At 40.1% G+C, this 68328-nt stretch overlaps 12 protein-coding genes, 1 long non-coding RNA gene and 1 pseudogene across 14 annotated transcripts; 2 read left to right on the forward strand and 12 right to left on the reverse strand.

Moving 5' to 3' along the window:
• Positions 1-4333: 4333 nt before the first annotated feature.
• On the reverse strand, positions 4334-6035 carry LOC100650744. The gene is made up of 2 exons (XM_003401331.4): positions 5305-6035; positions 4334-5173 (listed from the first exon to the last, which is right to left on the reverse strand). The coding sequence occupies exons 1-2, from the start codon at positions 5858-5860 to the stop codon at positions 4911-4913; spliced, it is 819 nt and encodes a 272-aa protein (XP_003401379.1). The 5' UTR covers positions 5861-6035; the 3' UTR covers positions 4334-4910.
• Positions 6036-8636: 2601 nt separating this feature from the next.
• Positions 8637-9811, reverse strand: LOC100650620. The gene is made up of 2 exons (XM_003401330.4): positions 9517-9811; positions 8637-9288 (listed from the first exon to the last, which is right to left on the reverse strand). Exons 1-2 carry the CDS (start codon positions 9715-9717, stop codon positions 8740-8742), a joined length of 750 nt encoding a protein of 249 aa, XP_003401378.1. The 5' UTR covers positions 9718-9811; the 3' UTR covers positions 8637-8739.
• Positions 9812-11756: 1945 nt separating this feature from the next.
• LOC100650378 lies at positions 11757-12855 on the reverse strand. The gene is made up of 3 exons (XM_003401328.3): positions 12715-12855; positions 12222-12583; positions 11757-12144 (listed from the first exon to the last, which is right to left on the reverse strand). The coding sequence occupies exons 1-3, from the start codon at positions 12816-12818 to the stop codon at positions 11864-11866; spliced, it is 747 nt and encodes a 248-aa protein (XP_003401376.1). The 5' UTR covers positions 12819-12855; the 3' UTR covers positions 11757-11863.
• A 711-nt stretch (positions 12856-13566) lies between these two features.
• Positions 13567-17800, reverse strand: LOC100650257. The gene is made up of 4 exons (XM_003401327.4): positions 16692-17800; positions 16362-16594; positions 15520-16277; positions 13567-14818 (listed from the first exon to the last, which is right to left on the reverse strand). Exons 1-4 carry the CDS (start codon positions 17335-17337, stop codon positions 14680-14682), a joined length of 1776 nt encoding a protein of 591 aa, XP_003401375.1. The 5' UTR covers positions 17338-17800; the 3' UTR covers positions 13567-14679.
• A 9307-nt stretch (positions 17801-27107) lies between these two features.
• LOC110119915 lies at positions 27108-28915 on the reverse strand. Its single transcript, XM_020866803.2, has 2 exons — positions 28116-28915; positions 27108-28032 (listed from the first exon to the last, which is right to left on the reverse strand). The coding sequence occupies exons 1-2, from the start codon at positions 28636-28638 to the stop codon at positions 27650-27652; spliced, it is 906 nt and encodes a 301-aa protein (XP_020722462.2). The 5' UTR covers positions 28639-28915; the 3' UTR covers positions 27108-27649.
• A 5101-nt stretch (positions 28916-34016) lies between these two features.
• Positions 34017-36359, reverse strand: LOC100646847. Its single transcript, XM_020866795.2, has 2 exons — positions 35960-36359; positions 34017-34466 (listed from the first exon to the last, which is right to left on the reverse strand). The coding sequence occupies exons 1-2, from the start codon at positions 36315-36317 to the stop codon at positions 34129-34131; spliced, it is 696 nt and encodes a 231-aa protein (XP_020722454.1). The 5' UTR covers positions 36318-36359; the 3' UTR covers positions 34017-34128.
• Positions 36360-38124: 1765 nt separating this feature from the next.
• On the reverse strand, positions 38125-40200 carry LOC100650131. Its single transcript, XM_003401326.3, has 3 exons — positions 39864-40200; positions 39475-39660; positions 38125-38711 (listed from the first exon to the last, which is right to left on the reverse strand). Exons 1-3 carry the CDS (start codon positions 40084-40086, stop codon positions 38320-38322), a joined length of 801 nt encoding a protein of 266 aa, XP_003401374.2. The 5' UTR covers positions 40087-40200; the 3' UTR covers positions 38125-38319.
• A 3004-nt stretch (positions 40201-43204) lies between these two features.
• On the reverse strand, positions 43205-47042 carry LOC110119939 (annotated as a pseudogene).
• Positions 47043-49184: 2142 nt separating this feature from the next.
• On the reverse strand, positions 49185-53440 carry LOC100649900. Its single transcript, XM_048412343.1, has one exon. It carries the CDS (start codon positions 51257-51259, stop codon positions 50477-50479), a length of 783 nt encoding a protein of 260 aa, XP_048268300.1. The 5' UTR covers positions 51260-53440; the 3' UTR covers positions 49185-50476.
• A 1835-nt stretch (positions 53441-55275) lies between these two features.
• On the forward strand, positions 55276-57356 carry LOC100646727. The gene is made up of 3 exons (XM_003401539.2): positions 55276-56217; positions 56845-57027; positions 57109-57356. Exons 1-3 carry the CDS (start codon positions 55929-55931, stop codon positions 57255-57257), a joined length of 621 nt encoding a protein of 206 aa, XP_003401587.1. The 5' UTR covers positions 55276-55928; the 3' UTR covers positions 57258-57356.
• Positions 57357-57482: 126 nt separating this feature from the next.
• Positions 57483-58910, reverse strand: LOC105666596. Its single transcript, XM_012317466.3, has 3 exons — positions 58307-58910; positions 58150-58209; positions 57483-58062 (listed from the first exon to the last, which is right to left on the reverse strand). Exons 1-3 carry the CDS (start codon positions 58671-58673, stop codon positions 57821-57823), a joined length of 669 nt encoding a protein of 222 aa, XP_012172856.2. The 5' UTR covers positions 58674-58910; the 3' UTR covers positions 57483-57820.
• A 1972-nt stretch (positions 58911-60882) lies between these two features.
• On the reverse strand, positions 60883-63286 carry LOC100646607. Its single transcript, XM_012317465.3, has 2 exons — positions 62039-63286; positions 60883-61504 (listed from the first exon to the last, which is right to left on the reverse strand). The coding sequence occupies exons 1-2, from the start codon at positions 62517-62519 to the stop codon at positions 61083-61085; spliced, it is 903 nt and encodes a 300-aa protein (XP_012172855.2). The 5' UTR covers positions 62520-63286; the 3' UTR covers positions 60883-61082.
• A 54-nt stretch (positions 63287-63340) lies between these two features.
• Positions 63341-65273, reverse strand: LOC100646488. 2 transcript variants are annotated; one of them, XM_003401538.4, is made up of 4 exons: positions 65094-65273; positions 64653-65004; positions 64355-64527; positions 63341-64272 (listed from the first exon to the last, which is right to left on the reverse strand). In XM_003401538.4, the coding sequence occupies exons 2-4, from the start codon at positions 64904-64906 to the stop codon at positions 63953-63955; spliced, it is 747 nt and encodes a 248-aa protein (XP_003401586.1). In that variant the 5' UTR covers positions 64907-65004; positions 65094-65273; the 3' UTR covers positions 63341-63952. The 2 variants fall into 2 exon arrangements, with proteins under 2 accessions (XP_003401586.1, XP_048268274.1); XM_048412317.1 differs by having other exon boundaries at positions 65061-65273.
• Positions 65274-65424: 151 nt separating this feature from the next.
• On the forward strand, positions 65425-66571 carry LOC125386363. Its single transcript, XR_007226420.1, has 2 exons — positions 65425-65639; positions 66518-66571. It is a non-coding gene; the product is annotated as an uncharacterized LOC125386363 (long non-coding RNA).
• The last annotated feature ends 1757 nt before the right edge of the window (positions 66572-68328 follow it).

Below are 68328 nucleotides of genomic sequence, written 5' to 3' on the forward strand. Positions count from 1 at the left end.
ACTCGACATTCTTGCTAATAGGTTGACTGTCGAGACCAATGTGTAATGTTAAATAACTCATGGGCGGGTCTCGTGCGTAGTCACCTCCTCGTGGTGAGACCTGGTAATTGGCATCGTTTTCCAAAAATTAATCTGTTGATTAATCTTTGGAAAATGATACCAAGCCAAGAATTACGCAACAGTCCAGTTTAGATCACCAAAAGCCTCTAAGTGTATTTTGGATGATCTAGAGTGGACTGCACCGTGGAATAACGCGGGATATGTCTTGACTATGTCAAGTCCATCGTGAATCCATTCCGTAGAATGATACTTATCTGACTTGGAACGAAATATAAAAATGTATTCTTCTTTTCCACTGAATCTTCCGATTATTTTGTGCACGAAAGTGCGTCACGTGGGTCCATTGATTTTTTTGAAAAATCGCCAACTCGTTCATTCGCGCCGCGATTATTATTTTATTCTCTGATCGATCATGGTTTCTCTGTTGCTTCTTCCTGCATACTTTGAAATGAAATTTCAAGTATCTCGGAGTTTATAATTTTTCGATATTTTCAAAAGTTTAATGTCGCGAAAATAGAATGTTTAAAACAGTTTAATGCAACAACTCGTTCCTGGTTCCTTTTGCAAGACGCGAAATCGTATATACAGTGCCAGTAGCTTTATCTTCTTTTTCTCGTTCCAAGTTAGACAAATGTGTTGTTGATACCGAATGCTGCCAGTAGGGCTGCGAATTATGGTACGATGTTTATAAAGTTTGATGTAATCATTGTGTAGAATGTAAACATTGCGCGTACACATGCTTTGTTTGAAATTTTGAAAGATTCGCGTAAGCGCTGCGTAGAAGATGAATGTTTTTGTTGATGTTTACATTTTTTTTTTGTAGATCGTTAACTGTGTACCTGATTATGCCACCGGCTCGTGCGTCCCCTACCCTTCCCCCACCACTTTGGAAGATGTACAGCGAATCTGAGGTACAAGAAGTCATTTAGCCGTCTGATTTCGTACCGATAACGTGGATTGCGTTGTGTCAGGTTTGTAACGTACCTAACCTATTGGTGGCGTCGGTTCTTTATTGCTATTATTACTATATGTTTTGTACTATTCATTATTATATCTTTTACCATCGTCTATATCTCGTTATTAATATCGTTTGATTAATACACATTTGGATTTGATTGTGTTTTCATTTAATTATTTTATACATTTGTTTTAACTTGTAGTTATTCTTTGTACAGGTTATTGATCGATAGCAGGGATAATATAGAAGTAACTGGAATATTAATATGTGGATGCAACGACGATTAATGATCAATCCGATGAATCTTCATGGAAATTTGGTAATGTTTAATTTATTTTAACCAAGACAACTGCGTATGAACAATTCTATTACCTTGTTATACGAGAATGGGTAACATATGATATACAATTTACATTTACTTTAAAATATATTTGATACATATTTCATAATGGATAATTTCGTAATTACTTGGGATACTAAGATGAAAGTAAATACGATTAAATAAATCATTGTTCTAGTTCGAATATATGAAATAGTTCTCTTGTTTCAAACGAATTTGTAATGAATTATTTTACTGTTTCAATGTAATTTGCGATATAGAATTCTTGATAATTTAACGATAGCTTCTTGTAAACAGTTTGAAACATAGAAATTTTAATAAAAATAGCTTTAAATTATTTCGATAGGCATCGTAACATTCACATTTCGAATTCAAATTATTTTGGTATATTATGTGAATTTGCTACAGTTAACGTCATATACTTGCAAATTCGTAGCTTGTATCTTTTTCATAGAGGTGGCGCGCCAGTAGGCTCAAACACTTCAAAGCAGTTTCGTGCGCATTTCTGTTGTATTCTTTAAGTATATTTAGTTGTGAACTTTTGGATTCTTGCAAATATTTTCGAATATTTACAACACGCGACTACAGTGTCGTAGTGCGGTGTATATTTCATATTCTAGTAACGAACATTTACAGTATAATTCTTGTAAATGATTGCATTACATTCACGGTATTTGTAAACATTAGTTCAATATCAAGAGATATCTTATAATTTTCAACTAATATTTTTTATACATATTCCAAATTCTTAATAACAATTTTTTATAATCTAAATCTACTATCTAAATAAACGTTCGATAGAGAAAAGAAGAAAGGTACCGAAACGATATTTCGCTTCGTTTACACACTTCCCCCCCCTTCGAGTCTGCCATTACACAACTTTATTTTTAGAGAATATTTGGGACCGAGCACAATGCGATTTGCAGAGTCAGTGTTTGCTACGCAAAAGTATTTTTCAATACTTTCAAATCACGATAGTTTTGATTAAATTCAATCGAATAATCACACACGAAAGTAATAAAATTTTAAAAAAGAAATTTGTATGTGATATTAGAGTCTTTGTTCGCCGATTATAATTTAAGCGGCCGTGGTAACGTAGCCTTTCATTTTTTTTTATATATATACTCTTTTTTCTTTTGAACATTTGTTTTCGGTATTAGAGTCAATACGTCAGTCGATTTCAGAAAAATGGTACGTACCTTAGAGTGTGCATGCTGTGTGTTAAGCTCGGGTGTCGGAGGCGTCCCGGGACGTCCTCTCTAGTGTAGGACCTTTGCGCCCGAGCGTTTGTGTGAGAACCGTGGAGCGAGTATGTTAATGTGCCTGTTTTGCCATTGTTAAATATGGCGCTAGGTAGGATAGGTAGCATACTTTCTGGTATGTCTGTTAATTATAAGTAGGTAAGGCCGGGCAGGTTAGCACAGTCTCTGGTCGAGTAGGCGCGTTTTCGTGTGACCAACCTGTTTCTGGAAATCTGATTTGAAAAATCGACGGTGAAGCTGGCACGAGTAGAGCACGCTCTCGTCTCTGGTTTTGCCTATCGATTTTTCGAATTTCGCGGTCGCGGTCGCGAGTGGGCTCGAAACGAACGTATATTGCTCGAGCACGCACATGCGAGTGGGCAACGATCACTGCTGTGATCGTTGGCCAGTCCATGTGCACATCAATCAGCTTCCGCGGTTTATATTTTTATTTTACCTTTAGTAGTTTTTTTTTTTTGTTTGCGAATTAGAAGTCTCGAGCTTAGATTTAAGTTTCAGCGGGCATTGCGCCCGAAGAAAGAAAAGGCTATAAGCCGAAGAGGCCCGGCAAACTGCCACTCAAGAGGGCAACTACTAATGGCTCCCCATCCTCTGGGTCATCCAGAGCATGGAAAATCATTATTGTTACTACTTTGTCACTATGCTCGCTTTTAGTATTTTCAGTAGTAGTAGCAGTAGTAGTAGTAGTAGTAGTATTAATTATAATTACGATATCGCGATTGTCTTTTTCCAATTTTTATTATGAATTTTTAGAATTTCTTATAGAACTATACATATCAGAATTTATCCTGATTTAATATTCAATCTACCATTTTTTTCGTAAACGGGATCGTTTACGTTTCTGAATATTATGTTCTTCTTCTCTACGATTTGTACGGGGTAAGCTACCGTCCATGTGTCGTTCGGTTTGTTGGTCATACTGTCCGCCCCGCTGCTTAGGCCGACCTTCTTTTGTTCGTGTAAGGAGGTTTGCTCACATGCAGGGATATTTTGGCCGATTTTTAATTGTCAATAATTAAGAAACAGAGCCGAAAAGGCAAACATGTTATTGTTGATTTTCGTTTTCTTGATTCATGATTTATTCTTATTTCGGCTTCAAATATTACCCCTTAAATTTCCTGACATCTGTAGCCGAATATCCTGTATATATGATTTCGAAACGCAACTATGTACATAGTACTGCTCAGTAGATTTACATACTCGGTTTGAAGATACGAAATTAATTAATGTTTGGAAATAATAATCAATTATTTCTTTTTTATATGAAATAGAATAATTCTTTTCGTGAAAACTTTTGGTTTTATCTTGTTAATGTTTATAATTTTTTTGTTATTCCGATATTCATACTGTGTTTTTTGTATCTCCTTCACCAGATTTTAAAAAATAAAAATGTTTATTCATATCAATTTGGGAAAAATTTATTAGAAATGACAAAGACTGGGAAGAAATAAATTATGCTTGCTTATGTGTTTAATGATTTTTTGGTTAAACTGTCTTCTAAGATTACCTGCCTTACAGTAATTTATAGAGTATGGCACTTTCTGGTGCTTATACTCCCTACGCGATCAGAATTATTTTACTTTAATTAACAGAGAAAGCACATTAGACTGCACGTCACATACATGAAATTTTATTAATCCTTCTCTTGGAACAAAATTTCAATGAATACAATTATTCACTAAGGAAAAGTGTGTAAAAAAGAGGAAATCATACTTTGTTATTCACATGTCTTTATTAACAAATGCGAGGGGATAATAAATAATCGTGTCGCGCGAGTAATAAATAAAATACAACAACGTCCTGGCGATTGTTAAAAAATGAAAAACTCTTGAGCCAGCCTCGAAATTCTACCTCTTCGACTCGTCGTCAATCGAGCCAGGTGCTCGTCTCTTTATCCTATCAATTTCTTACCGAATCAGTTACATTTTACCGCGTACACGTGTTGTTGAATGAACGGTCCTAATGTTCCATTCTCTCGTCTCTAAACTATCAATTTCTAATTTATCAACTTTGATCTCAAAGCAGTCATAAATAATTTGATTGTTCGCACGACGAGATAATAGAACTTTTCTTCCGCTCTGTGTGGCAGAATGATCGACAATCTTCGATCGATCGGTCGTGTACCCCAAATTTGCATCGATCGACGATCATCCATTGTGGTTCTGGTGGTTATTTGGCGTGCGTCTCTTTGGTCTCTCGATCGTACGATCGATCCGTCGTTAAGAATATGAGTTAATCAGAGAATGAATCGTGGCGCCGGTGGCAATCGACGCATTTTTGTAACCGTGATCTAATAGTTTCCTGACGAGCTACCGGAATTGACTGACGACGAGGAGGCCGAGGAGGACGAGGAAGAAGAATACGAATTCGATCCGCTGCCTGGCGAGTAATAGGAGTATGCGAGATTCTGGGCTTCCACACCGTTGGTCGGCGTCCAGACGCGGGAATACGGTCCATTTCCGTCCCATGTGTTCGCTGGATCGTAGCTCGACGTGGTCGAGGGCATAGGTGGAGCTCCGTACGCCGATGAAGCAGCTGATTCCATCGACATTCCTGCAACAGTAAATTTCGCTGTTCTCATCTTTTTCGTCGAAAATTGTTGTTCGCATTGTAATGATATTGAATACAATTTCGGTTTTCTCGATACTTAATGGAATCTATCTGATTATAGTCGCAATACATACCCATTGGCATCATCATTCCACCCTTCTTAAAGAATTGCACAGCGATGAATCCAACGACTAGGAGGATCGCGAGTTTCGAGAGCACTAAAGCTTTCAATGCTTTCAAACCAATGATAGCAACGAAGATAGGCATCAAAGCCTTCAATTTCAGTTTCAACAACAACAGGAATGGCAACAGCAGCTTCTTCTTTAACATTCCCCTAGCTTGACTGGTAGCAACTTCGTTTCCTTTGAATTCGATATCCAAATCAGCCAAACTTCTGCTGGGTCTGTACTTGAGGCTAGCATCCACGAAGGGTAAATCAATTCCATAGTCAAAACTCTTCAGGTACTTGAAAGTCCTCGCAACGATAGCTTCGTCTACTGTATCCAAAGACCTGGCTTCCGTGCTAGTCCCGAGTTTTCCATCTAAATATCCAAGCACCTCTTGCTTCAGGCAAGACATCCAAGAGTCCGCGGCGATGCACTCGTTGAGAGACTTGGAGAGGAAATCTTGACTGGCTAGGCAGCTTCCTGCCATCAACACAACTGCTACTGTCGCTACGAAAATCCTCATGTTGATCCTTTGATTATCCCTGGAATTAGTTATCCCAAAGTGATCTTCGCTGCACGATTTCTACACTTTGTTTCTCGAACAAAACGCGAAACGATCGATCGTCCACCCGTATGTGTGCGAGCGAGCGATCGCCGATCGAACTGCGACTGGCAGAGGAGTGGCCCGCCCCTTTTATTTAATTTGCCCCCTGCGAATCTATGTTATTCGGTCGCGCATGCCGGGAATCGACGATCGAAGGAAAATTATTCAAATTTCACTGGCACATAGAGCGGCTTCTCCTCTACACCCCTCTCTCTCCTCCTTAAGTACGTGCGTGCACGCGTCCCGACGCGTTTACGACCGCGTATACGTATGTAGCGTCGCGTATCGCGTACACGATGGCATGCGCGACGCCTCGCCACACGGGAAACGGAACTTGTCCCGCGTTCACCGTCGATTCGTGCTCTCCTCAACTTGGATGTCGTTTCTAACGCCCCACTCGCAGGCACGCGATCTCTATGCCTTCTATGATCTGTAAAGAACACACGCTTTGGACAACGGATAACCGTTCTCGTTGTACGTCGACAGATGGCCGGTGAACGGGAACGTTTTAGTTTCCACCGACGATTTTTGATCGTTTGACACGATCATATATGGATCGATGGAATGTTTGCTGGGTTTTAATAGATTGTGCTATTTCAATAAGTCGTTGGTATGCAGGTTTCTTGGCTGGTGTTACTGTTATAGGGCATTTCATAAGGTGAACTGGTTATATTATTATTTATGTGTACAATTACTTTCATTAATATTCGAACTCTTTAAAACGGTATAACTTTTTTAATATTGGACCAAACGACGAGTTTTTTTAAGAACTTAAAAGAATCAGTTTATTAAATGTCGTGTAGGAAAGATTTTGAAAAAACTGCAATTGGTCAGAACTGGAAAAAAATTACTGAAAATTCAAGCAATACGTTTCGTAGATTTTTGTCAGTTGCATACATATTAAAAATTGATTGACAAAAACAAGCGATAGGCACCGAAAGGGACTAACAATTTTAAGATTTTTTATTACAATTGTAGGTTGAAAGTTATGAAAAAGTGCGATTTTCCCTAGCCTTAACCGTTTGTAGCTCGTAGCAACGTTTACAGGTTTCGATGATATATTGTACATGTATATAACTTACATGAATTTACAAACGTATTTAAATTTTCATAAAAAAAATGAAGGAAGTGACTTTCGCTACATTTTTCAAAATTCTGACAAACTTTAACTTCCTTAGAATTTTTTTCCACATCTAGTAAATTAATTCTTCTAACTGATCTTTCAAAGAAAAAAAAACTCGTCGTGTAATCCAATTTTAAGAAAGATATTCTGTTTTAAAGAATGTCCGAATATTAATGAAAGTGACTATATTTTTTAGGGAAGTTTTGTATATGTGAAAAGATTATTTCACAAAGTTTAGTTTTTTTAAATAAACTTTATTTTATATTTCACACAATTTCAGAATTAAAACTCGTAGATTCTTCTCGCTATACGTATAAGATTCATTTGCAGAAAAATCTACGTAATTTTAAAAATGTACCAATTAAGCTAAGTTTTATATATCAGTTAAAAAATTCTATGTCAAGTTTTGGTCGATATTTCAAACGACGTAAAGATGGAACCTTATAATTTCAACTGTGCGTACGAGATTTACTTGCAAGAGATATGTTAAACTATTGAGTCCGATTTAAAGCTTCAATTATAAAATATCAACTGTCACTCCTAAGATGATTAAAAAATTGACGCTTTAGTGGCCTGCAAGAAATGTGTATAACTTTAAAATGCTGTAAATCGTTGAGTGAAATGTTGCAGTTCAGTGTGATAATTGCGTATCATTTACTACCATAACGACATAATCGGAAAACGTAGTTTCGAATAAACGATGTTTAAGGTTTAAAGAAAAAGGAAAGCACAAGGTGCTGGAAGGTCACTGCAAAGACGAAACTGGATTTCCATTTTATAGGAACACATGTGCGGAACAAAGCGATGATTTCCAAGCCGAGCGAAGTAGCTGCGTCTGATTATTATCGGGCATAATCTCCTTGCAAAACCGGACTGCGTCTGACTCTACTTAACAATAATTTTATATCGTGTTTTTATAATTAATCGTCGACAAGGATGGATCGTATCAATTAGAGAGGAGAAGTTCCATCGCCATTCATGCCGTTAAGCTATGAAATAAGCTACACCGTTAATGGGCCATTTACGTTCATGATGCGATAAACGTTGCTTGAAATAGTTTCACGCATTACCGTGAACGAAGATCTGATTTCTTGCGTGTTAGATGAGACACGGGGCAATTTAATAATATCATTTAATGAATCGTTTTGAATCTTCGTCGATGTCTTTTTGTTCTCAAGATTGGGTTCCAGGGCTATTAGGATAATGATAGTAATAACAGGTACATTCTTACTGTAACACGGTTATATTAGATCCTACAAAGACATCATTGTAATGTGATCGAAACCTAAGGCTACATATTATTACAACGATAATCTAGATTATCACCTTCTGTGAATTATTTCGTAGGTAGTAATATTTATTATGAAGAACTTTCTATTACTTTTACTTCAGACTCAGATTGCTAATTTTAATCTGAAATACTCCTCTCAATCCTTTTAAATAATTTTCTCTAACAGATTTCATCCTGTTATTATCCACTACTTATACACATTAAGTACATGCTTCATAAGGATTATGAAGTTATTATTGCAGTATAGGAGTCTATATAAAGAGAAAGTGAAACAAGCCGAGTAAATTGCAATAATAATTTATTAAATAAAGAGTATAGAGGAGAGGTGGAAGACAGGTATTTTACAAAAGTCGCGACAGTAAACAAGATGTACGGATGAGTGTTTTACGATTGCGCGTGTCCAGAATACGCGAGGTTTTGTGCAAACGACGCCAATGGTTGTTCGTCGTCTTGGAATGATCTATATTGAGCTTGGTACTCCCACGGTCCGTGAGCGGTCAATGGAGCTGCATGACCGTCAGCGGCAATTTTCTTGCACAGCTGGAAGATCGCCATACCGACGGAGACGATGAAGCTGAAGAATGAAAGTTGAAGAGCGTTCCAGGCTTTAAGACCAAGGACACCGATGGCTAGGGGTATGAGAGTCATGGCCTTGAGCAAGACGAACACCAGGATGGGGATGACGACCTTCTTCAACTTGGACTTGCGAGCCTCTTCGACGGCACGACCCTGGCCAAACTTGACGTTGAAGGTGAGCTGATCGTCGTCAATGTCCCTGGCGCTCACCTTCACGGACGAGTCCATAGGCAGCTTAAAGGTCACGTCGTGAGAGGTCAGGTAGGTCTGCACATTGTCCAGGAAAGAGCCCTCGCTGCGAGCGGATACTTCTTCGACGGGGTACGAGTTGCGAGTCACCTCCACGGTTTCAGAGACCTGCGACCGACAAAGAGGAAAGTGAATCTACTTTCGTGAGCATTGGGTTCAAACCGGGTTAAACGGAATCATGCAACGCCATTTCACTTTCTGAAACTACCAAACCGTAAAAGTGATTGGGTCACAACCACTGTGGTAACTGGTTGTGGATAAGGTGATAAAAGTAAAGAGAGAATGGAAAGACGGTTGCTTGCATAACCGGGTTGGAACGAGTTAGCAGACACTTGCCTTGAAGCTGTCTTTGCGGAAGATCTGGTCCAGGAGATTTAAGACCTTGAATTTCATGCAGGAAACCTCGTCGTTCTTTTGAGAGCACTCGATTTTCGTCTGATCAACCATCTGGTCTATACCACTACCCTTCCAGAGGTCGTTCTTCGCGGGTTGAGCGGCCGCCAGGGCCAACATGGCGCACAACACAAACAGCTTCATGATTTTCCTAATGTGGAGACGAGAACTCGTGATACCCTGAAGAAGGTCTTGAGGACGATTGCACGACGACTGATGCCAATGGGTTGGGCATCAGGCTATTTATACGGAGCCCCCGTCGTCGAATCGTCGGACGTTCGTCGCGTAGCGGAGTATCCGACATACACGACGCCCCCACTTTCATCCGGCCACGAATTTTCTTTTCGTTCAGTATGGTGTTCGATTATCGAGGCCTCGACGTGATCGTGACGGGAATATGGGATTGTGCAAGATCAGCAAAGCCGAAAGAAAGCTTCGCCGCGACCGATATCTGTCAGGAGGGTCGCGTGCTACGTTAAAGACACGCGATTATGCCTCACGATAACGACAAGTGTTACGTTGATTCCCAGTAAGAAGAATTTTGTTAACTATTAGCTGTACGTGTTCTGTGCACTATTTTGTAATCTACTCTCAATTGTGAGATCAAGTTTAATATTGATTTGGTATAAATTACATTTGGTATTTATACCTTAGGGTTGAAATGGAAAATAAGACATGAGAAAGGTAACTTTACCATATTACGATTTCGGTTAATAAATATTGTATCTATGATTAGTTTTTAAAACTTCTGCTATTAATGTAGAAATTGTACAGCTGATATTACTCTATGTCAGAATTGAGGGTTCGCTTGACATTCATACCAAATTGATCAAAATATCTATCATTTCATTAACCTCGATCATGTATTCATAAAAAAATCCACTCACGCATTAAGCTGGGCGAAACTTTCAAATATTTGGCCTGCTATCATACAGCATCGTTTTAGCTAGCAAAGCGGAAGTGGCGTGCGCAAGCCAGTAAGAACAGAAGACCCTTCATCCTTGGCACCAATGCCACCGTAACATTGGCATTGCATCGATCGTTCATTCATACCACGAACACGGTACTTTCCACACGTCTGTTTCATCAACACTTGAGTGCTCCCCACCCCGTTTCGAATGACGACAAGATATCTACCCTTTGAATCAATCTTTAAAAATTAGGCATACCTGAACGATAAAATTTTTATTTTATTACATATTAATCTTTATTTCATATAGAATAACTTTATAAAGTTTCCAATTTCATTAGAATTTATAAAATCCACGAAATATCTTAAATATAATAAAAAATGGGATCTACGAATAATATTATTTATAGACGCAAATCTTCTTCGCTTCGTTTATTTTCTAAAACTAGCTTTTGAGAAGTATATTTATTTGATTTATTTGGATTATGATATTTAATGAAGTTTAATGAACATTGATGCGTACATTTTACTCTTTAATGTCTCCATTAAATCACGTGTACTATCAGATTTGATAAAGGAGTTGCTCTAATCACATTAGAGATGCGCGTTGCGTGCGAGTTTCTCGTGCGAGAATGTGCGCGTGGGGTTGTGACAAGACACTTTTGTCCGCCTTGCCGACTTCCTTCTGCTCGTAACAATGAACCGGTAATTGGAATTTTGGGTCGAGTTTGCATAAGCATTCAGGACGTTGTAGTGCCATCGATGTCACCTTTCCGACTCTTCGACCACTCTAATTTTTCCTTAGTGAATTTCCACGCTCACGACCTGTATTTTCCCCGTTTACGTTCCCTTTTGGCTTCTTGTCCACGCAGAGCCCTGGTCGATATGGAATCATGGAACACGGGTTTATTTTAATGAAATGCACTCTGAAATTCGCGCAACTATTTAGAACGGAAATGAAGAACTAATTCTACTTAACTTCATAAATCGATTTTGGCAAGAACAATATCTACTTTTACTATGTCGTGAACAATCTCAGACTTTGCTGTTCGAATCGATTGATTTAATTACTCCCACGATACTCGATTTCCAGCGGATCTACCTGAACGATCACTGAATGCCAAAGTAACTTTTTCCACTTTCTCGGTCATTAAACACCCACTTTGATCGATTCTCATCGCGTAGGCAAATAATAAAAAGGAAAGTGATCAAATTCGCCCATTTCTCTTTTTCTTTTATGATTAGGGTGAGAATGATAGATGGAGACAAGATATGATGAGACCATGTAAGAAATTTTATTTATAAATAAGTCAGAGTCGCGCGTGAATAAATAATAAATAGAACGATTCTAGGGGGAGAAAATTGAGGTTCTTCGTCAGCCTATTTTCGGTACGCTCTGTAGGGACCATGAGCTGCCGTTTCCCAGTGTGGTGGGTGTTCTACTGGTGGGTGTCCATAGTGCACGACCTCGTAGGCGACCTTGGGTTTTGTCAGCTTGAAGATCATCATCGCTCCACTGAGCACCATCGAAAGGAGACCCAGGGTAAGAGCTTTCCAGGTTTTCAGAGCAATCAAGGCAAGAGCGAGCGGCACCAGAGCGGTAGCTTTGAACTTCAGACCCAGCAGGAATGGTATCATAACCTTCTTAACGAATCCACGGCCTATAAATATGATCCAGATAAGTGTATTAGATCAGTTGTATTTTATTTCTTCCTCTTTATAAAATAAATTTTGTTACCTTGACCGTTCGAGGAGTCAGACAAAGGAACAGTCAAGCTTCTGGGCATGGTATCCACTAAGGCTCTCGGTACAATATTGGAGCCAACGATAGCTTCAGGCAGCTTAGCCTCCAGCTGGTGACTCGACAGGTACGCGTCTAATTTCTCCAACATCAAAGACCTAAGAAGTTCTTTCCTTGCAGGATCTACTGAGTCGTACTGCGGGGGATAGTATTCTTCATTGCTTTCTTCGGCCATGTTTCGAGATTTAACTATTGCTAAGTCGTCCGTAATGGCTAGTCTGTCTTCTTTCACAGCTTGGCTAAGGTAGGCCAGAACTTTGGGTTTCACGCATGATAACATGGACTCGTTGTCGATGCATCTGCAAGATGAAATTGATTATTGATCGCTAAATCCAGAGCATAATTTTATTATCTTTGTTACTTTTAAGATATATTGCAATAACTTTATTTTTTTAATGAATATATTTTTTGTTTTCATCTTTGTGCTCACCTGTAATAAATGTTTTGAAGTGCGTCAGCTGTTGTTTCAGTCCTCTGCGCAGCGGTGAGGGCAGCCAGAAGGGCGACAGACGAGACGATCGTTGTGAACTTCATGACGGTACCCACCGATTTGCGAGTCTAAGCACCGAATGCCGGCTCGAACGAAGACAACGCGGTTTTATAGTCGATGGAAGCCACGCACGGCCGATGAATTTTGATCAGGGACGTGTGCCCGGCTGAAAAGAAAGAAGAAAGCCTCATTATCTAGGGTGCCGATGTTTTCACGGCTCCGTATCCTTCCCCTATGGGACGATTTTGGTTTCGACATTCACTATTTCCGGCACATTTTAGCTCCACATGTGACCCGAAATTATATAGAGGAAATTTCTCGTTTCTAGCTGTTGTGGCGTTCGCGAAAAGCACAATTATGGACGATTCGGAAAGACAGCGTTTGGAAAAGAAGGCACAGCGTGATAGCTACTTCGGGCAAAGGAAAACTAACGACGACGAAGTGAAATTGTACGAGGGTCGATCGTGAGAGGAGAATAGATGAAAGTAAAAACTGTTTATGTGTGAGGAGTAATGAAGACTGGTGGAAACTGGTAGAAAGTAATTTTATACGAGGATTTGGCTCGCGCTTACGTAAGATTCGTGTGAATGGGTGGCGCACTGTTTGTTTTCTTAAATAAGGTACGAATCACAAGCGTGAATTGATCTTACCGTAGTAGAACTTCAGCTTCGCGCAGTGAAAGATAGATGATTGTCGATATATTAATTAAATGAATTTGTCATTTCATTCTTCTAATAATTACGATAGAAATGTGTTGAATGCTTAGGAAATAATAAATTTATAACATCGAGATTTCGATGAGCATTGCATTATATTATACTAGTTTTGGTAATATAAAGTATGATACAATAGTAGTTGTTCTTTTTACATCATTTATTACGAACGAAACAATAATATACGATACAACTTCGAGGTAGTGTAATCGAAGTATTAGTTTATCTTTGTACAATACATAACTTACAGACTATACATAACCTAGTTGTTAACGCGTACAATAAATAATAGTTGGGTATGGCACCCGAGAAGGTAATAATAAATAATCATATCTAAAAATAAATAAATCATTGGATGTAGTATTAAGATTCCCGTATTCGATCAATTCGCATAATTCGTATAATGTATCGACTTACATTTGAATTAAGTTATTTATAAATTACACATACATAAATTACCACTTTCTTGTGACTACACAACTATATCGTACTGGGTAAAATGTCACAGAGAAAATATTTTTAATTGCATAAAATATGTAAGAAAATATACTATTGAACAGTAGTACTTGGAAAAACGTGAAACTATCATATTCACGCAATCCAGTGCATGATCGAAGATTGTTATCTAAGAGTTACATTTCTGTTACTTTCCTGACAAAGTGTCAAAAGAACGAAGTTTGACATTTCATCAGAAAATTTCATTCTGCTTCAGATAGTACCGAAGACTGAACGAGTGCTTAAGAAACTCCTCGTAACAAAAACTCCAAAAAGATCTTGTATTTACATTTCTAATAGAAAGTATTTAATGAAATCGAATAGAAAGCTCGCTTCTTCTCGATTTAGTATTCATCCCATCACAAATTCCACGTAACGCTGCCATGAGTGCGAGCACTAAGCTTCACAAGGAACAATCGAAGTACTTTTACATATTACAAAAAGTGTCCTTATTATTATAAAATACTTTAATAAATTGGACGTAAAATTATCTGACATCCTCTATCCAAATAATCAATTCATGGCCTTGACACTAACTAATAGCCTACAGCCGTGTCCGTGGCCGCCTTGATAACGCCTAGCGGAACAGACCCACCAGTCGTACTCATGTCATGATGCCAGAAGTCGGTGACTTCAACATATGTTCTTGTCCCCACGACAATTCTTCATTACTTAGTAACAAAAATTCACACCGAGTTTATTCGGTATTTATGTGACATGGATATGTTCTCAAGCAATCTCCACCATCTTGACCCAATCTAGCCGCGTTGAAATATCTGTGGAACTTCTTGCTGGACGAGCTTTCGGTCCCCGTACGTTTCAACTCCTGTGGATCTCTGAAATAGAAAAGAAAAATTAAAATCAAGTTGTTAATGTACTCCTGACACCTTTTCGTATCGAAATCAGTCGATAATCATGTTATAACATAAACCCTGACCCTGTTTTCCTTACCAACGCTTGCATCTAATCGACATGCGTGATACTTTCGCCATTTAGCGGCTCTAGGTTCGCTAACAAGATAATTTCTCTTTAATAAACGAACTACGGAAGAATTTGCCAAGAGATTGCATTACTTTCTGCTGGAACTAATGATTCTTTTGTGAGCCGCGTTTATTGTTGTCAGAGAACAGTCAACGGAAAGAACGTAAGAAGAAAAAGAGTCGAATCCGCATAGAACGTGATTCAACGTTCCGATTCGAGCGATTCGGAGCAGTGGCCACCTTTCTCTTTATGATTGACGCCCGAAGTGATCGAATTCGAACGTGATACACAGGTGAATGAATAATTAATAGCACGATGATCGATACGACAACAGTTGAATTTTTGCATAATTTATACATTAAAAGAAATTAGTTTTAGAAGAACTCCAACGATAGTGGAAGCTATTCTTCGTATTTGTCTACCGGTAGACGAAACTACATAAATTCGTTCTCTTTTCCACGCTTTCCAATACGTTCATAGATTAAATCAACTTCCTCAAGATAATAATAACGAACGATGAATTTAGTTGACCGTACGATTCATCTTTTGCTCTTACCTGGACAGTTCGTTCGAAACGAGGTTGCTGTGCGGCGAATACACAGCCGGATTCTTGTACATACTGCACACGAGCCTCTCTTTGCAACTTTCTTCGACGAATCTAAGTTGCTTAAATATATCTTCAAGCCTGTTAATTATCGGTCCATAATATTCATCGTCGTATCCTGATCGTTGTGTAACCACTGTTGCTTTCGAATCTACCTGACTGCTCTTCGCCGAAGCTTGTCTCGCATTTTGCTGTCCAAACGCAATGTACGAATTCTTTATATTTGTCGCAGTTGGCAACATCGTTGACGGCAGGTTTGCAGGATTTAAAGGGACGTTGACGACAGTTGGCGAAGCTGGTTGAACAACTGTTCTACGATTATTATCAACGTATGCTGAGTAGGCCAGATTATGAGCAGATGTCAGCGGACGTTTTTCTAAATACGGAGAAGCTATTGGCTGCGCGTTCGGCGCATACTGAGGAATACCATACGTTCCAGAGTAAGTGGGCGCTGGGAATGGCGCCGGCAGCACTCCTGGTGGAGGTCGAGCTGGCACCGTGCCAGCTCCTACAGGCTCGGTTTGAGCTTCGTAAGACTCTTCGTAAGGTTCGATGCCCCATTCCTTCAATTCTTCGATGTCTTTTCGATATTGAATATGAGGATGAGCATAATCGTAACCATCGAACTCATCGTCGTGATGGTGGTGGTGATGGTTGTAGTAAGTTGGAACTGGTACTGGAACTGGTACGTGGTGATGGTGATGCGCTACCTGAAATAGTAATGGAATATTAATGGTAATATTCGAGAGATCAGCCCTTATTGACATCAAAGTGATGAGTGATGTAATAGTCACCTGATGATGGTGGTGGTGGTACTTTGTACTGTGCGCAGAATAGTAGCTCGAGCATAACTTAAAAACGTGCGCAAATGCTGGGATAAAGAAAAGTAACAATTTCAGGAAGAGCTTCTTCGCTGTGCCCACGCCGAACAGGAACGGTATCACGAACATGAACTTCAATTTGATTAGTTTGATGATGAGCAACAGGGCTAACAAACTTGTCATCAGCTTGTTCTGTATAAATTTTCCTGAAATAGGAAGCGTCGATTAAATCCTTCAGAATGTTTAACTCGCTAGAAAGATATTGATATGTATTATCACAAATTAAATAATTATTCATCGTACTAATTTTCTTGAAGATTCTTCCTTCGCTTTCTAAGCCTTGTTGACCGAAGTCTACTCTAACCAGAGCGCCATTTTCATCAATCTCACGAGGACTTATTCGAATCGTGGCTCCTTCGAAGAAAAAATCGGGTAATTGAATCTGATAATCCCTGGTCGCAAGGAATTTCATCGCCCTCTTCCGTAACGCGTTAGTCACTTCCTCCAAAGGTGACTGCTCCTCGCCGAACTGTCGACCTCTTTCCTCCCCCTTCTCCTCTTCACTTTCGTCTTCGTCGCAATTATCCTTACTGGACCTTTCCACCAGATTCTCATCCATGGAATCATCTTCATCACTCTTCCTGCGACATGTTCCATAGTCCAAATTATTTTTCGTCATAGTCAAACCCTCAAACACCGTGATATTATCTCTCTCCACGAAAACATTGTCTAGGTACGTGTAAGCGTTTTTCTGTATGCAGGAAAACGTTACGGATCGATCACAGTCCCTGATCAATCCTTTCCACAATTCATTCTCAGTCTGGTTTAGCGACAAACCACCGAAGTTAAATATCTTTGCGTAATTCTTCAAATTCTTAATATCGAAGAACTGGCAGTTTGCATGCACCACGCACAAATATACGATCACGATCACGGATCTTAAATGCATCCTTGACGAAGACTAGATTTCACCGGATAAGTATTTTTTCAAATATTTAAATAGAAGTTCACCTGTATCTGATTGAACAATATTTAGCACAATCAAAGATATAGATAGTTGAAGCGTGTATAGACCAGGAATCAGAACGACAATTAATACACTTTTGATTTCGTCACACCGATATTACCCTACCACGTGCACCTTTTATCACTTCCGTTGCCCCCTCCAATGATCACGACCTCGATATCAATCTGAATGGATCACACCTCCTTCAAACGTTTTAGGGATCAACGATTCCTTCCTTTAATTTCAAGCAATCCAGTCGCATCGTAAATTGTTTATCGATTCGTTCGACATATCCGTGTCATCTAGCCGGCATGTCTCATCATCTTCGTCCAACTTGTTCGCCTTCTCCGTTCCTTCTCGCGAGACGCGTTCCGTTCGATCTCCCGCTCAAAACTAACCACAAGCTTCTCGGTTACAATTCACCTGAGCGTCAAGTGTGTCAAAGACCCTCCTACTCCGTCTACGGCCGCTCCGTGGAAGGTCATTATCGTCTCCTCTCCGACTGCAACCGGCCACGCGTCCAGCTACACGCGCGCGCGTGTTAAAAGGCGTTGACGAGGATTTCGGATTTTGTATGCACCGTCAATCCAAGCTCCTTGGCAATGTGCACGGTGAAAGCGGCTGGGAAACCTGTCAACTTCTCTTCGCAACGTTTTCAGTCGAGTTGAACCGTGTGAATCGCGTTATGGTCACCGAGGCATTTTGGTCACGTGCGACGGCACTCGACGTTGATATGAAAATTACAAGTTATACCAAGTAGTGGAACCTCTTTGATTCAGTTTACTACTGCTATTATGAATATTACGATATATAAACTCATTAAGTATTAACTTAAAGCTTACTTGCATTTAATGACAGGATTATGAATAGCGCTAGATATTGTTAACTCGTTTTATTGTTGTATCTGAGAGGACTCGAGCCTAACAATTATTTTAGAAGTTAAAAAGCTACTGCAACGGTAATAGATAAACAATTTTCTATGTAACATATTAAACCGTTAACAAGTATCCATTGTAACTGTCGTGACAAACAAAAAGAATTCACAAACTTGCGACAAATGTCGTCGTTTCTCGTTAAACTTCTTCTATGGATTCAACAGAAACTGCAAATCGTTAGACCGTTGCAGATTGCTGTTTATGTGCCATCAGACCGGTCTGGTGCGAGTTCGCAAGTGATCCCGTTTCGATTATCTCTCGATTATAGCCGCGGGACGTCTAGGATTGCTTCTTGCGGTCGTCATCGGCTACCAAAGAATCACTGTATATTCGAATAAATGCAAAACACAACACAAAAGTAAAAAAGTGGAACGCGAGAGTGAAATTCAGAGCGTTCCGTGAAAAACGAAGCGCTAAATGAAGAAGTCCACTGTGTGGAATATTAAGTAATACTATCTGTTCGTTACTTTTCATATCGAGGTTAACTATCGTGGAAGATCGTAGCAAAATTAGATATTTGAAGAGGAAGTAATTATTACACAGCGATCTGGAGCAAAATCCAAGATGGTCTCCGGGTCTTTCCAATCAGTATCTGCCGCTGTGTTCATATTTTTCGTTTAAATAGCGTCGTCATGTACTTGGAGGATACCATAATTGCATTGCGTTTCTCCTTTAATTAGTCGTTATTAGATTTTTAGTAAGCTTTTGCAAAGGAACAAGTGTTGTTAGTTGTTCTACTTGATAGAATAAATTCGTTGCATCATTCTGAAGTTATCTACAAACTTCATCTGCAAATAATAATTCTTTAGTTCTTGTTAATGAATGTAATAGCTTTATCATGGACATCACACTGTTACGAATTCTCGGCTAGGCTCCACACCGGAGTTTTCACTAATAGATTGTTGGTGAAGGTGTTCCCATTATCGGGATCGACGACTCCGACGTCACTTCGACAACCTACATTCGAGAAGAACGGCCGATAAGCGTATCATCACGTGACTACAGGCACGATTTTCATCGATCAATGTTTTTGTCAAGGAAAAATGATTTCAGTGTCGTTTCTTCTCGGCTAGGAAAATGCGACCTTGAAACGAGAAACCAGAAACGTGGCAGTAACATATTTCACAGCACGCTTGGAACACCTTCTAGATTACGGATAATTATAGAAGTAAATGAGAAGTTATGCATAGTTACAGAATGTGGCTTTGAAAGAGGGCAATTTCACTGGTACTCTACTTCCTCCAATTCTTCTTTTAAATCTTATTCTTCTTACGTAAAATCTTCAATATCAATTAATTCGCAGTAAAGAGAAAGAAATTTCAATACAAAATCAATTAACATCATAGAAACTGAACTACTATTATACCTCATTTACATCATTTATTACTTCCGCTTGAGCTCAGAAAAATGTTGCTTTCTGAGAACTATCTGAGGTATCTTATACAATCTATACATCTTGCTACGAAACACATGACGTATCGATTAACGTTTTTCCATCTTGTTTGGTTATGTTGGGTTCGAAGATCGTAAGGAGGATTGGGTGGGTCAATACTGGCGAACGTGGTCCGGCCGAATGAATTCCATTGACCTACTATTGATCTGGCCGGTAGGTAGGTAGGTTGAGCGACGACCGGCTTTGTCGCTCAATGACCGCCAAAAAGCGATCTTGTAGAGCGCGCACGGTATTCACGGAAACGAACACTCGTACGCGTGACTTCTGCCTCCTTTTTTCCTGCGGTCCTCGATACTCATGGAGGAAGAACGGGTACGTTTCAACCAGCCTAGATATTAGTACCAATGCGTAGAATTCCTTAACAGTGGTTTCACATCGTACACACTCTACTATCTAATTAGTCAGGAGGTTATTCATAACAGTGGATCGCTTTAACCCTCCGATCGCCATTGTTCAGATTACGAACTTGTTCATTTTATCAAATTTTGCTCATTTCTATCAAAGCATGAGGCATAATAAAAAATGGATGAAACCAAACATGATGCCAGCAGTATTATGAATTAATATATCAAACCTGATAGTAGACTAAAACATAAGCTAAAAGACATTGGGAACTATCAAGTTATTTATGTTGTTGAATAAATGAAAGCTGGTATCTGCAGGTATCTACGGAAATCGGAGAATGAAATCTTTTTTTACCACAATTCCTAGGGAGATACGAATCAACAGAACTCAATTAGATTGGAATTTTCTGGTTGCTTGTTTTATGTAAATTTCATTAACGATTTCATGAGATTTTAAGAACCGATAATGAATAGGGGTTAGACAGGCATGAATTGACTTGAAAAACGACTAGATGTGGTGGGTAAACAAAAAAGAGAAACTCAAGTGCCGAAGTAGGCTGAAAGAACTGTGTCGCCATGTGCGATAGGAAATTCCCCAAAACGCGCGAATCGCGCGAAGTGCTTCGAATCGTAAGCCTATGCGCGTTCTCAAGTGAGAAACGCAGGCCGCGTCGCGTCGGCCGGCTGAAAGTATTTGCACAGACACGGTGCATCGGAACTGGTTTGCATGTGCTTGAAGTGAACCAAGCAACTGGGACACGTTACATATATTGGGTGGACAGAAAAATTTCGTGCGTGCATGGCACTCCTGTTCGACGTCACGTACACAATCGAAAATTAAGATCGAGAGTTTAATACGTATTACTAATCATGTTCTGTGATAGCTTTGAATATTTGAAATAACACGGGGTGATTAATGTCGGAATAGAAAAAACGGTGGAAGGGATGTCGAAATGATGAATTTAAGAATTCAGACACATGCTGTCGAGAGTCCTAAATTTATGATTTATGTTTCTATATGTATAGACAAAATAGACCTACGAAAGTCTAAAAATTGCCATCTGTATATTTGATTTATTAATTTTATGGAATAAAAAATAACATGGAGTCATTCGATGCTTTGTGTTTAACACCCCGTATACAGGACCAAACGACTACGTGGTCGGTGAACTATAATCGTTTCCATCGAAGCTTGCGTAACGTTAATAGCGTATTCAAAGTAATTAATAAAGACCTTCACCGAAATAAAAGGTCAAGAAAGTTTGTGTACTGAGAAAAAATAAACGGGACATGACATACATTTGTAATACGGAAGAAGAGTAAAATATAAAACGAGGCTTTTATCAGGATTCATCGGAATCATCATCATGTACGTTGAAAACATACAAACATCGTGTATATGTGAAAAGAGATACAATTTCAGTATTCTTTAATCCATCACCCGCGATTTATGTCGTCATGGGAAATGACTAGATCACAATACAATCGTTTCACATTTGTGTTCGTTGTACTCTCAGGTTGCCTCTTCGTGCGGGTAATTTCTGTTACGTCAACGAAGGATCGGGCAAAGATTCATCGCGAAACACGTGCTGCGCGCGTAGGAAAGTGAACCGATCCGCGAACTCTTGGCGTGACACGTTCTACCTATTTCTGGCGTGATAGCAGTCCCGTCTGGACTCCTATACGGTAACTTTCACCGATTTTCCAATTCTTTAGTTTCTGTTATTCTCTTGTCGATCGATGACTTAATACTCTTTCCATTAAACAATTAAATCCTTCACTTTACGTTTTTATCGTTTAAATCTCTTAATTAAGTGTTTCTGTATTTACATTACTGATTATGTGTGTTTGAGCTATCGATTCTATGAAAGTTTTCAAACGTTTCGTAAATTTAATCTAAAATACCTCAAACTTAAGTGAAGATAGTTTGCAGAATTAATGTAAGTTAATAATTCGAAATGATCTTTGTGGAGAACAACGTAACACTCCAATTAAGTTAAAATTTAATTTAAAATTCATTTGAATTCGTAATAGTTTCGAGAATCTTTTTACGAGAGGAGAACGTTTCTTTGAAGTTATTGACGACGAAGAGGCAGTTGAAATCGTCAAGCGTCATAGCTGAAAAATCCGTTATACCTTTCAAATCAGATCGCGTTGTCTCCAAAAATGCTACGTGTTAGGAGTATAAAGTGGCTAAACTCGTGGACCAATGTGGGTCAGTTATTGTGCAGGGTTGATTCTAAGACGAGCACGTCAGCACATTCTTATGTACAGCATCGAGACACGCATTTCGATGTGCGGTTCAATTCCGCGACGTACAGTTATCGCTCAATTAATGTGTGTACAAATCATTTCTATACGTACCGGTTGTGTACATTATGGAATCATCGATCTGTTACGTTGCTCAAGATACTCGTTCCATGTGGGTTACCTAGATGGTAGCTAATTTGAGATTCGCACGCATCTAATATAAAATATCTAATGTAAACATCAGACATGTAATATAAAATCGCGATTTGCGTAGAATTTGATGCAATAAACTTACGATATTTCGATAGAGAAGGAGTAAATAGAACAGAAAAAGAAAATTGAATAGATTAAATGGAGGAAGATTTTAAAAAGTTTCCTTGATAATTTTACAATTTAAAATCGTTGAACGAGTAATCCAGATTTCGCGCTAAGAAAGATGCCTATAAATTATAAACAGACCTGATACTGGATCGTAAATTCCACTTCCTTATTATTACGAACCACTGGAGAAGGAAGAAAGAAACGTAGAAAAAAGTTTAATGAATATCAATTATACAGTCTTAGAAGACATCGCTGTATCGTCACAAATAAGTTAAAAGGTGTTCGACTTTCTGGAATTAATTCGCACATTGTACGCATTTTGTAGACGCAGCTATACTGTATATATTATTATTGTATACATATTATTTGAACTATTCTGAACTTCATAGTGGAAGTCGGCCGATGGCTTTGGACACCTAGTGACAGTGTTCTTCAACTTGTAACATCTTACTCAGTCGATACCGCGCTATCCTGTAGTCACAGACAAAAGATAAAATCTATTCATAGCTCTTTTATACCATATATGTAGGTAGATATCTTCTTGATTTCTTATGATCATATTTAGATATTTATGTAGATAGAAAGTTTCCCTCAAAGCTTCTTCTCTTGTTCATTTCTTATAAGGATCGAAAGATCAAACATTTTGCAAAACTTATTTAAAAATGTGAAATTTATGTGGAATTGGTAACGTTAAAAATTGTTCAAATATTAAAGTGCTGAAAGTGCTCTAGAGTGTTGAAACGTACATGGGACGATAAATCTATCTTGTACCTTGCCTGCATTTATGCTTCCTCTTTGCTTCAATGCTACGAGAAATACACCTAGCGAGAACAGGTAAAACTCTCACCTGTGAAGAGCTTTAGTCAATTGTTCGAAAGATTGCGCCACCGCCTTGCGGCCAGTGATACCGAGTTTGAAATCACGGTCGCTTACACATGAAATTATTTATTGGTTTCAAACTACTTTCACAGACAAAATACTAAACTTTCAACATTAAATTTATTTCCAAATGATACATTTAAATTGACAATTTCTCTAGGATTATATTACATTCATCATACAGAAGAATTTTCAATATTCGAACTCTCGCTTTCTCGAATTCTGCGCAAATTTGATGAGAACTTTTCTTCCGTGGGTTGCCATTCGTCACTATATGCCGAATGCATTACACTCGTATCGTGATTGCTCGCTATATGATTTGTCGAAGTGATATGATCACTATTGTCCAAATAGTTTGGCTTCGAATCTATCATATAGTCTCTCGAATCATCTATCGAATCATCAACCTGATACGTTTCGATGTCGTAATTATCGGATTCTGAGCGCGATGATGGTTCCATTTTATTACTGTTTACCACATTAGCGACGTTGTTAGTCAAATATTGGTACTTCTGTGGTTCCACGGTATTGCTGGAGTTCCAGTTCAAATATGTAATATTGGCAATAACAGAAGGATGTCCATAATTCTGATAGCCAATAGAGTCTGTCCTTGATACAAGTTGTTCTGTTTTAAGGGGTGAATCTTTCGATTCTGTTGCATATCCTGTTTTCTCAAGATTGCTTGTTATAAACCGCCTTCCGAAGCTGCGGCCCCAACCACCATAACCACCACCACCACCGCCACCGCCTGACGGTGCACCATAGCTCGAAGGCGGTGGAGCACCGTAATCGCCTCCACCACCACCATAACCTCCTCCACCTCCACCACCGTAACCTCCGCCGCCTCCACCACCATAACCTCCTCCTCCTCCTCCTCCTCCTCCTCCACTAGATTTTGTTAAAAGAATGATTTCTTTGTACTGACCTGAAAATATTAAAGTAATATCGCATTTAATTCATATCGTAATAAAACTGGCAATTTACGACAACTCATGATAATGTTTGTAATTTGTGGCATTACCTCCTCCTCCTCCTCCGCCGCCATTGCCTCCTCCTTTCATATACTTTTGCATCAGCATTGCCATGGATATCATTAGGGACATCCCAGCCATCATCATGCCCTTCATCGTTGCTACTCCTGATATTTACAAATTTGATTAGGTATTTTAGAATGTCGTAAAGAAATAGAGAGCTATAATTTATGCGTTACCCATGAATTTCATTTTGAGCATCATAAGACCAGCCATCATCATTGTCTTACATTTGCCACCTTTGTCTTTGCCGCCTTTGCCTCCTCCTTTGCCTCGCCCTAGAGAAGAGCGTATGTTTTAACCCATTAAGAATCAATTAAGATAACACTTATAATAATGTTAGAAATACTTCGATTATTTTTGAATTTTGTAAAATTGTAAAATCTTGTGTAGTAGAAGCAGTGATACAAAAATTATTAAACGAATCCTTAGCATTTCCTTCCATAGTTAATATAACATTTAATTGTCACTCGTACATCAAGTATTTTGAAGTGTTACAAACCCTCGGAACCAGGAGTTTCGTCAAACATAACATCTATCTGATTTTTTTCTCGGTTGCCATTCCACCTAGGTAGTGTAATTCTTAAAGCAAATGTATCGAAGAAGTCATTGATACTTCGTTCTATAGTGTCATTGCTATCATTCACGAATCTATGGTCGTTAATCACTCTGGTTTTCACTAGTTTAACATCTTGACCCATTAAATAAATCTCGTTTAAGTCCCTAATAGAGTCCAGGAATCGGCCAAGACGTTTCTTCGCGCAGATTAGCGAGAAATCGATGACACAGCGGCCTATGTCTGTCGTTGGGAACTCTGGGAAGTCATCGTCTTTCGCAGAATCGTTTTTCAGTGACGGTACCACTCGAATATCCACTCTAAAGCCGTTCCTTCGGAAATCAAGCACTTGTCGACCAGCGCTACTAAAAATTTTAATACAAATCAGCAACGGTAAACTATAGAAGAAATATCAAATATCAAAATTGAATTAACCATCATTTTATTTAATAATTCAACGAAGATTTTATTTCTTCGACTATCGTAGTTATTTCTTTAATTATTTCACTCATCAGAGACTATTGCACTCAAGTTGAATTAACCATCATTTTATTTAATAATTCAACGAAAATTTCATTTCCTCCAACGTTATAGCTAATTCTTTAATTATTCCACTTAGCAAAAGCTACAACACTCAATAATGAGATGGGAGCAACGATTACAAAATAAATTTCACAGTACTATTGACGACCGCTGGTCCCAATAATCTTGTAAGGATCCACGTTATTGTTGTCATCCGTGTGTGTTCCATTGTTTACTTGATTTCGAACTTGCTTTACGATCGAAAGCACTACAATCACGACGAATATGGATCTGTGCACTGCGTAAATAATCTTCAGCGTTGACATCGCTCGAAACCCGATGATCGATCTCGTACTTTACCGTCAGCAAAGACTGACTTCCGTCAGATCGTAATCGCTTAAATACAATAGGATTTATGTCATTCGTCAGATTTTTTCAATGCCTTGTCACGATTGCCATTTACTAGGCCGCTATGAAAATAACATAATAATACGTCTGTCTCGTAGTTTGGTCTTACCGCGGATCCTAACCTTTGCGAAACAAGATCCCGCCTTTCGAGATTTCAGGAGCAACTCGATGACTTCCTGCGTGAAGAATTAGAGAGCTTAAGATCTAGTCTATAGAACTGAAATATTTTTTTGTCAGCTATTCGAAAGTTGTTAGCGTCCGCTGAGTGATGGTTGAAAGAATCTAGAATGTTTCGAGGAAGTGGCATGTACGTTGCTGTTCAAAAGTCTTAGGATAATTTAATTCATTTTTTATAAAAATGTAGTATATTTAATGCAGATTATAAATTTTAAATTATATGTATTTTTTAGTAGTATCGTTAATTGATTAGCTACTTTCTTTGTCGTATAAAGTATGTTGATTATAATTTTTAGTTCACTTTTTCTTTAGTTTCGAAATAAATAATAATTAAATCGCGGATGTTTGAGTTAAATCGGGATATCTGAAGAAAACCAAAAGAAATGAAAGATCTCTATCCTTCGAAACGAGGTGACTCACTTGTGTATGTTAAAAAATTCCTTTCTATTCCTACACAATAAGGAACGTTCGAATCCGATTACATTTGTTGGCTGCACCTGAGAAATTATGACCGTGCGCACCTCGATGACCAGAGAATGTCTAGGTAGCCTAACGTACGCGCCTAGAAGCGGACGACCTTGTTTCGCATCAATTTAATTGAGTAACCATTCGTCTCGTAATTACGATGCGACACATATAATTTTCTTTGCAGCAGACCGAGCAAAGAGCTGTCTTTATTTTGCGCAAACTGCTATTTGATTCCAGCCACCTTTTCTTCCACTATAATCTATCATATAGTGAATCAAACGGAAAAAGGATTCGTCATAAATCTTCAGAAACCATAGTTGGTTCCTCTCGTAAAACGTAATACGATCTTATAAGAACGACAGGGCCAGGGAGCTTCTTAAAAACGTGATTTATTAAAACTTTACACTGCGCATAAATACATATAAATAACAAGAAGGAGAAATCATGTACATGATACGAAAATGGTCCATGTGCAACGACGACCAGCTCGAGCCGTGTGACCGTGGGGAGTAGAGGTACGTGGGAGCATGCTTGGCAAATAAATACCTACGAATCTACGAATATAAATTGGTGATGGTGGTGATGGTGGTGGTGGAGAGACGGGGCGATGAAATGAGACCAGGCGATGTAACTGAAGTGACGGACAGAGGCGCGAGCAACAAGAAAGCGAAACGAAGTTAAAGATGGGAGAGACGTGAAGGAGGAGTAGGAGAAATATAGTTGATGGCAGTGGAGAGCGTGATGAAGAGGTGGAGGTGGAGTAGGAGCTAGATACAGATTGAAAGGAACCGTGAAGTGTGAAAAGAGGATAAACGGAAACAAAGTAGATTCGGTGAGGTAGAGACGTGCTACTAGATCTCTCGTGTGCCACCAGCTGCTCCTCGCTGGCGGCTCCTCCGATCACGAGTTCGTTAATTTTGCCGGAATAGCGATCGACGATCCCGCGCGTTGCCATATTTCAGAACGGCCTGCTGGACGCTGTCGTGGATCGTGTCCAAGGATCTCCCGTATCCGGAATGTCCATAGCCGTGACCGTGGTGCTCCTCGGAGCTATGAGTATGAGAACTCGAGTATACAGGTTTACTGACAATCTCGTAGGTAGTCTTCTTTTCGCCACCACCGGCCAAAGATTTCAAACCAACGATGGCTGATAACATGAGGGCCATCAGGCCGGTCATCAGAGCTTTTCCGGCGAGTAGGGCGAGGGCACCGAAACCGATAGCGCCAAGGGTACCCTTCATCATCATCAGACCAGCAAATAAACCATTCATACCGCCCTTCTCCTTCTTACGTCCTATATGATGACCAATGAAATCGTTATCATGTGTTTTCATTCACGATAATCTTAATCTCTCTTTAAGGAGAGTAATTCCTTACCAGTTCCGACACTTTGTCCACCGCTAAGACCAAGTTGAGCCAACGTTTCCTCGTTAAAATTCCTAGCAGCCTCGAAGGTCCTGGGATCGAACAATTTGATGGATATCGAGTGGCTGTTCAGGTAGCTTCCGACCTTGTGAACCAGATACGCGTCCAGTCTCTTCTCTACGTCGTTAGGGAAATCCCTAGCCAGATTGGCGACAACCTCGGAAGCTGGCATACTGGCAGAACTATTTTCTTTGATCACCGACACTCCCGGTAGGATATTGATGTCTTCCTGTTCAGATAATCTATCCAGGAAGGACACCACGTCTAGTTTCAGGCAAGTGGCACTGTAGGACTTGCCACAATCCTTGCTCAGAGTAGAGGCTAGAGTCTCCGGAGATTCCTCGACCATTTGTTTCGAGGTACGTCTCTCGATCTCGCCGACAACGGACCCAACGAGAAGAAGAGGAAGCAGCAGCACCAACAGGGCCTGCTGACGATGGACCGACGATTGACCGAATACCGCAAATCCCTTCATCGTGCTGCGCGAATTATGCGACGTTTCTGAATCCGGACGCGACAAACTCTGATCTTAAAAAGATCCTGCTGGAGAAGGTCCGGCGGTTGGGATAAACGGCGTAAAACGGACTTGTTGCACGTGGTTAGGATTCGATCTGCTGACTGAAGCTGACGGACGAGACGCGTACCGTGCACTGGACATACCCTCGGATAGTTGCAGTATATATAGAGCGAGTCACCGGGTAGTCCTTTTTCCTTTTTGCCTTTCGGCCGTTCCATACATTCTCCTAAGTCGAGAGCAACGCGCCGGCGACGGCGTGCTCTCTTCTTTCACGGTGGTCCAAGAGAGGAGGCGAGGGGCTCTCTCGCGTCCACCACCGCCGCTGCCTCCTTCGTACGCGGCGAGAGGGAGCGTCAAATAGAGCGGAGAATTCGAATCTCTGTCGAATTCGCGGGAAAAAAAAGGATACCGGAGACGTTCTAATGAGAGCGAAGCCTCGTGATCTTGGACTTCCATTCAATTGTCGCCACGGAATCATCTCAGTGAATTCGCTTGGTGGTCGTTGTGGATGCTGCTCGGCCAAACTTTCTTCGATATCGATTCCGTTTGCTCTAGAAATCGTTGCACTCGCAATCTGGATTCAGAAAGTACTCGTATTGCGCTTCGTACGCTGATCACAGGGAATTATAGACAGCTGTTAAAAGATGGAGTGGATTCTTCCTGCATCGATAATTCCGTCACGTTTAATTATATTTATGAAGTAAATCAACATCTGTATCACTGGTTGTTAGAGTTTAATTCCTAGTTTTACTGGAGAAAAGTAGCTCCTGTATCTATGGACGTATTTCAGCTCATTTGATCGATTGGATATTGCAAGCAGTGATTTTTTTCGTACTCAAACGTACAGATCAATCGAATAAGCTGGGATCGCGGATCGTCTGTGGCCGATGGCGACAGTGACGACTCGACATGAACCACTTTCGATCTCGACGACGAAATCGAGGCGGTCGATGGTCGGACAAAATCGAGCCTCCATATCCGGCTATGCGAAGAGCATCTGAATATTTAAGAAAACTACAAAGGGAGAGGGAAATCACGGAGTATTATTTCCCTCGACTGAGCGAAACGAGACGGAGCAGGCCTACTTTAAATTAGCCCAGTTAACTCGCGGGAGATCGGATTTTCGCGCGCCACGCTCGAACGACAGCGCAACAGACGGATCTGACGGCGAGAAAGTGCGCGGTCAATTTTCACAGGATCCACGCGCGAGAGATGCATCCAACGTTTACTACGCTTTGGAAATCGTGTGACCACTTACGTGTTCGAGGAACTTGCATGTCTTTAGACTCGATATAGTTTGTTCGATTTTATCGAACTTTTGTGGGTCAATCGCGTGACGATGGTTAGGAAAATTGGTTTCCTGAATGATTTCGAAAAAAAGGAATTGAAAATAACAAAGAAGATATAGTACGAAGAATACAATAAAATAACATAATATTTATAATATTGCGCGTTAATTTTTTATGATCGATATAATCTTGATTAAGTAAAGGTATCTCTTCCAAGTAATTTATACTTTAAAGAGTAAAAAGTTTGGATAAATCGATTTCTATTTTGAAAATAAAGAAGAATCGTCGCTCCGAGCTACTACTGAAAATAAATTCCGATAGAACTCAGAGATACGTATTTGATCAAGTTTCATCAAACATTGAGAGCTTCTCATCGTCGCATTCGAACTAAAGTGTTACATTTACGCGGCCGCACGCGAACTCGAGAAAAATTCCAGGCTGCGCATTCCGTTGAAATTATTTATCGTCAATAGGGCGTGCAGTTTCGAGCGTGGTGAATTCGCGGCGTGAACACCGCGTAAGGCGTTCATGGACGTTTCGTACGGCCGAAACGATGCGCTCGCATGCTCGGCCAGCAGGTGTGTCGGAAAGGAGAGGATTAGCCTTCTTTTCCAGGTATCTATTTCGCTACTTGTTACTTCCTTTTACCGCAACGCCTTCCTTTCGTTAATAATCGCGCGATCTCCGGTGAGCTACTCTTGTTTCGATCCGGCGCAGAGTCGGCCAGTCGCTCTGTCCTTTGCGACCGTTGTCTATCGAATCGTATAAGTTCCCACAACATATCATATTCTTTCAAATTTACAGTAAAACTCTATTTTAAACAGCTGGCTGAAAAGTGAAACTCCATTTTAAACAGTTGAGACAATTGGCGTGAAATTTGTTTGAGAGCTTGCAAAAGTTTAAACGTATAATATCGATATTGGTAGAATTAATGGAAAATGTCGTGTTACAATGTTAGGGTTTGCCGATTAGGATTGATACTTGATTTTCATCGATCGATCCTGGTCATGCCTTTCCAATCACCGGCAAGTACCGAACGTACGCGAACTGTGCCGCAAGTGAAACGTGAATGGGCGCTCCTCCTGTTTCCCATAACTGTTCCTGATATACTGTTACTATCCTTTTAATACATTTAATACGTAACTCGAACGAGTATATCGAACATCGGCCGAATTTCCTCGACGGTGTCGATCGCGCATTATTAAATCTTTCTGTCCTCGACAAACTTCTGTTGGAGAGTCACGCTGGACAAAAAGTTATAACAAATAGAAACGGCATTTCCTACTCTACTTTCCAGAATCCGCGAAAGCGAAAATTAAAACCATTTGCTGATTTTACGATCGATTTGCAATTTCATAAGCGTCCTTAATTCTCTGACCAAGTTTCTACAACCATCATCCGAATGATATAACAGAATTTGCCAGCTTTCGACCGCTTGAATTATCGAAATATCGTTCGACAAATGTGAAATAGTTGGACGAATTAATCGATGGAAAACAACCGGAGTTAATAAGTGGAAGGCATTCAACTTCGTAGTAATTAACATGGAAATCAGAGAAAACAACTGGTTAGAGCGATCAAGTTGTCCATTCAGTCGATAGCTATTCGATTTTACTCCACTGTCCCTGTCAATGCCACAATTGGGACAGATCTTGTTTCCGATTTCTTCATACGATTCTATTTTGTACGTGTTTAGTCGCTGGATTCGATTCAACGCGTTGCACATTGGAAACGGTGAACGTAATTGCATAGCATTTGCCGATTGATCGCGCACGGTTAGCCCATTTTCGTTTCGAAAATCGAGATGGACGTTGAGAAAGTCGCTATTAGTCGCTAATGCACATGGACCACGAGAATTCCCGTAAGATCCACTGGAGATCCTCGAAGGAAACAGCCCGATCGTTTCCTGACCAGGATCGCCGGTGAGCGGCGCGTTATTTGGAAAACCGTGTCGCTTGGAACGAAGAGCGACCGCGTGTCTGACCAAGACGGATCGCTTATTGTTTCCCTCGGAATTGGGCAATTTGCGATTTGCATACTCCTTATGGATTTGGAACTTTCAATTCTCTGCATGCAGGAGAACGTGCTGATAGTACTTTTTGTAATATCGTTTTTGTTAATATTTTTTGTTTTTTCCTTCTTGCCAAGCTTTTACTTGAGATACAAAACTTTCATAGAGACGTATTTGCAGTGTTGCAAGTTTGTAATTTTCAAAACATACGGGAGCTTCGATTTGTCTGAAAGCACTCGATGTTCGACATTTGTACGTTGAAGAGCAATTCAGGCTTGAAAACTGTTTACAGTATAAAAAGCCTGCAATATTTTGGACATTTGTAATTCCGAAAGCTTACAATTGATTAAATTTGCTTCACCAGAATAACATTTCAAAGTAGAATATGGATTAGGTGAAACTATCCTTTAATCCACCTTTATTTTATATTAATATACTCTCATCGTGATTTACACAAATATCGTGTAGTTTCTTTAAACCGTACACCTTCTCGGGCGGTTCATGCGCACGTGCATTCGGTTAGTTTAATGTTCTCAAGTTTGTTGAGCGCATTTGCGTTATCGAACCATGCATCAGACGGTACAAAAAAAGTCCGAGGTACATCGACAGCGACTGATGCCGGTTGCTGGCCGAGTGGCTGCGTAGACCTCATTAATTCGACACAGAGCACCCGTTATGTTCTCAAAATGCATCGTGCGCGATCATACTTTCGCATTTTTTCAAAGGCAATTTGTAAACGTCATGAGTTTCCCGTTCATATCTAGCCATTGTCCGAGCGATCTTTCTGGTAACTACATTTTAAATATTCAACAATGTCGCTGATAAATCTTTATCGCATTGAAAGATCAAGTTTATCGAAATCTCTTGAAGGTTACGAGGATTTAGCTTGGAACTATTTTTATGATAGTTCGTAGAATGATGCGAAGTGTGTTAATTGAAAAGACTTCGATATAGTATACTTTAAATCGTTTGCTCACTTTACTTATCAGAGAAAATCTTGCTTTTTTGAGAGATATATACATGACTAGTATGTTTTAAATAAAACTTTTAACGAATTAAAAAATCACAGTTAATAAACTTTTTATCGACTTCGGAAATCAACAAAGAGCATTCAGAAACATTTCAATCAACTTCTAACCTCGACAAAGAAAGAGAAGCAAACTATATTCACTCTTGAAACAAGACATTTATAACAAAACCATTCTTCGATAAAAATTAATCAACAACTTTATTAAATTAACCCTTTTCTACTGAAGATAGAGAAGAGAAGATTTAAAAGAGAGGAGACTTTGTAAAATACTCCAAGTATGTATTCTTATCGATTCCCCGAAATACTTCCAAAGAACTTTAAAATGCCCGATGGTAATCAAATTTATCAACAAAACCGTAACCCAGCATTCGATTCATTAACTTCTTTTCGCCTCGAGTTCTCCATTCTCTTGACAGTGCTGTCCTCTCGATCGGCTTGTATATACCCAAGGTCTCTGCCCTCTCCACGCAACCTAATCACAACTGATACCGTTACTCGCCGTTTCTCCACTCTGAATGGGGGGAGGCAATGATCGCTCGACGAAGAGGGGAGAACGCAAGGTGGGAGTCCACGTGGAGGTAATGACCCAGTGCCCTTGATCCTGAGAATTCACTCAGGGGGAAGCAGAAATGGCCAATCACCGGCTCGGCCACTTTTCCCACCTTTCCTGTCACAGTGACCCCGATTCCTTCCTGTTCCTACTCCCCTACCTCTTCCTTTCTCCCCACCTGTCGTTCTCTCTCCACCGAGCGCGTCGCACGACTCCTATTTGGGTCGTTAGCCTTCCCCTTCGCCGTGATAACCTGCTTTACCTCGGCGGTTATAGATTTCCAATTATTTATTTAATTATTTTAGCTGTCAATGGCTGCTCGCTCCAACGGAGAGAGGAAAGTGCACCGATGTGTTCGATGGTTGACGTATTCGAAGACTCGTGGAAAATTCGAGGAATGAAAATAGCGAAGAACACGAAAATTAGGAAGGGTGGCAATTAAAAGAAAGCGTAAGATCGTAGAAAACAAAGGACGCGATGTCTTTATTCAACACAATGGGAGTAACAGAGAGGAGATAATAAATAAAATGAAGGGATGAGAAGATGAATCTTAACTTGAAGACCGAATTTAAGGGATGTCTTGGTAGGGATACTGCTCAGGCCCGAATTCCGGGGCCCACCCTCTGTACGGTTGATTCACTTCTTCCTGTGACCTGTGCCAATGTTCGTGGTGAACTTCAGGTTTTACTATTCCGTACGAGACCCTGGTGGGATAGGAGGGTGGTGGTGGTGTTAGTAGAGCCTTGAGAGCGACCGCCCCCGAAAGAAGAAGGGACAGTAGACCTGCACCGAGTCCCTTGATGCCTATCAGACCGATCAGAGTGATGGCAATAGGAAGGACGATCATGGCTTTGAGTTTGAGAGCCAGTAGTAACGGCAACACGATCTTCTTCAGCTTGGTTCGGGCTGGAACGAAAGCGAAACGATGCAAAATCTAAAATCTACGTAATCCTCGTACATTATTTTTATCGTAGATACTCCGTAGGTCTTAGAAATTTGTTAACGAATACAAAAATAATAAGAAGAAATTGAACAAAAAAGAACAAAAGTGTTCATTAATGCATATCGACGAATTTGATGGATCCAATGAATCGTCAAGTGAAATTCATCAAGTTGATCAGTCTGCGAATCTGGAAGGGGTAACTAGAAGCCTCTAATGGCCATTTATCGTCTATCTACTTTCTTCGACATGTGGCACTCTCGTTCAAGGTCCTCGTTCGTCGTGTTCTTCAGGCAACTGTCCCAGAAACCCGGAATCCCATCGATGACCCACTTTATCTCGATTCTTGCCACAGCAACGTTTTCGCGGATGCAGAGGAAGTGGGACGCGTCTTTGTGGCTTTCTATGCTCGACGCACTGCTACTTTCCTCCCTCCATTCTTCATCGCGTTCCAAGCGTTTATTGCTTGCGTGGGGAACGCAGGATGCGTCCCAACGACTCAGTTCGGGGAGAAGAAAAAATTTGTGAAAACTTCGAGGCGCGTAAAAGAGGCCGAGAAAAAGAGCAGCAGGCAGAGGCGTTGGTTCGTCGAAGAAGCCAATCGGAAACATCGCCATCTGAAGTCCCACTTTACGACCAATCGTTCCTCGTCTTCGTGGCTTACTTCCATCGTATTGGAGAGAGTTTAGAAAGGCGAGGTACTATAAGTTCGTGGCCGTGGTCCAGTCGATTCACAGCAGCAACTTAACGCGACGAAGATCCAGTTGTCTTGACGTTGAAGTATAAAAGTGTCTCCTGGAATTTAGTTCCTCCTCGAGATCACTCCGGGAAATCATGAATATTTCCCCTTTCTTTCAGTGTTTTACGCTTTGGTAGTCGAGAAAGTGAGTCTCGAATGCTGAAGATGTTAATGTAGGCTAAAGGAGAGATCGAAGGAACACTTGTAATAGAAAGTTCCTTCGATCTTTCTTCGTGATAGATTCTTACTTCTGTTGTCTGTTTTTGATTGGTTCTTTTTCGAGAAAAAGCTTCATACCTCTTGCACGATTTAAGTGAATTTTCGTTTTCTTCTTGGGATATAGTCTCCCTTTCTCTGTAGATTTTTCGATGATTAAAAGAGATTGAAAAAGCTGTAGAATTTAGTGCATCGTAAACAAACACGTAGTACATGTGTCCAAGCTCGACCCACGATCGAAATCTTTAAAATTACAATCAGGATTGATGTTCATCGTGTTTGCAAAAGTTGATTACAAATACTCAAAAAGTTATATAATTAGAATTTCGTCTAGAAAGTAATCAAGTACTTCTAATAACCTTCATACCAGTGCTGAAAAATTTTCATACAACCAAAATTATACTTAAACCTCACCGTTTCGAAGCAAAATGACGTTTGGAAACGTTAAATTTCTTCAACCGACTTAAAAATCTTCTAACATATTTTCTACAAAATTAATTTTACCTTCAGAAGCTCCTGTAGTCAGACCTCTAAGGCCAATCTCCATGTCCTTCTGTCCCATAGCTCTGCCAAACATGTCGGCAGAAGATCCATCGCTTGGTAGATGTACATGAATTTTCCTGTTCCTCAAGAACTGCTCGATCTTGCTCACTAGAGGGTCCTGAGTAGCTCTTGCAGCTTCTTCATCTTCCACAATGTCTACCTTCTCCAAAGTGATCATATCACCGTAGATCTTGATGGTGTCCCTTTTATTCAGCTCGTCCATCGTCTTGGTTAGGCTGATCTCCACGCTTCTGGCCTCTTCAGCCGCGACGATGGCGATCGAAAACAACGCCAATATCGCGATCAATGATTTCATCATGATGATCGATTGAACTGGACGGACACGAGGATTTTGACTGTTTGTCTCGAGGGCAATTTTTCTTTTATACTTCGACTCGTGATCGATGGTGGGGTCGGTTTGAACCATTTGGCAAGCGACGTGCAAGGGCTGTGGTGTCAAGAATTTTAATTTCGGCGTCTCACCGGCTAGCCACTGCACAACGCGTACATTTTCGTGACGTATCGTCTATCGATAGAAATTAATTTTCCTTTTCAGTGAGATCACTTTCGAGCGATCTATCAACTTCGTCTATGATCAGTGTTTAAATTAGACTTTAATCAACTGAAAGTAAAAATCGATGGAATACTAATTTTATTACTTCCACGAGTGATACGAGTTTGACAGTTATTGGACTGAAGCCGTCGAATAGCAATCTTATTAAATTTTAATAACCACTTTTTGCGTTCGAATTAAATTTAGTCGACTGATAAAAGAATTTATGAATCACAGATTTTACTACTCGTTGGAGTAGTAAAAATTCAACAGCAGTACCGTTCATTTTTAAAGTGCGAGAAATATAAATGTGAAAGACAGGTTTGTAGAAACCTTGAGGATAAATAGCTGTTAACTAGAATGGGCTGTCTTTAGAGTGATTGAAACCTGGAAAAAGTTGAAGGTTTGTCGAAGGTGCGACTGATTTGTTTTGGAGGAAAGTAGGAAGTATTCTTTCAAGCATTTCATTTAGCAAAGAGAAAAGTTGGAAATTACAAGCGTGATTTATTCGAGAAGTGGGACCAATCCGTGGAACTGTTGTTCCTCGCTCAAACTGTAAAACTCTCTCTAAATTCTATCCACGAAGCGGTAAGGGACAGAAGACAGTATCGTACTTCAGCGTACAATAGAACGTCTCGTTTCTGGAGTTGGAAGAATAAAAGGGAGGCGCCGAAACGAGCGTTCCTTTGTCGAGCTGATACAATGGCGTGTTTCCACGACCAGAATCCGCTCTTTCAATCGTGGCTTCGACAATGACAGTGCCACTCCCGGGTGTTTCTCGCGGTACATCATATTCACGTGACAGTTGGTAATAAGTTCTTCGGTGAAAATTAGATTTCCGTGTCTGTTCGCGCGTGTGACACGGAACGGCATGCAGAACCGACCGTCGTGTCCCGAATTTGTTTTCGGTCGGAAGTGGGAGAAGGAGAGAGAAAGAAGGAGAGAAAGGAATGGAAGGATAAGCGAAGAAAGGGGAAAGAGAAGGCGCGAAAATAGGGTACAACCGCGGTGGGAGTGCAAACGAAATTGTATGTCCGATCGGAATCGCATATGAGCCAGACCGATTGTCGGCTCGATCCACGATCATGTCGATATTTCGCGCGTAGGGCAAACACTAATCACGTACATACCGTTTTCTATGCACCTTCTCGCCTTGCATCGCTCGCACATGCATAAATAATCTCTTCAAATTAGAAATCGTCTTTGCTTTCGACCTAACAGTCGATCCCAACTGGTTAAAGAGATGAAAACTGATAAACGAACTTCTCAGAAGACAAAATGACCAACATCGCCTTTGTAAGTGTCACAATTTGATTGTTCAGCTACACGATTAATCGTGGATTCTCAAGAAACGATTGACTTACTTTCGTTTCTTGTATTCTATTTAGCTATTCACACATGACATAAATCATAGCAAATTCCAAAATGAATTTTCAAAAACGATGCTTGTAACGTTATTATTTCTCTCTACTTTCCAATTCTGAAATCGGTTATATCGAACTATTGAAATTTTGCAGCTTTCTCAGTGACTTTCAAGTGATTCAAATACACGAAAAGTATGTGATAGACAATCTGCAATAGTACAAATAATTTATTAATACAAAGGATTATTAATAATTTACTCGGTCCATAAGTTATTCGCTTAAATATTAATCTAACAGTCGACAACGAGTCTAGCGAGTATTACACGCACTAGATTCGAGAGATATGGCCCCCAGGTAGCCTGGATTCTTTCGTTCTTCATAAACGTAGACTCAGGATCATCGTTTCAGTTGGTTTCGTTCGTGATCGGCGCTTGCGCAGAGTATGCCATCGAATGGGCGTCTATTTTTCCATTTTCAGCGTCGAAACTTCTCTTGTAGTAGCCCTGAGGTTGAACACCTGCCGCGACATTGGCTGCCCAGCCTTGGTTGGCGCTGTCAATCCATCCAGTCGATGGTTGAGGGTTCTTGCTGAAGAAACTAGTAGCTCCAGAGTTGCTGCCGCCGAATAATCTCTGGAAAGCCAACACTCCAGCTAGCAGAAGGGCTATCTTGCCCACGAAAAGGGCCTTCATGACCAGGAGACCAAGACTTCCGAGGAGAATTGGGATTAAGGCGAACAATTTAATTCCTGCGGCGGCGATCAGAGGAAGTGCTATTTTCTTTATTTTGGCGCGACCTGGAAATAAAAGTTACGGAGTGAAAATTAATTTCGGTAGCGGAGATATCTCTAATTTAAAACAGGTGAAATGGAAATTTCGAAACTTTACTTTAATAGACAAATTTTAAGTTGAAGCATCGAATTTAGAGAACAATGGATAATCGTAGAAAAGGAGATTTGGAAGTTTTATTCCAAATTAGAATTATTTTAATGCGAAAATCTAAAAGAGAAAATTTTAAACAATTTTATCTCAATAGAAAGATAGGAGTTGCTAAACGATCTAAAAGCAAGGATATCATCATTCTTTAAAAAATTGTGAATATATTCCCTGTATATTTCATATGTTTTGCTTAAAAATCGGATACCACGGTACTAAAAATGAAACTTCACTTCCCCGAAATTTAATCTGTAAACGGAACATTGAAGAATAAGAAAACACGAAAGACAACATAACAAATGAAGCATATTTGTTCACGTCACTTAGCTACCCGATCCTAAGTGTCGCTAATTAATAGCTTGCGTGTTATCAAGCGCAGTGAGCCCCTTTTTTTTCTCTCTCTGGAGGCGATGTATAATTTCAGAAGGAAAGCGAATGGAAGAGGTAGCGCGCGAGGAACGGGTTTATCCGGAACAGGTTACCGCGGCGCGTATAGATATCACGAAGGTGAAAGGCGCGGTGAACAGTTTATTCGTTCATACCGGTGACGCGTTGGGGCGTCATCAAGGTGGGAAATATTACGTAATAGAAGCATCTCTATCATAGCGCAAGATAGAAAGTTACCTTCATCCAGAGCGCGGGATATCGAGCCCTCCTCGGGCATGCTCAGCTTCAAACTATGGGACTTCATAAACGACAGGGCTGAATCTACCAGCATAGTGGCGAGCTTGATGGTCCTGTCCGACATGTCTCTTGGTAATTCATTCATAATATCGACCTCCGTCTTCAAATCTTTTCCGCTGCGTTCCACTAAGATGAAGAATGACATATAAAACTTCAAGGAACTCAACGATGTTCGTTTGAATATCACAATTTGCAAATCGTAAAATAGATTAGATACGATTTATGTGACACTATCAAGGGATTAAACTTCCAAGAACCAAGTAGCTACGAATTTAAACAACTCTGCGAAGAACTTAAAAAATGTTAGACAGAATTGAACTTAAACTTACTCGGTGTTTCCCTCACGAACCTCACACCATCGATGATCTCGATGTCGCTAGACCTGGCGGCTCTATCCAGCGCACTGACGGTCTTGACGAACATGCAGCTGAACAGCGCGTTCTCTTGCTCGAAGCAATTGAGATCCCTGTTGAGCTCAACGTTGTTAAGTTCCGGCGTGGGCACAGCCACCGCGGATGTAGCGAAAAGACACAGTATCACTATTTTGTTCATCTTTTGTGCCTGATCCAACGTGTTAACCGATAATTGCAAAGAAAACGTATTGAAGAGGATCGAGCACGTCCCTCGGAAAATTTTCGGAGCAAAGTGTGATCTGACCCTCCGTAGCTTCTATCTTTATAGGTCTTCACCAGCTGGGACCCTCCCCAATATCCCCACTCTAACCGATGACGCATGTGACGACGACAAACGACTAAGACACACAAGGCGTCATCGCTGGTACATGTCGTTGCCCACCTCTCCGTCAGAAGAAACTTTCTTCAACAATTTTTTAAACAAACGATCGACCACTTCCATGGATCAGTGGAGTAGTTGAAGCTGGGCGGACCTTAGCATCGGCGATCCCTGATATTAGTGGTCCAACAAGATTCTAAGATTTGGGTTAGTAGGGGAGACGATGACGTTATAGACGAAGGGATTTCGATGGTCCATCGATGCATCTCGAAATGAATTATATTAATACCATGGTATAAACGAAGAGAAGCTGAATTCTTCGAGGAAAAATCATTGTTTTAATAATTATAGCAAAAATTAGGCTCATAGTTTTATTAATTATTGGAAAAATAATACAGGAGATTCCTATTTTGCATATCCAAATAATTCTAACAACCTCTCTCGAAATTATCCACCTCTGAGAAATTAAATTGCATCGATATTACTCTTTAAATTTTGTGATATATGTATATTGTATATTGTATATTATTAATTGTATATTATTAATATAAATTGCAAAGACGTCAGACGGTTATAGTGTACCCATTGATAGGTTACCGTCTTTAATGTCGAGAATACGTTTGATCGAAGTTCTACGTATATAATTCATCTTAATCTTCGCAGGCATTCAGTAAATTCTATTCTCTAAATATTCCTATAACTGGAAAATCTTCTACGATCGAGACCGATGTCTTGAAATACTTCCACGTGCAGCAAGCAACTCGCCTTGACCCACAGACACGGTCATCGGTCATCCCAAGCTACAAATTGCATCGTGGACGTATTTTCTGATATTTTCTGGACATATTTTACTCTAAACAGTTTCCCTCTTGTGAATACCAATGTCGTTTTCTGTGATTTCTGCATATTTTATTCAGATAATCGTTTCCTTTCGGTGTAAACTGTTAAGTACTATGTTTACAAAGTATGTTTTCATGGGAGATGGAATTTTTCTTGCTTTTAAGGTTGTACCATTCGCAGATCGTCGAAGAAAATTCTACTTTCCCCGACATTGTTTGCTCTGTCAATAGCCGGTATGCTAAAGTGTGGCTCAATGGTACAGAGTAAAAATTACGATAAGCGAATTTCTTGTTAATGTTTCAACAGTTGCATTGGTAATTATTCTCGATATTCCTTTTCTATTCTTAAATAGTGCATAATAGCAATTATTAATTAGATATTATACCTAAGCACTTGGATAACTGTTCTCTTTTTAATAAGGATTTAACGCGAATTCCTGATTCGATAATGGACGCGAAGTAGTCCAGCCGATGTCATTCGTACAGCAAACAATGTCCAGCAATGCGTACATCTCATCGGGACAGTTTCTTTTTTTCGAATGGCGCGTGCCTCGGAATGGCAACTGCCTTATTCGCGGGCACTGCTCCATTGTCTCGTTCCGGGTCTCTTTAAATATTTAACAGTCGCGCGGAACTTCGTCATCTTCGCGTTAACGGTATCCCTTCGATGGATTTTCGCGATTAATTTTCTAGGTTACGTCCGTTCATGAAGTCGGTGACTTTCGATTGTTACAACGAACCATTGTGCTTTCCACCAATTCCATAGAACCTCATCACGTTCATTTGCTTGGTTAACGTAGTAGAATCATTTATAGTAGCAATCCTATAATTATTTCTAGTAGCGTAAATTTTGTACAGTTATGGAGAACAGAAAAGAATACATCGGGAAAGGTAGAATGAAGATGCTGAATAGGTATATCGGATGTTAAACGGAGAAATTTCTTCGCGACTGCTCACTTTGCTTTCAACGATGATTCAATTTCTGCAGTTGCGTCTGAATGACTTTCTTCCGATCGTCGTCTCATCTGATTTCGACTTTCAACCGACACGGTTTATCTACACGTGTGATTAATAAGTGTTTCGAGGGTTGAAAGGTATGTAATATTAGGAATCGTTGGAAGGTAGTGAACAAAAGTTTGGCGGATCGGATTACCTTTCCACGAATTTTAAAGCACTGTGGAAGGTTGTAGGTTTTAAGGTCGACGACTTGTCCTATTTAACAATGGCTCATTCTTTTCTTATCTTTATCATTTCCTGGATTTCTTAGATGGCTGTGGTATCTTCCGTGGTTAATCTTTTTGTCTATTCTCGACAACGAAGATTTCACAGTTTTATAAATAATGATCTCCAACTTAGAAAATATCTGTCAAAGTTCATGCTTCTTCCTTCTTTAATCGTGCTACGGTCTTGGAACTTTTTATTTCTCAATACCGTTTTAGTTTCAACCAAGAAGACTTTTAATATTTTAAAACGATCTTTGTGATACAGTTGGAACAAAAAATTATGCGTATTACAATAAATGTTCTTTCATATTTCCTTCAGATTTACCAATCTTTGTAACGATATTAACCTGAAGTGAATAAATTAAATGAAAAATAAGATTTGGTAGAAAATGATCTAATAGACGCAGGTTAATTATTCACAATTTAGTGAAAGATGATTTACGAGTAACTTTTAAAATAAGGTATAAATTACTTAAAATAGTTATGAAACTTTTACAATGGAAATATCGATTTGTCGATAAGGTTTGTCAGTCGCGATGCTTGCCACATGAGTTTATAATTCTGACAATTCGAGATGAACTTTCACTTGGCGTACCAGTGGTGCAATTACGTAATCACAATCATGACAGGTTAGAGCAATTAATTATACGCATTGTATAGAATTATACGCATCCAAGGAATCGAGCATCCCTTACTGCAAGCACGATTTGATTTGCAAACGTAAAATGATGATTCGCTACCGTTCGAAAACACTTTCTACGGTTCGCTTCGTTTTCCGTTTATTAACTTCTCGGCTTTTTCCTGTTGCATTACGGAATAATTAGCAAGTTTCGTTTGCATCAGTTTGAACGAGGAAAGTTTTATCAGCTTTAAGCTTGTTTGACAGAACAGGCAATGGATTCTCTGCGTATAGTTAAGTCACGGAATAAGATTAATATTTGATTTTCTATCAACCGACGAATTATAAAATACGTAGGGGTCGAGGGTGAAATGAACAAAACGTTTTCAATATTTTCAATAATAACGAGTCTTTACTTTTTCCTGTGGCGTTCCCTATAAAATTTGTAAGGCTCAGTGTCCATCATGTCGTCGTCCTCGAAAAAGTCCTGTCTCTTGTATTTATTCACGGGCATATTCACCACCTCGTAGCTTGTGGAGTGAGCCTGAGCGACCTTCTTCAATCCTACTATAGCTGCTAGAATTAGACTCATCAAACTCAGAACCACTGCCTTCCCACTCAATATAGCCAAAGTTTTCAACGCTATAGGCAGAAGAATCGATTTGATTAATATAACTCCTACAATCAAGGGGAGGATGTATTTGTTCAGCTTGTGTCTCTTCTTTTTGCGAGCTGCAACAAAATGAGTTATATGTGTATTATAAACTAATTTCCGATTCTAGTGAAAAAGAAATATTATAATTGTAGCGAGAAAGAGATATGATAATTGTAGTCAGAAAAAATTCGAGTTTAGATTTGATTATTTCTCGACATTTGGTCATTTAATGCTTCATATATTCTCGATCGCTATAAAATCGGGTCCTGTTTCTATGTCATCGGAGATGCACCAGAAAACGCAGGTCATCGGAAGCAAAAAGGAAGCACTTCTTATTAGTCACGTTCATGAAATGTACAAGGTAATAAGGTGAACTGGAGTGGAAAGCATTTATGGCTTTTGTGTTAACCGACCACGCACTATAAACGACCGAGCTTCACATTATGATACACATTAGACATCGCTAACTAGCTGGTGTGACGTTCCTTGGTTACATGGAACCAGTCGATTAACGCATCAACGTAACGCCCTCCAAGCTATCGATCACACGAATTTCTTACATTCACATTCTTACATTCACGAAAAATACTCGATTTTTGACAACTAAATCCACTAAATCAAATTACAGTTGTTAGTACTAATGGATTATTATTAACTGGTAGTAAAAGCTCAATTAAATCAAATTACAATTATTAATAGTAACGAATCACTAATAACTAGTAGTTAAAGATCTCTGGTATCTAATAGTAGAAAGATAAATAAAGAACCATTGAGAATCTATAGTCTAATCCGTATACCTTCGAAAGAAGAACGAGTCACAGGAAGAACATCGTCCACAGCGTTCAGAATGCTATCACCGATCCAGTCCGCAGGAGTCGTCGAATTTTCCAACTGAGGCTTCCAACTCTCCTGCATCATCGTGGGCTGCGTGGTTTCGGTCGCCGTTAACAAAGGCAGAAAAAACAGCGGGTACACCATCAGCATTCTTCTGTCTCATCTGACAATTTCTTTCACCAATAGTTAATATTCTACGGAGAATCGAGAAGCAGCGCGGCACACACTTCGTGAGAAATAAAAAGATTCAATTTATCTCATTAAAATTCACAAAAAGAATAGATGCCACCAGAAGGCTGTAGTAAACTATGATTCACGATCATCGAAAGATCTAACGATGAAAAAAGTATGACGGCACAAGATGATGACAGGCGAACTGTCCAGCTGGCAAATGAAATGTTAACTGACATTCGCCCTGGGCCGGACCATTAGTTTATATAGGTGAAACGTGAAAAGCCCAGAGAAGGAGACCGCCATCTAACTTGGTACTGACGCGTGACGAAGGATTCACTGTCCATTCACGTCCACCTCCGTCTCTGTTCTCTCTGATCATTGGACGACGTCGAAGACGATGGGTCTTCGTAAGATTTTCAGCGGTGGAAGAATCTGTCGATCGTCGACGACGATGAGACGATGCGAGATTGTGTCCCGTTCTCGATCGTTAATCGAGGTTCGTTTCACACTCGAGTAATCGATCTGGATTGTTCAAGCGTGGTCTGTTTACAGGGAGGTGTCTTAGCAGAGTGGAGGCTGACAATATGACTTATATGACGATGCGACGTAAAATGAGAACGATCGCATCGCGAAAGGAAGCGTTCTGGCTAATCGTGGAAATCGATTTTTTTTGAGATATGGAAACTCGGATTTTAAGGAAAATTGTTGGTTAATTCGTATAACGGAGATTCATTTGATCTGGAAGAAGAAGTATTTTTGTGTTTATGTTAATTGTTTGCTTTATGTGCTTTGTTAATTGTTTGATTAACGTGTATGAAATCATATACTCGTTAATTACGCAGAATCACGTAAGAAGGATCGTCTATAAATCTTCACGGTGCATCATGCTAAATCGCCGAGTAATTGCAAGTAGAAGGATAAGCTTTCGTGATTCCGGATGTAAACACGATCTGTTTAACGTGTTGCGTGTGCACAACGGATCTCCCGATTATCTTTAATTATAATATGCTTTACTATGGGACCAATTAAAATTTCTTGCGCTCTGAATCAAGTGATACGCACAATTACTTAATTATGATTGACCAAAGAAAGTATAAAACAAATCATCTTTCTGATTGAATTCTCTGAAAAGATACCACGATCGTTCTGGTTATCGCGCCGTTTCCGATAGTTTTTGCACAAACATCTAGAATCGAGTTCGTGTTCTTCGCCATTTAATCGTCAGCAACACTCGACCGTTATATTTCTTTGGAAATAAAGCGGCAATATCGATCATTATAACGACATGCAACGCTCGAAACAAAGAACAAAAGAGGACCGCAATGATGACTATGACTTTGCAGGTCTAGGCTTTTCGTCCTTCCTTTTCTTTCATCTGTTTCTCCTTCTTTTTGCTGTTTGTCCCGTTTCTCGCGCAATTATTCGCGTCACCGTATTCACGCAGGAAGCTACGAAATTGCCCTTCGCTTCCTCGTGGAACGTTACAATGCTTTTTCAGCTGGCACATGAATAGAACTGCTCCGACAATGTTTCTGTTTTCCTCGATTTGTACACGACATGACTATTTCTGCTCCGGTGGCTCTTTTCTGGAAGATTTCAAACGAGACTTTTGTATTAATCTTCACTCCATTTCTTCAATTGAACGTTCATTCTTAGTTGAACGTTCGACTTCTTAAAATTTCATTTTCACGAAAATCCAAGCTTTTGAGAAATTATATTAATCTTAATTGTGATCTCGAATAATCAATCTCGAAATTTTCCTCCCCTATTATTATTAGCTTACTATTATTTTTTACGATAACATTGTGCATCTCTCTATTATCTCAAGCCATAGAAAAGAAGATTTGGAAAGTGTGTTTATGAGCAATAATCGTAACATAATCTCCCAATTAACAATACGATGTCAATACTTGTGATGTACACTGCATTTATCCAGAGAAGAGCAACTTTCTACGATTATATCTGTACACATGCGATTAACACAAGGATTCTGTCTTCATGTTAGATCGTCGTAAACTGTATCGCGTGCTGTCCACCGATTTCCCGTGGAATCGCGGTTCCTCAATTCCAGGAATTCCGCGCTACAAACCTCGTAACAAGCGGAACTGTTAAAACTGCAGACCTTTCATCCCTTCTACTCTTATTTTTTCAAAAATTCGCTGTCACTTTTTTTATCTCAGCTTGCTGTCATTACTCTATCAAAATAGATTCAACTCTTCCTATCCCATACTAACACCGAAATACATTTTACCCATGTCAACTGTGTTCTTTTACAATCTCGAAAATTGGCAGTCATTTTTTCCTCTCTTCGTTATTATTGTTCTATGCAAACGATTTTCAACCCTCTTAATCTCGTACTGAGACCAGAAACCGTTATATTTGCATCAAAAATGCGTAAAAGTTCCTCCCACACTTTCCTTTTATAATTTCGGAAATTTATAGATATATTATTTTTCTCGCCTCGTTACTATTATTGGAAGGAAAAGGCTTCGGTTCTTGCCATTTTTCATCCCCAATTTTCTTTCTCCTTGTTCTTTTACCACATAAGTACCAGCATTCATACATGTTATTTAGACTGCACCACCCAGGTTCAAAGACGTTTAACTTCACTTTTCCATTTTTCGTTCTCAATCCCCTCCTTTTGTGCTTCCATTATATAAATACCAACGTTCATACATCGTACTGAGACTGCACCATCCAAATACAAAGCAGTCATCGATCAATCCCACTAGCCGGCTTGTCATCGGCCCGGTTAGCAGTGCAGCGTAACTAAAAAATCATCGTTTACATGGCACAATCGTTGGTACTATATGATTACTCGCGATATCCGCGCGCGCACCACCTCCCCATTGTTCTTCCTTCGTCGTGAACGTCAGGGTAATCCGCTGTACCGTTCGGTAATATAACCTGACACATATATTGCCGTCGACAATTTGGATCATAGCGCTTACCGCACGCATATATTGCCGCCTCGTCGCACGGTGCTCATTTTTCACGGACTGTCGATCCTGCTGGTAACTGAAGCGTGCCCGGCGTGGTACCCTGCCCAGCCCCCCAGGTCGCCGTCGAGGAATCAAGAGCGCATCAGTTAGTTCGCGGTCGCGGTTGCACGCTGTTGCCGTCCGCTACAAACCTGGCAACGACCATTTCGTCATTTGCATTCGAACGTGAGTGTTGTAATTTGCCATTTGCGAAGGTTTCTCAAAACAAATCAGATACAGGCGTTGATGGAATTCGGGGAACACGCGAAGGAGTACTCGCATGGTGTTTTTAAAAGCTTCGTCGAATGATCGTCTCCGGTGATTGGATAGAATCGTAAGTTATATACTTTGATGTGACGAGTATTTGAGATAACTTCTACGATAGTGAATCTTCCCTTCTCCATTTTTAGATGAAATTAGTTCGTTGAGCAAATTTTAATATCTTTGTAATTTTGAAATATTATTTCGCAAGGCTATGAGTTTAGCTTAACAGTTATTCTTAAAGTTAGTGATTCTATTAGGACACCAAACTAAGTTACCATTTCACGCTTTCAGAAACATCGAAATAGACAATTAAGGAAAGCCATGGTTCGGGTAGTATTGGAAGAAACGGCTCTATCGTGATCACCGGAAGAACGAAACTTTTAACGGATCGAATGCGGTTGAAGATCGTCGTAGGCTGAGAAACTGATCGCGAATACATCGACGATGTAACTGAGAATTGTGTTTGATCGTGAATAAAACTCACACGAGCTCGAGAAGATGAAATCGAAAGTAAATCTAGTTACGATTTTATTAACTCTGAGCTGCGTATTGCGCATGATGGAAGCTTTGAACAATCAGCATGCGAACCACAAGGAGTATCCTGTTGCGAAAAAGGTTATCAAGGAGGTTCACAATAAAGTTGCTCCTAATAGTGCGGCTCTCCTACGTGGAGAGGATAAAACGAAAGTGGTGAAAACTCTAACCAGGAATACTGGTTTGGGTTTGTCGAAAGATTACTTACACGCACCAGGTAATATCGAATCCCCGTATTCATCCAACAGATTTCTCTTAATATTTCTGTATATAGCAACTACATAACGTTGAGATCTCTTTCATTGGAATTATCTAAATTTCGCACGTTTATAGAGCTTAAATATCTTTGAACATTCATTGGTAAAAATGCAGGAATTAATCGATAGCGATTTTATGATCAAATAACAACAATTAATTATACGATTTTCAATGTCATTTATTAATTCTTTAACATCTACATTAAAACACACACAGAACTTCTCGAAAAGATACGTAGTCATTAGTTACGAACGAAAGGGAATTCATTCTTAAATAAATAATTTGTTAACATCTATAATAGACTGATCGATTGCAAAGCAGCGGCAATCAACGAAAAACTATAACAATTACCTCTTCCAATCGGTTACAGACCGTCCTCGCCGAAGGAAGCGGAAGATGGATCGCACAATGATGGCGCTACTAATGGCCTACAAGCTGAAATTCGTCGCTCTGATTCCAACCATGATTGGAGGGTTAATCCTGTTAAAGGCCACTGCGTTACTTGCGGGCTTCTTCTTCGCGTTATTCGCCGCGGTTCTCGGTTTGAAAGTAAAGTGAGAACAACACCGCTGTCAAAGAACGAGATCGATACTGTTCCTTTCGGTAACAGAACGATCGTCACGATCGGTCGATGCATTTAGTTTTGAATTCTCGATCGCGCAAATCGCAAACACGTATCGTCTTGCCGCGAACTACATGATCCTATCGGACGTAGACGTAAGAATGTAACGTATTATGTATCTCGTTTGTATAGCGAAAGAATAAGCGATAAAAATGATTAAATCGTTGTATCTTCCTTATTCACGTCGATTACGTGCCTGTTTATTCGATCTCAGTCTTGATCCATCGGCAAAGTCGATGTTACAAAAATCAATGGGTTAACAATAGTTATATCGTAGTAATAAATATCATGGCGTTCAATAAATATTATACAATTCGTATCTTAGGTAATTAAATTATTCGAGAGGTGAAGCTCAGAATATTTGCGAAGAAACGATTACGAATCGGATTTAGAAGTTATTTTCGTTGTTTACAGGTCGTTTCGAACGCAAAAATGTCTCGACTCGATTCCGTTAGAAGCTCGCGTGCGTGGAAGCCATTCCGTAGCTATTATCGTGCCGAATGCTTTCCCGGTTGACGGGAAACGAAAATGAGTGACAGCTGGGTGTATCGACCGTTGCGTGACGGCATTTGAAAATGTCGCTGACGTTCATGATATACATTTAGCTAACGATTATCACGCTTGTTTCCCGCATTCTGGTCAAATTTCGGCTACGATCACTGCTATGTGCGTCGCCTAGATACTTTTCAAATTAATTTCTACAGGATAAAATTTAGAAGAAAATAATTAATCAACTTTGGGAGTTAGATGATTCGTATGTTTCTTCATAAATAATTGAACAATATACATCGAAACGCCAACGATTTCTTGAAGAGAGACTTGGTGTTTCTCGTGGAAGTTCTCACGCCTATAATATTCTCTTCCACGAAGAATCTATAAACGTCTAACGCTCAACGAACTTCTCTCTATGTAACAAAGAAAATCGCATCGTCGCTGTAGAATTGTTAGTCGAAATTTCTGTGCAGAGACGAGAAGATGTATATCTTATGTATAAATATAGAACTTTATTATACGTGCCTATTTTAACGATTCCATTGAATCTATCAATTAGAAATTATCAATCAGATCCGCATTCTTTCGCTCACTTATCTTCTCATCTATGCACAGTAAGTACGTCGGTCAGTCTAGAACGTAGAACGGCTACCATTGAGGTGCCATGCACGCTGGACGAAACCGGAAGGCCTGCTCTTCCCCTCGTTTGCTGCGATCAGTGCTGATGTCGCGCCGAATACGCCAGATTCTGCGCGTAATTGCGGGTTAGTTCCGTCGTCGTCGACGACTCTGTGGAGCCGAAAACATTCTTGAGACTCCTGTCCCAACCTCCGCCACCCTGCTGCCAACCACCGTGATCGTGGCTCTGCTTCTGGCTGAAGAGTTTCTTCAGTCCAATGATGAGAGACAAGACAAGAGCGATCTTGCTGATGATCAAAGCCTTTCCAGCTAATAAGAAGAGTACTCCAAGAGCAATGGGAATCAACGCCGCGAGTTTCATGGCCATCCCCATCATCATCATGCCCATCATCTTCTTCATTTTACCACGTCCCTCTTCCATGCCTTGTTTCAATTCACCAGGACTGGTTCTAGGCAATCGAATTTGAACGTTGAAGCTGTTCAGCAGCGAAGCCACTCGATCGAACAGAATTTCGTTCAGAATCTCATCTTTGCTGGACATAGTTCTGCCAAGGGTGGCTTCTAATTCGGACACAGAACTCTTCGGCGTTTCGTCCGTGATCCTGATTAATTCAAAGTTCTCCGACAGAGGAAGAGTATGCATTCTGCCTAATCTTTCGAAGAACGCGATCGCTTTCTTCTTTAGGCAAGGCGAGACTGCTATGTTTCGATGCTGGCAGTCCTCGTATACTCTGTACATTGCTCTGAAGCTCCTGTCCATGAGACTGTCCTCCTCTTTAGTTATCGAAGACGCGTAGCAGACCACACAGCACGCCAACAAGACGAACACACACTTGGACAAATCTATCATCTTCATCATTCTCCTGGTAATAATCTTCCGCGAGTCTTTAATCCTCGGCGAGGGACACGGAGGAGCGTTGTGTCACAAGAACGTGAATATTCACGAGATCACTGAGCGCACTTCCGCGGTCTTCAGGATCTAGACAGGGTACTGGCGGTAAGCAGCATGCGCCCGGACAAATATATACCATCCAGCGATCCGCAGTCCCTCGCGAACCGTGCTGAGTTGTCTCCCACGTAAGGAGCTGTGCCAACAGCCCGAAGACTGTACCACTGGTACACATGACAATGCCCCGCGCATCTTGAGGGTTCCCCTGGAACGGCCTCTAAACAACCAACCTTCTCTGTTGTTCTCTTTGTCGCTTCGTCTAGTCGCACTCGCTTTACTCTATCTATGTATCTCCTTCCTCGAGTACCACTCGCTCCCCGCGAAGATTCTCTCACACCGCGAGCATACGATTCGCTCTGACACACAGACCCACTCAAGCATCGAGATCAAGATAGAAAAAGGTGGAACGACCTGACATTAAGTTTCGCTGATGTCTAAAGGAATAAGGGAGGGGGATAAGGTACAGAAGGATGTATCTTATAGAAGCGCCTGGCACCGTGACCTTGTTGACCTCTCATCACGATGGTTGGAAGTAGTTTTAGGTCGTGGACGAACCGCGGCCTTAACTCTCGCGTGTGTTCCTTCCACCTATCGTTTCTTCCTCTCCGTATCTTGCGAGATCCCGGTCCAGATTCGGTCTATAGTGAATCGAAAGATTTATGCGGCTGTTACACGAGAATTTCTTTGAATCGTTTGATTGAAATTATTGATCAGGTTTTCCTTGATAAATACGCGTATTTAATCTGTGAATCTGTGAAGCATATGAATTTGCATAAATGGTCATTGTCTATTAATAAATTGATAATCCTGTTTGACGCGATTTTCAGTAATATGCACAATACGCAATATATTAGGATAACGTATGTAGTAATAGAGCGATGGAAATTATTTGAATCGTTTCACCGTGAATGATGAATTAGAGTTTCGTTAGACAGGTTGTAATTATGGAACAGGGTCTGGAAGATTGTTTTTCGGTGTGTAATCCTGAGATGTAGACAGTGCAACGAATCACGTAACAACGAGAGCAAATTACGGTCGTCTCGTCAAGAACGAGACCTCGGTTTGTACCTTTTTCGTCTGTTGCACTAGACTGCAATTCCTCACCTTCACTCAGTCTTCCTCTTTTTCCGCGGCCAGCTGGGCGTGTCCGCAGCGAGGAAAACAAACGCCTGTAGACAGTGGAGATTTATTGGAACCTAGTAAACTCACGATCTTCACTCTCTTACTCTAAACCGCTATCATACTTGAATACAATTTTCATTCCATTAATTCCCTATTTTGTACTTGGAAGTTTCCATAGAGGTTGATTCCAAATATTCATAAAAATCTGACTTAAATTTCCACCTAAAGAAATAAGGGACAATATGGATTCTCTTGTCAAAATCTGGTTACGGATGACAAATTATGGGCATATTCTCTAATTTTCCATATTCAACATGTTTTTTCCAAGTCTGCAGATTTAGAAGTTCGTTATTTGTAAAGCGTAAAAGTTTAGAAAGAGCAGCGAAACGCTTAAATCGTTAAGAAACGGTCACGATGCTTCAGATCAATCGACCAAACTGCACGTGAATGGGTTGAACTTGAAATTTTGAGAGGATTATGAAAAACAGTTCGATCGAACGGTATGAGTCACCGTACCGATCTCGCGGCAATACTAGTGTACACCCGATCGAGGTTAACGCATCTCTAATGCGACAACGACGCATCCTCGATGCTCGCTTACCTACTTAGCGATTATCCCATAGCTAGGGTCGCGGCGAACCGAGACGAACAGTGTTAACGCGCGTGCCACATTCGCGGCACGCAGGTGAATTCACACAAACATCGCCGTGGACGAATTCTGTGGCAGAGAATAGGACGAAAACTGAATCTCCACAACGCGTAAAAGCACTAGCAAGATCGGACAACCGATGCTCTAAGGAATCATGGCAATTACATTGAAACGTGTGAAAGTACACGTGTCTGGCTATGATCTAATTTTACGGTGAGTTTGTGAGAAAGGTGTCAGTGATGATTGGAAATGTTATTTTCCTATTTCAGATATATCGAGAATATGTACGTAAAGTGGGCGTTTCGTTTGAATTAATGTAATAAAAACACTGCTCTTTTGGTATTATGCTTTATAATTTCTTATTTTTCTACCTTAGAAATATTGCTAATGTGTGAAAGAGAGTGTTCTATTTGAGAATTAGGAGGTTCGTGTAATAGTGGTTGCTCATTTTGGTACTCAGCTTTCTTTCTTTATTTCTTTTTCTTCTGTAATAATATCATTGTGCTACTTTTTCTTTTAATACCATAATTTATATGTCTTTCTTTTTTGTTTCATAATTATGTTATGCTTATAGCCATAATAAAGTCATTATCATAATTTGATGTTTAGAAACTAAGAAATTCGGTTCATGTTTGCTAGGAAGACGCAGTCTACTTTGTTATAACACAATCAAGTATTAAACGTGACACTGGTACGTTTCTTATTGTTGGGAAGGAAAGTTCTTGGTTTACTAGTAAACGGGGACGCGCGAAATTAATGACCGAATACGTTAGTGTCACAGCATGAATAGTTCCGCGTGTTTCTTTTTAAATGGCTTTACAAAGATTCACTTCCATTCACAGAATACAAAAGCTGCCTGAACGCGTTTAAAAGACGAAAACGTGTCCACGATTACAGATATCTCCTAAAACGTTATTAACAATTCTCATGACACAAAGAAATTCTTTAACTTGAAAGTGCTATAAATTTCACATCATAAATATGATAGTACGTAACAACACAATTGTTAATAATTATTTCCTATAGAAACTTGAACGTATGTATTTTTTAATCTAATTCTTACTCTGGTTTATAATTAATTTGACATTATGTTTTAAACAATTATTCTTTAAATCGTTCATTTTGAATTCCTCATTGTTTTATCGCACTGTCAAACAGTGTAGAAGCTCGTTTCCAAGAATCTCTTCGATCATTTCTGTTTGTAATTTATTTTCCGCGAGTTTACACGAACATTTACACGCGTGGCACAAAATTTAATAACTTCACAGAAGCTGGATGAACATTTCAAAGTATAAGATGAAGAAACTAATCCAATACCGACGAGAAAATACTCTCCGGAAATAATTCTCGGCAAATAATCGGCACTCGTTAGATTCAGGTCAGCCATCCGCAACAGATGCTCGGAAGGTTTTGACCTGGCTCATTAGCTCCACGAGAGAGCCACGAATTTATGCTCGTTGTTTAGCTACTGTTTGATTTCGTCTCGAGCTAGCTTTCTGCTATAGATTCTCGTGGTAATATACTTCTCGAGATATCATGCTCGGATCTCTATCATGAGATGAAAGTTCATTGATGCGCGAAATTGTTTATTGGTTGCCTTTAGCAGCATAAATTGAATGGCGAAGGTGAAGCAGCAAGCGTAATCTTACGATGACCGATTTAAATTGTGCATTAAGTCATCCACCGGTTGTTGTGGGATTTTGTACTATTTATTTGTTTTACGTTGCATGCTTAAATCGTGAGGTTCATAGTCAAGGTTTATTAGATAATCTTTACTCGTTAATGAGTTAATGAGAATAAGTTCTTGTCTCCTATTTTATCGAACCCCTCGTGGATAAACAGTAAACACCTCCAATATGGAATTTTCATAAGAAAATATTTCGTGGAACAAGGTGCGGAGAAATTTTGTTGTTTGCACGGTTTCAAGTTTTAAGTCACGCGCAACCCGCGACCTTCGCAAGCTACGAGGATAATCCTGCATACCTCGGAGCAGTGAATCGAGGATGCTCGATCGGCCCAGTGGCACACAAAGCTACCGAAGAAACAGGTGCTACCTTTTAAACCTTGTTTTCTACTTCCTATCGTATAAACCACGCGGAAGGCGGCGCTAGGGAAGTTGTCTCAGTTTCGATACAGTGTTTCATTCTATCTACGATCGCAACTTCCAACGATAACTTTGCAGTGGTTAATAGACGCGTTAAGTGTTACATGTTTAAAGTGTTCTCCACGATATGCTTTACAAAACCAATCTTTGATTCCTACTTTCAACATCAAGTACATATTTCTCGCTACTCATCGTCGGTCTTGATTAATTTCTGCTACTTGATGATATTTTCCATTCGAAAAAGTGGAAAAATTCAAAATATGGAAGATGGACCTTAGCTAAGCAGTAAAATGTAACAGATGTTAATTGGCACTTGGTGTTTGATGTTACGTTCAATATTCTGCTCAACATTAATTTTTTTTGTACCAAAAAACGGTTTATCCCACAGAACAGTAACTCGAGCATCATGTTTCTTCTAACAGTTAGTTACTCCGCGTATTACGCGCTTTTTCCAAACCTCGCGTAATTAGCCCAGATCCTTTTGATTTCAATGCATCAAGATATCGTTTTTTCACACTGCACGACCATGGTGCAATTAACAGGGAGTACAAAGCGTAGGTTGGATTTGCTAACGGACTAGACATGTATCGTATCCGCGACGTAGGATCGAACGATACCGCAAAACAAGTTGCATAGAAAAACGTTCCGCAGCTAGATTCACGGTCTGTATGTCGTAATCGCTAATTATATCTGTTTCTATAAAAATGACCATTCGTTTGGCCGGTCAGTTCGCGTCGAACATGCTTCGGTGTACGATCTTCGTTGTACAGCTGTTTGGTCTTCTGGCCACATGCTGTTGCACCTTGCTATATCGAAACACATATAACGAGGTGCCGACTCCGATCGATTGCAGTCAGGGTTCTAAGAATTCTACCGAATGTATACCCAAGACTATGCAGCGTACTGAAGATAAAAGGAATGAAGTATCGGGTAGAGAATCCATGATGATTGCGAAAGAGGAACTGGGGAACGCTAACCCTGGTGTCGAACAGGGTGAGTCGTAGAATGTGATAAAAACAAGATAATTGAAGAATTGAAGTGTCCATTGATAGGAAGCATTCGGATGTTTCTATAGATACTTGGTTCTTGTTAATTAACTCGAATGTAAATCTAATTTAATACCTTCTCTTATCCGTATTTCTATATTTTCTATACTCTTTCTTATCTTTGTGTTCGTTTATTTTATATTTTTACTTATTCTTTTACTAGCATTCATAAAAGATCTTCATTGCGAAATTTACGTATGCGCGTGACATCTTACTTTAAGGAAAATGAGAACGTTCCGGTCAGACACTGAGTAACTTCATAGTAGACGTGTCAAACGATTCTTTTTACGATATCTTGCTCCGTTTTGTTGTGTACACTTCGTAGAGATATGAAGTCCCGTTTCATGAAGATGATTTTAAGTAGTTACTTAAGTCACATGGTAATCATTCAATTAACGCTACCGTTCCAGTGTTTCCTTTTAACGCTATCTTTACAAACAATCTTGCACATCGCGTGACAGGACAGGCTTTTTGTTATTCATGTTTTAGTTTCTGTTGTAGATAGATGTGCATCTGAATTTAGTATTGCGGCAACCGTATTATTAACAATTGATATACAACTTCGTTTTCTCAGTTACTGGACGAAGAAAAAAGAACAGAGAGTATGGACAGATGTTGCTGTATTTCTTAGGTGCGTCTAAGCTGACTATGCTTTACGTATTAGTCAATGCTATTGCTACGATTGCTGGGAAAGCTCTAATTGTAGGCAAAGTTGCTCTAGTGATTGCAGCCGCAATCGCATTAAAGAAAGCCTTTGGTGAGTGAAATCTATTAAAATATACAAAGAGGAATATTCCTTTATTCCTAGAGCATTAATAAATGTTCATTTTGCTTTCAGAACACAAAGAGAAAGTATCGTACGAGATAATCAAACATCCATATCATAGTTACGAGCATAGTTTCAGCACAGACGTGGACTACGACCACCAGGGTGGATTTGGGGAATATGGTTATAACTATCGGAAACGACGAAGAATTTTCTACTAAGAAATCGATTAATTAGAATTTAATGTAGAAATATATAATCCGAAATATTTAATGTTATAAATAACTAACTATTTTGGATAATAAAAAGTACAAAATAAATTTGTCGATTATTATTTTATTATTGAATTAAAAAATGAGAAAGGTTCGAAGTTCTCAGAAAATATAGAACTACTTATATATAGAATTACTAGAAGATATATATTCTGTTAACATTGTTTATTCATGTCATGTTTATATAATATATGGGTGACGTATACACAAGATAAATTAAATAAATACAATATTATTAATTTTTGGTATAGAGTATTTCACCAGCTATTCTGAACAAATAGCAAGTTACTTAAGAATATCTAAATTAAAAAGTACACTTAAACTCTTAATAAATATTACGTAGTCGTATTTCACGTAATAATTTCTTCAATTAATATCACTCAGATACAACTATCGACAAGGTCAAGATTTATTCTATATACAAACGAGAAACATCTCTATCCGTTATACTAGCTTATCCTAAATAAAGTATCGTACATGAAATAAATTAAGTTTCACAGGATTTAATCGATTCAAGTAGGAGAAACACCATCGGCGGACCTTTGCCAGCCACCACCGTATCCTCCTCCGCCATAACCACCACCATGATGTTCGCCACCTGTGGCGTAGATCACTTCGTGACCCCCACCTCCTTGGCTGGACACCAGTTTCTTCAATCCAATAATTGCACTCAAAACTAACGCTATTTTAGCAGTAAGCAAGGCAGTGCCAGCGAGGAACGCGATTTTAGCGTAAGCTAACTGCGCCATCATAGCTGAAAATTAAGTATTCACCAGTACCTGAACATGTGATACCTTTATATTATAATTTTTGTTGTATTTTTTATTAATTTGTAGTTTACCTCCTACTGCTAGAGCACCCATCATGAGAGCACCGTATCCTTTGTCCTTCTTCTTTCGACCTATAAGTAAAGAACCCAATTTTTTAATTCTCTTTAATTAAATTTAATTTTATTCGGAAGGAATTTATAATCTAAATAACTCGAATAATCTGCATACCTTGAAACGCATCTCCAGGAATAGTAAGCTTCACGTTCCTAGAAGTAATATACTCGTAGAACTTGTTATCCAGCTTTTGATCCAGAGTAAGCTCCGTCCCATTTTCATCCTTGAACGACCTATTGCTCCTGGCAATCGCTGCAGGATCTCTTCCAATGGAGACGTAATCGTTCAACACGTACACGGTATCATCGTTGATCGCTGAATCCAGAATGTCCAAAGCTTTTCGTTTTAAACAGTCGAAGGCGTTCTTCTCTCTGACGCATTTGTCGAATAACTTGGTATACTCGTTCTTACTCAGCGCCAGGTTAAACAATAGCATCAAGTGGGTGATAAAAATGATGTAACGAGTCCTGTTTTTTCCCATCGTATTTCAAAATACGCGATATTATAAAATGGAGAAACACCGAAGAATTTAAATTTGGTCGCGTAACATTCCACGCCGATCAAGTTAACCGCTCGAAAAATATCGCGAACTAATTCGAATCGCTGCGTCGTCGCTCTTATATAAGGGTATTTCACGTTTCTCCTACCATCGGTCAAGTTGTCCTTACGACGTTAACTCACACCTGATCTACGCGCTGTTTAACGCCTCCTCCTCCTCCAGGAGTAGGGACTCTTGAACCAAAACAATGTCGTACAGCCCCGTAAGTAAGTATCCCTCTGACCCTGTTGCCAAGTGAAGCAGAAACCCTCGTGGAATGGCTCTCAAATGGAAATTAAAGGCCGCTTCTAACGAGTATCGCGAATTCAGGCTAGAATAAAGTTCCTTGCGTTTCACGCATTATTTTTTATATATAATCACCGGTTTCTCTGTTTCTTAATAAATAATCTAAAGGATTTGGTATAAGAATTCTTTGGCATAGAAGTTCTTAATTTATTTACGGTTTAGAAGTTTTGGCGTATAATCAGATATGATTTGAAGATCGCAAGTATCTTGTAATAGGATAAAAATTTATTATGTAACGAGAATTGAATAACGAAAGGAAACTAGAGAAATTTCATAGAAAAGTTTCATATTCGAAGTGTTTTTATTAGGCGGCGAAAGTTCGTGTTCGCATTCGTTAAAGATGAATGCTCGGCAAACGATGCACCATACCATACAGATGATTCTTTAATTATGCACGTCGATGAATTAGTCACCACGAATTAGTTAACGCGATTCGCCGAGATACTGTTAATCCGACACGGATTACAGACCATGACGCGCCACATCCGACAAATGACCGGAGCAATTATGCGCGCATGAAATTTTATATGAAAAATGTCCACTGTTCACGGCTGTTCGAGTTGTAGCCTGAAAAATCCAGGACACTCTTCTCAACATTTATCGTTCCTCCTTGTCCGATGGTTCGTCATCTCTCCGTACGTCATCTTTCAGGTAGCGAACGCAATTACCCTACTTCGTACCAGAGGAAAGAAGAAACCTTAACAGCCTTATCACGGTGCCTGGCAAAAACCAAAATTCCGACGTGTCGTTGGAACCTCGACACAGATAACAACGAGTATTGTCTCAAAATTCAGGACGCCCTTCTTTCTACTCGTTATCTCGTCGATTTCGTCGTTTCTTGTTGTAGATGATGACCACAATTACCCCACTTCGAGCGAGGGAAAACAATTACCAAAGGAAATGGATTATCACCATTATTCGATCTTTTACGATGGAATGATTTTATAAAAGATTTCTGCGTTTAAACACGGGGAGATTTAAGCATGATAATGAATTCTATAATGATGGAAAAGAATGAACCGTTACATCGTAACGAATCCCGTCGTCACGCACGTTCGACCAGGGCAGCCAAGTGCAGAAATAAGTCAAACAGCGACGAAGAATAGTAGAAGCCACGGGCTGTGGCGGTGGCGGAAAACGACTAACTTTTACGGTCGACCGTCGATCGTCCTGGTAATGTATGCCGTGTTCATCGTCACACTTGACATAAGGAGCTCTGCAATCACGTGCTGAAGCTACGCGGGCGTTCACGGGACCATGAACGCTATTACCTTTACGAGCAAAAGCGTTTTCCGGACACGATACGTTCCTGCGAAGGAGGAAGTCGACGATACAGTTACATGCCACGACAGTGAACTGAGAGTGATGGATCTGCGAAGGAGTGAAACCCATCCTTCCTTTAGGACTAACTCCGAAAGGCATACGAAAACGACAGTGAGAGATATGAAATGATGTGAAATGGTATATGAAACAGAGATCAGTGAATGGAGAGGATGTAAATGTGGAGAGGATTTTCGACTAAAGAGGGTTTATTGAGGTTTGGATTATTACTGAAGGATATTGAGTGTAATTTCAAAGTTTTTATTAATTCATCTCCTTGATTCCATCATAATTAATTATTCTCATCATCTGGAATTCAGACGTTGATGAAGTTAAATGCGATTCGTTTGAAGATATTTAATTGTCAGGAGTATCCTTATTTGGAAAATGGGGAAGAATAGCAATGATATTTATTAAGAAGGAAGGAAAATTCTGTGTAATTGGGACGGGCACGTAAGAAACGGTTGCGCGCTGAATAATTTTGTTCTTGAAGTTAAGCTTTATTCAGTGTTTCATTTTAAACATGTACGTTTCATGGAAAAGGTTGTAATATTGAATAAATACATCCTGTCAGTAGCAACGGGTATATAATACTGTGCAATATCGTGTGAATTTAAAAGCTTCTTCATTTTCCAGACTACTTTATGTAGAAACATTCAAACGAAGTCAACTCTTTATGAGATATTACCATATCGATCACAGTAATAGAAAGCATAAATGGTCACATCAGCTACTTTTTACCCAGACGAAGTTCTTGCCATTCCGTTTATTCTTCCCCACTTCCTCCGTGTTATCGTAAACGTCGACGACCTCTCTAATCACATGCTGACTGTACGGTTCGAAGTCATTGCCCTGAAATACCTTATACGGTCTATGATGGAAATTATAATGTTCATAGTACGGAAATCCTCCGGCTGGTATCTCGTGTCCATGCGTATGGAATCCTCCCCCTGGATAATGAGGCGGACCAGTAGACAACAAAGAATTCCAACCCAACAAACCACTAATCACCAGTGCTACCTTCGTCAATAATAAAGCTTTCTTCGTGAGTATCAGCAAAAATCCAAATAGCAATGGAATTAGAGATGCCAAGTTGAATTTGAAGCCTAAGAGGAACGGTATCAGCAGGTGCCTCATCATTTGCCTTCCTGAAAAAGTTGCATGACAGGATTTAGATATGCCGTATTTACATTTTTAACCTTGTTACGCAAAACTAGAAATATTCAAAGCGGTAGAAACTATTAATAGGCAGCAGACGTAGTGAAAATCAGATTCGTAATGTCATAGACATTTCAGTAATATGTTTTCTATGAATATTAAAATATTCTAGAATTATGAATGGCGCGTTAAGTCTCATCAACGTGAATGGCCTTGACCGTGCTGCCTACTAGAGGTGCTTCCTGAAAGTAGCACATGGCGAACGCCGCCTCAGCGAGGATGCGAACCCTGGAAATCGCGGGTTCGTTTCCGCGCTTATTTCAAGGTTGAACGAACTACTTATCATAAAATCGAGATAATTTAAGTTTTTCCTAGCACTGATCAAATTTATAACATCTAGAATTTGCCTGGACGATACAGATTCTACACGACGTCTAACAAATGTACAGACGATTAACAAATGATAAGAACAGAAACTGAGAATATTTGATAAGAAAATAGTTCATAGAGCATCTAAGATTCACCTGGACCAGCTTGCCTATCACCGAAAGACGTTGCTCTTTCAGTGATAACGAATTCCATAATCCCATTCCCATTTAACATCGGTCCAGCTCGCAACTGCAATCCTGGATACAGGTTATCTAAATTCCATTTAAGACTTCTACGTTCAATCAATTTAGTCGTCGCTTTCACGATGTTCCCAAAATCCTTCGGATCGTAATCCCAATCTAGAAGTTGTCTACTTTGACCGTCAGCCCTTTCCAAGTGCACGTTTCCAAAATCCAGATCATCCTTATGATTAAGCGATTGAAGAGCACTTAAGGCACCACGATTGACACATTCGAAGGTCCCAAATTCTTTTCGAGCCAAACAGGCAGTGAAAGCTTCGTTGAAGCTGGTTGGATCTTCGCTAGCCAAGATTGATTCCTCGGTTGGCTCCATGATCGCTGTGATACCCGTGGATATGAAGATTAAAAGACACGAGCTTCTCAATCCGTGCTTCATGACAACGATATGGGTTTCATAAATGAGAACAAAACTTTTAGAAGATCGTAGACGAAGTTGATAAAGTTTTCGTATGGATTATTCCGTGACGGAAGTTTCCTGGATGCGACTAGGCCGATCGTTCCATTCTGCGTAAAAGAGTTCGCGTTTCAGTAAATTTATCGAACGTACAATCGATCCATTTTCCCTCAAAGTAATCGATTCTCACCTAACGAAACTATTCGTCGTCATTTTCGTTGTCGAAGGAAGGAAATCACGTGAAGATGGAAAATTTCTTAAGATAAGAACATAGAACGAAGTGGAAGTAAGGCGACCGGGTTCCAAAACAATACTGTTGATCCAACACCCACGATCAGTCGACTATATAGGCGCCAAGGGGCGTTCACACGCGACGGAACAATCGGTTTCACTCGACGGATCTTACGAGCAGCGAAAGTACGTCTGGCTCTTTTCATTTCGTACGAGAGATCGAGGGTCCCTCGATACACCGGATGCACCCGAGCAGGTCAATTTCGAGAATACGAGAGGCGAATCTCGTTAAACTGTCAGAACGTCGGTCGGGAAGCAACGAAGAGAAATTCTGCCACGAAGGACGAATAAAACTAATTGTAAGAATGACGATAGTCTATATTGACGTGGACCGATAGAGAGTGGATATGTTGGAAGAAAGCAATGTTTGAATAAATATCAATTCGTGTTAACGTAATAATGGTTCGTTAGCACGTTCGAAGAATAAGGTTCAGAGCGTCACACGAGATACGTGAAACTCAATTTACAAGAAAAGGGGAAGGATTATAATATAATAACATAACAAGCGTTGCTTCCGTATAAAATTATATTTATTTATAAATAGTTCGATAAGTTACATGGCAACCCGAGAAGGGTGTGATATAAATAATCATTGGATGAAATCTGGTAGCCCTGTAAAGGTACTGACTATAAGTCCGAGCGCGTTCGACCCGAGATCTGCGATCGAGGTCGCTTCGAAGCGTTAACTCTTAGAAAGATACCACAATTCGGGGGTGAGTCGGGGGTGATTCGACTACCACCGTCCACTGTTACTAGTAAAGTCTGTCTGACGGCTTGCTTCTTTTGTCACCGTAACGATCGTAATCCGGCAGTAAATTGTCCGGACACCACGTGTTAACAACATATATGTCTTTAACAGTCTGAGTTAACGTCGAACAGTCTGATCGATCGTCAATTGTCACAGTTCGTCACGTTTGGTCACTGGTCACGCGCAATGGAACGATAGCCTCTTACTAAAGTGTTTGCTGGTCGACTGAAACGTTCAATCAGATCGATTACACATGAGTTTCGAAGTCCTCGAAGGATCGAGTCGTGCAGTCCTCGGGTGATCGTCAGCGGCTGACCGATCACTTTGGTGAACGAAGGTAGTGAGTTGAAACGAAGAAACTATGGCGGCAAATAAACTATTTGGAGGGCTTGTACGCGTTGTACGCGAGATCAGAACCTGCTGATCTCGCCCATCCGTGGTGGTCGTGGTGTTCTTCGTGGCCGTACGAATGCACTGGGTGAGCCACTACCTCGTAGCTTTGCTGTTTGTTGCCGAGAAGTTTCTGAAGACCGATGATACCGCTGACGATTAGAGCGATTTTGCCGATTGCAAGAGCTTTAAGGGCCAGGAGAGCCAAACCACCGAGAGCGATAGGAATGAGGGCTGCAGCCTTAAGTTTCAAGAGCAGTAAGATTGGCAGGAGAGATTTGACGATTTTCTTCTTCTTTCCTCGAGCTGCAGTAAAACGAAGAAGGTTAGAGTAACCAACTCGATACACAAATTTTTCTTATTAATATTTTCTTATTAATAATTTTACCTTCGTCGAAAGAGCGGGATACTTCTTCAGGAAGACTCAGTTCGACAGTGTGGGTGGAAAGGAACTTGGAAGTTCTGTCAAGGATGGCCTGATCGATAGCGGCTTCTTTGGCTTCCGTTTCGGCTGGTAGAGTACTTTCAATGTCGTTCAAGGATCTACCGTTGTCAGCACGACTGAAAAGTAAAACCCTTGCGTAAATTATTATGAAATTGCACGAATCGATCCAGAACTCCCACTTATCTTCATTCATCTTAAATCGTCTCTACGATCCATTCACTTTTTCACAGGCGAGCCTTACCTATTCTTAGCTTCTTCGGTCTGCACGATCTTGAATCCATCCACAACATCGATATCCGCAGACCTGGCTACTCTGTCGACGAATCGCAACGCCTTCAGTTTCAAACACACTGATATGTCCTCTTCGCCGGAACAGGATGCGTACACGTCCAAAGCTTCCTCGAGGATCGACGGCTGTTGGCCGTCATCTTGGCTCGCGGGGGCAGCTAACACCGAAGAGGCGACGAGTGCGGCGACTACCACGAACTTAAACATCTTCTACGATCGTATACTCCGAAGTCACCAGGTGAAAAATCCAAAAAGAGATGTATATGTATGTAGCTGTATACTGGTCCTTTCACAAGCGTGTACGGCTGGAATTATTGCAACGATCGTATCGACACTGACTGAAAGAATCACGATTGCTTGCCTTTTATCCTCCTCGCGAAAGGGGTCCGCGTACGTTTTTGAAATTTTGATGGCCCCCACCGACTGGGTCCCCGCCTGGGTTACAACCCATACGAGCTATTGGTTCTCCTCCAGGCGGTCGTCCCGAGTTTCCCTGTCGCGCGCGTCTCTCCCGTTGACGCACCTCTGCGCACTTGCTTGCTCGGTCCTTCTCGCTTCTCTCCTCTCTGACTGTGGCAAGCTCGAACCAGCCCTGACGCTCTCTGCACACGCGCGCACTCGCCCATCGGACGATTGGTCATTGGGAACCAGAGAGAGAGAGAGAGAGAGAGAGAGAGAGGACATTACTGGAAGTGTACTCACGCGACGCAGCCCTTTCCGAGAAGATTCGGGCCTCTGGCCTCAGGGCTGCAGTATGTTCTATGACTTTTTGATAAAGAATTCTTGGTATCATTAAATACCATTTTGTGCTATCGACGAGGGTGAAATTGTGGTTTCGGTTACTTAGGAAGTAAACTGATTGATTATATCGGTTTGGTTGTCTTGAATTTGTTAATTAGTTGGATATATTTTACTGCTGTGTTCGACGTTGAATCTTTAGGTAAATCAGTGTTAAAACGTGATAATTATTTGTGTAAACGACAAAAGGTTCGTAGAATTCGGTTACTTTCTCGTTCTAGGGTACCGTATTTGTTTCTGGGGAGAGACGAGCAAGGTGTATTTAGAAATCGAATATTCAGGGTCAATGATATTCACGGGGGATCGCTGGTGCTGAGAACTCGGTTGTAATGGTTTCTCATAGCGTTGTCTCAAAATTTCTTCTATAAATATACCACACAATGGAGTTACTTTCTCACAGAATGTTATTATAAACCTGTCTGTATTTTAGAATAATCACCTACATTTTAAAATATTGAAACTTGGTTTTGAATATAATTACCACGTCCATATAGTAGCTCATAAAATAACTTTCTGAAAAGCTTGCCCGAGAAAATCATAAAATTTCACGACCCGTAATACTTTTTGAAAGTCGGGGTACAGGGAAGGTTCGAGAAAACGGAGGATCGAGCGATAACCGCCGCGATTTCGCTTTCAACAAACCGTATAATACCTCGCATTATGTAGAAGATACTTCAATCTCACGCCTCCGCAACTTTCCTCGCAGCGACCTCCTATTCAGCGAATCATACGCACCCAGTTTGCGAATTCTTTTCTCCTTCTTTCTTTTACCCATTCAAAATTCCATTGTTCTATTCCGCTTCGGTGTACGAACGAATTTCGATGGATTTTTTCTCTATGCCCATCATCCTATCATCAAGTTTCGTATTCCTGGGTAGATTTTTCCACCTGTTCAGCATCTTACTCATTAGAATCGAATATCAGTAGCAACGCGACAGGTTCAAGTAGACTGTTTGAAATTAATGTATTCCTGCGACAGTCGCGCGTAACGTTTAACGGTTTTTCATGGAATGTCCGTAGTGCGTGGACGAGTTGGGACTGCGCCAGACCTCGTCAAGGAGAACAACCGGCCGCGCCTCGACGTGACCCCGAAGACGCCTAGAAAAATGTACTGAGAAGGAAAAAGATGAGAGGGCAAAGGCGTCGTTTCCGATCGACACGAACACGGCATTGGATCGCCGCTACTTTCTCCGCGAACGGACTTCCTTGCTTCAAATTCATTAATTCCACGCTGTCTTTATTTATGACTTAATTCTGCGAAGAGTTCTTTTATCTCGCTTTTTAATAGAAAGTAATTTAAGGAAGATATTAGTATGGTAACGTGAATCTCATCTACTTTTTTATTTTTTTTTATTTTAGGTACATTGCCCGTCATGAATATTAAAACACCTACCCGTATTTAGTATATATTAAATGCTCATTCCTTTTACTTTCTAGTTATTTTGTTATGTATCTGTCATTTCTCTCATTTGCATCACACACATGTATTTTATAACGAACAGTAGTAATTAAGGTAAGATTTATTAGAATTTTGCAGTGAATATGTTACTGTTATGTGTGAATGTTAATAATTTTTTATTACATTGCGGATTTTTATGCAAAAAAAAGTAGAACCTCTGCAGAAAAGTGTTTTATATGCCAAGTATTATATGCAATACTATATTTTGGATATACCATATATTCTTTCATATTGTATGCATTCTGTGCCATTTTGCGCTTTGAAATTTCCTATAAATTCATAAAAATCCGTAATTATAATAAGGAATTTTAAGATCATAAGATATAATGTAGAAAAACATGAAAACAAAACTTTGAAAAAATTCTTCGGTAATGATTGAGCAATTACAGATTCTAACGCAGCCATCATCCAACCACCTAGTCATTAGAAACGAGTTTCGCGATTTTTCATTCCATAAAGCGAAAGTGTGTGCAAACATCTCGCATATCGATAGAACCAAATGACGAGAAAACTCAACAGGACCAAAATAAGACAAAATCGCCAACATTACATTCTCCCAAGAAGAACTTTCACTTTATCTTCATGGCTGGCTACTAACGTCGCATCGGTCAATTTCGATTCTCTCTTAAGGTAAAACTTTCTTATTATTGATAGATCGAACGATCGACTGATCGATAAAACGTATCGTGAATGAAAGTGCAACGCGCGTTATTTTGATGATTATTACGGATGGTTTGTGCGACTGTACAGATATTCTCGAGGACCAAAACGCTAATCTCGATGGCAGAACGAGGTGGCTGAGAACTGAGCGTGGCTGGTAATGGAACACTTTCCTCTCGACGACGCCGGCGAGAGTGAACTCGCCCGAGGATCGAGGTCAGGTCAAGGCCCTCACGAAGCGAGGCTTCGAGCTTCTCGTGCTTCTCTCTTTTTTCCTTGTGCTTTCTTCTTTATCGTACAACCCTGTGAATGCAGAAAATGTCAATCCTTACGTTATAGGAAATATGGTTCCTTGTGTTTAAATCATGTCTAACCCTCTATAATAGAATTTCTCATTGAAATGATCAATCACTTAATTCTAGAAAAATAAAGCTTGAAATTGGATAAATTTAGTTCGTAAAGAGGTTTCAACGTGTACGATTATTGGTTGACGAATTATATTATGTACTCGTTGACAAATTTGTTAACTGATCGCTTTTGTACGGAGTAAATCTATCATGGCAACGCAGCTTCTTGATTACTTTGGAACTCGAAACAGACGGTCTTCGAGCTTAAATTCGGTCTATGAATGAAACTACTCCGGAGAAGAAAAAGTAGTACACGGCGGAGAATCGGAGACGCGTCTGGCACGAATGAATGAACGCGATTTACG

Source organism: Bombus terrestris, chromosome 15, assembly GCF_910591885.1.
Source record: "Bombus terrestris chromosome 15, iyBomTerr1.2, whole genome shotgun sequence".
NCBI classification, from domain to species: Eukaryota; Metazoa; Arthropoda; class Insecta; order Hymenoptera; family Apidae; genus Bombus; species Bombus terrestris.

Coding starts and splice junctions, on each gene's coding strand:
- LOC100650620 (XM_003401330.4), bottom strand. CDS start 9,717: ATGAAGCTGTTTGTGTTGTGCGCCATGTTGGCCCTGGCGGCCGCTCAA. Junction 9,289..9,516: donor TCCGCAAAGACAGCTTCAAG/GCAAGTGTCTGC, acceptor TGTCGGTCGCAG/GTCTCTGAAACCGTGGAGGT.
- LOC100650257 (XM_003401327.4), bottom strand. CDS start 17,337: ATGCATTTAAGATCCGTGATCGTGATCGTATATTTGTGCGTGGTGCAT. Junction 16,595..16,691: donor AAGAATCTTCAAGAAAATTA/GTACGATGAATA, acceptor TTCCTATTTCAG/GAAAATTTATACAGAACAAG. Junction 16,278..16,361: donor ACCACCACCACCATCATCAG/GTGACTATTACA, acceptor TTACTATTTCAG/GTAGCGCATCACCATCACCA.
- LOC100646847 (XM_020866795.2), bottom strand. CDS start 36,317: ATGATGAAATCATTGATCGCGATATTGGCGTTGTTTTCGATCGCCATC. Junction 34,467..35,959: donor GACTACAGGAGCTTCTGAAG/GTAAAATTAATT, acceptor CTTTCGTTCCAG/CCCGAACCAAGCTGAAGAAG.
- LOC105666596 (XM_012317466.3), bottom strand. CDS start 58,673: ATGGGAAAAAACAGGACTCGTTACATCATTTTTATCACCCACTTGATG. Junction 58,210..58,306: donor TCCTGGAGATGCGTTTCAAG/GTATGCAGATTA, acceptor CTTTACTTATAG/GTCGAAAGAAGAAGGACAAA. Junction 58,063..58,149: donor GGGTGCTCTAGCAGTAGGAG/GTAAACTACAAA, acceptor CTTAATTTTCAG/CTATGATGGCGCAGTTAGCT.
- LOC100646488 (XM_003401538.4), bottom strand. CDS start 64,906: ATGTTTAAGTTCGTGGTAGTCGCCGCACTCGTCGCCTCTTCGGTGTTA. Junction 64,528..64,652: donor ACCGAAGAAGCTAAGAATAG/GTAAGGCTCGCC, acceptor TTTACTTTTCAG/TCGTGCTGACAACGGTAGAT. Junction 64,273..64,354: donor ATCCCGCTCTTTCGACGAAG/GTAAAATTATTA, acceptor GTTTTACTGCAG/CTCGAGGAAAGAAGAAGAAA.
- LOC100646607 (XM_012317465.3), bottom strand. CDS start 62,519: ATGAAGCACGGATTGAGAAGCTCGTGTCTTTTAATCTTCATATCCACG. Junction 61,505..62,038: donor TGATAGGCAAGCTGGTCCAG/GTGAATCTTAGA, acceptor CAACTTTTTCAG/GAAGGCAAATGATGAGGCAC.
- LOC100649900 (XM_048412343.1), bottom strand. CDS start 51,259: ATGATGAAGATGATAGATTTGTCCAAGTGTGTGTTCGTCTTGTTGGCG.
- LOC100650131 (XM_003401326.3), bottom strand. CDS start 40,086: ATGAACAAAATAGTGATACTGTGTCTTTTCGCTACATCCGCGGTGGCT. Junction 39,661..39,863: donor GTTCGTGAGGGAAACACCGA/GTAAGTTTAAGT, acceptor TCTTCATCTTAG/TGGAACGCAGCGGAAAAGAT. Junction 38,712..39,474: donor ATCCCGCGCTCTGGATGAAG/GTAACTTTCTAT, acceptor TTTTATTTCCAG/GTCGCGCCAAAATAAAGAAA.
- LOC110119915 (XM_020866803.2), bottom strand. CDS start 28,638: ATGAAGGGATTTGCGGTATTCGGTCAATCGTCGGTCCATCGTCAGCAG. Junction 28,033..28,115: donor TGGACAAAGTGTCGGAACTG/GTAAGGAATTAC, acceptor GTCATCATATAG/GACGTAAGAAGGAGAAGGGC.
- LOC100650744 (XM_003401331.4), bottom strand. CDS start 5,860: ATGAGGATTTTCGTAGCGACAGTAGCAGTTGTGTTGATGGCAGGAAGC. Junction 5,174..5,304: donor TGGAATGATGATGCCAATGG/GTATGTATTGCG, acceptor TTACTGTTGCAG/GAATGTCGATGGAATCAGCT.
- LOC100650378 (XM_003401328.3), bottom strand. CDS start 12,818: ATGAAGTTCACAACGATCGTCTCGTCTGTCGCCCTTCTGGCTGCCCTC. Junction 12,584..12,714: donor CTTCAAAACATTTATTACAG/GTGAGCACAAAG, acceptor TTCATCTTGCAG/ATGCATCGACAACGAGTCCA. Junction 12,145..12,221: donor TGACTCCTCGAACGGTCAAG/GTAACAAAATTT, acceptor TCATATTTATAG/GCCGTGGATTCGTTAAGAAG.
- LOC100646727 (XM_003401539.2), top strand. CDS start 55,929: ATGACCATTCGTTTGGCCGGTCAGTTCGCGTCGAACATGCTTCGGTGT. Junction 56,218..56,844: donor TAACCCTGGTGTCGAACAGG/GTGAGTCGTAGA, acceptor TCGTTTTCTCAG/TTACTGGACGAAGAAAAAAG. Junction 57,028..57,108: donor CGCATTAAAGAAAGCCTTTG/GTGAGTGAAATC, acceptor TTTTGCTTTCAG/AACACAAAGAGAAAGTATCG.